Source organism: Syngnathoides biaculeatus, chromosome 18 (genome assembly GCF_019802595.1).
Source record: "Syngnathoides biaculeatus isolate LvHL_M chromosome 18, ASM1980259v1, whole genome shotgun sequence".
NCBI classification, from domain to species: Eukaryota; Metazoa; Chordata; class Actinopteri; order Syngnathiformes; family Syngnathidae; genus Syngnathoides; species Syngnathoides biaculeatus.
In genome coordinates this window covers 7,178,869-7,250,957 of record NC_084657.1, presented here as the reverse complement: position 1 = coordinate 7,250,957, position 72,089 = coordinate 7,178,869, and the positions used below count along the sequence as shown (strand labels likewise).

The 72,089-nt window shown below is 43.3% G+C and overlaps 2 protein-coding genes across 6 annotated transcripts in view; one reads left to right on the top strand and one right to left on the bottom strand.

The window, feature by feature from the left end:
- The first annotated feature begins 30,083 nt into the window (after positions 1-30,083).
- bsx (brain-specific homeobox) lies at positions 30,084-32,858 on the top strand. The gene is made up of 3 exons (XM_061803916.1): positions 30,084-30,327; positions 31,252-31,442; positions 31,883-32,858. The coding sequence occupies exons 1-3, from the start codon at positions 30,084-30,086 to the stop codon at positions 32,123-32,125; spliced, it is 678 nt and encodes a 225-aa protein (XP_061659900.1). The 3' UTR covers positions 32,126-32,858.
- Positions 32,859-48,507: 15,649 nt separating this feature from the next.
- jhy (junctional cadherin complex regulator) overlaps positions 48,508-72,089 on the bottom strand; it is a 99,487-nt gene continuing 75,905 nt past the window's right edge. For 3 of the 5 annotated variants that reach the window (XM_061804188.1, XM_061804185.1, XM_061804184.1), the window contains 3 exons: positions 65,182-65,268; positions 60,860-60,988; positions 48,508-49,753 (listed from right to left, as the gene is read on the bottom strand). In XM_061804188.1, coding sequence (XP_061660172.1) covers positions 49,547-49,753; positions 60,860-60,988; positions 65,182-65,268 — 423 coding nt within the window. In that variant the 3' untranslated portion in view covers positions 48,508-49,546. The remainder of the gene's footprint in view (positions 49,754-60,859; positions 60,989-65,181; positions 65,269-72,089) is intronic. The other 2 variants (XM_061804189.1, XM_061804186.1) reach the window with 2 other exon arrangements.

The window sequence follows — 72,089 nt, the reverse complement described above, 5'->3', positions numbered from 1 at the left end:
AAATTTGAAGGGGTAGACCCTCTCCACACACTCCGCATTGATCAACAGTGGGACCGGGTCAACGCCACACTTCCGCAAGTCCAGGATGATTTCCTTCGTCTTTGTGGTGTTCAGTGTAAGGTTGTTTGCAGAAAATGAAATGTAGGGTGGACCTGCATGGTTTTCGGAATCTCAGCTTCATCATCACCGGGTTGACAACTTTAGCAATGGCAAACGGACCCATGAACCTGTGGCCAACTGACAGGACTCCCCCGGAGGGGAAGGTGTTACTTCGAGAGCTAGACCCGCTGGCCCACGCTGGAAGCAGTCTTATGGTCAGCTGCGATCTTATAGGAGTTCCCCCAGCGCTCCCAGATCCTCTTATGTCTCACCAGGGCCAATGCAGACAGAACCACAGATTCAAGGGCTAGAGTGGGAAACAAAAACGGTGGGTAACCATGTACAACATGTAACAGGGATAAACCATTGGAGGCTGATGGAAGAGAATTATGCTAATACTCGACCCAAGCTAATGTATTACTCCAGGTATCCGCATCCTGGGAGGCGAGACACCTGAATCCCATCTCCAGGTGCTGGTTTAAACGTTCGGTTTGCCCTTTGGTCTCGGGATGGAACTATGAGAATATGCTGACCGAGGCCTCAATTAACAAACAAAACTCCCTCCAGAATCAGGCAACCCATGCAAATGAAAAACTGAGCATTAAGAGTTCGGCCAGTTGCTTGGCCGAGTGAATTTTCGACAACATGAAGAAGTGCGCCATTTTCGAGAATTGTCATGATGCTGCCGCTCCAGCCCGGGCTGTGCGGGTGCCCGCGCGGTCGCGCTAATTGGGAGGCACACACCTGCGCCTCATGCGGGCTGATTATCCCCTGTGTATATATAGGACCCCGATGACTACTGGTCCTCCGCCAGATCGTTGAAGTTCATGCCCCGTTCAAGCACCCCCGTATCTCTGATCGTATTCCAGTGTGTACCGACCTCCACCTGTTCTCCAACCGACCCCATAAGCCTGACTTCTTTGACACTTCTGCCTTCCTTGATCGTTCTCCCGTGTACCGACTCCTGCCTGCCCGCTGACCTGCCCGACAGCCTGATTACCACTGCTATACCTGACTGCCTGCCCGATCCCCGACCTTGGATTAATAAACATTTTTCCTGAATTACCTCTGCGTCTCCTGTGTACTCCTGATTTGGGTCCTACCTCCGTTCCGATGGGTCGTGACAGAACGATCTGGCCAAAACAGGACCCAGCAGGAAAGACCCGGCGTCGCCGGAACCGACGGAAGGTGGACCAACTGCCGGAGGACCAAGCCTGTCCGATCTGGGTAGGCTCCATGATGTCCTCCACTCCCGTGTCATACGCTCCGCCAGCAAGCTATGAATACGTCCCGACCACGTCCCGTCCAGCATCGCATATTCTTTTGGACTCGGATTTTTCGGACTATGAGGAGGACCTTGATTTAATTGACCAGCTGCCTGACTACGACTCAGATTACTTCGACTATGAGTCTCTTCACCCGATCTTCAATCCCGATCAGTTCGCTTCACGTCCCCGCATTTCCAGCACCCGAGCATCTTCGCCCGGTGGTTCCTAGTACACCAATTCGTTTGAGGGAACTCGCTTGGCCATCTACCCTAGGTCCTCCGCGCGGCGGGCATAGGAGACGTCCGGGCCGGGTGCTTCCTTGTGCCTCCCGCTGTGTGGCAACTAAGACAACGTCTTCATCCTCCCACTCCTCACCGGCAACGATGAAACCGGCAGACCCGCAGCTGGTGCTGAAGCTTCCAGCCCAGGGGTAGGAGGGGCCGCCAAATCACGAGGTGTTCTGCCGCGAAATGCGGGCGGAGATAAAGTGGCAGAGCGCCGAATTGGCGGCTCTCATGGCCAGGACCAGCAAGGATTGAAGAACCACCCAAGCCACGTTGACGTCGCGACTGCTACTGACTCGCTGCTGACGCAGATTCACACTGCAGTCGCTACAGATCCGCTACCAAGCAAGGTTCATTTCGCTGTCGCAACGGATCTGCTGCGACGGACTCATTAATGACTTATGCCCACGCCGCAGTTTCAACAGACTAGTTTCTGACTCATGCTCACGCAGCAGTTGGAACTGACCCGCTCCTGAGACACGCCCACATGGCAGTTTCAACTGACTCTCTGTGAACTGTGAACAGCTGAGCCACCGCAAAGCATAACAATGTTATTAAAAATAATTCAGGGACTTACAGTACTCTAACATAAATGCACATATACACTGCACTTAGTTTTTAAAATACTGTGTGGCTCTTTTGAAATTACATTTTAAAGTAGTTGGCCTTTCTGGCTCTCTCAGTCGAAAAGATTTCCGACCCCTGTCCAATTCCATCAGGAGTCCAGCGCTATAGAGCTCGTGCACGTGACATTACCATTTTCACGGCGCCATATTGCCGGTCAAAATAGAGCTGCTCGACAGTGTGGGGGACATTGAACCGGAGCAGAATATTCACAATGCCCGAGACTTGTGCTGTTGGTTGTTACAACAGACAAGACAGATATTGAAAGAGGTCATTCTATAGAATACCAGCTGAAAAGACGCGAAAAGATTGATGGATTTCAGCAATTACATGTCATGGATGGTGCCCAACCAAATACACACGACTGTGTAGCAATCACTTCATTTCAGGTAGGAATTATTCTTCTCAATTTCAAATTCCCAAGAAGTATTTATGATTCCAAATTGGTTTATTTGAGAACATTGCCTTTGAAAACTTTTTTTTAAATGACAGGGAGTCGTCTCCAATGTACAAGCGTGTTGCGGCCAAACGTTAAACTTCGGTTAATCTCTCCCCGACAGACTTTTTTTTTTAAATATGCATTGTTCTCAAATGAGTCCGATGTGTAGTTTAAAAAAATAAAATAAAACGTCTGTCATGGAGAGGTTCACTGAAGTTAAGGTGTGGTCGCAAAACGCTTCCTTGTACGTTGGAGACGACTTTGTCTTTTTTTTTTAACACATTGTTCTCAAATGAGCCAACTTGGCATTATAAAGACTTCTAGGGAAACTCTATGGAGGAGCCGACTCACTTGTCCTCTTTTTTTTTTCCAATCTTAGATAATGAATGCGAGTTTGTGTCAAACCAGGGGTCATTTATTTAAATATTGGTATTTGAATTGAATACTAGCTGAAAAGTTAGTTGGATTTCGGCAAAGGTTAACGTCTAGGCGAACCCACGTCCGCGTTCACGAGCTGTCTCCCAGAGAGAACAGATCCCGCAATAAAGTATTTGTATGCCTCCAGACTTTTCTATGCTTTCAAACTTTTCTGTGTAAATCTCGACAACTTACTCACCAGATACATGTGTATATCCAGTTGTCCAAGACAAGCGGAAGCGAATTAACAGTCCAATTTCTTATCGGCGAAAAGATCAACTTCGGCATGAAATATGGGTCCTCTATGCCAAGTGTCTCTCATTTTTCCATGTACCTTCATTTATTATCACCTTCTAAATTTTGAACGGTATCGGACAAAACTCTGGGCGTCGTGCTATAAGTCATGTTATCATGTCGTCTCCAACTGACTTACCATTGAACAGAGCTCTGTTTGACCACCAATATGGCCAGTCACGTGATTTTGGTGACGTAGGTGCACAAGCTCTATATGGGACCAATGTCGGCGGGAATGGAGAGAGGTCCCAACCTTCCCACAGGGCATTGTCGGGCAGCGGATACCGGACATCTGCCGACATATTCTTTAACATCTCTTCTAAAGTTGGCCCACCAGAAACGTTTAATGACAAATTGGGTCTTTGCTATGCCTGGACTACATATGGTCTTGTTGGTGTGGGCCCAGTGATTACTTGACACCTTAAGGAAGGCACAACGAAAAGTTGGTGTTAGAGTTATCGTTAATATATCTATTATGGACTTGCAATAAAGCCAAAGTATCATCCTTGCTTCGAAGAGTCTTGTTCACAGGACGAGCTCACACAGATGCAACAGTATCTTCCTAGAAGTGGCCAAGGACAACTCCATCATGACCAAAGAATGTGCCACATCAACACCAAAACTGTACCTTTGTTCATTTCATCTGCTCACCCCTCTTTTTGATCTTGTGTGTTTTCCAATTAAAAGAGTATGTGAGAGGCTGGTTAAGAACGTGTTTGGAGACTGTAACTGGCCTGTCTCTCACGTCTCCCTGATCATAAGAAACACGACTTCTTGTCCGTTATTTGTGCAACTATTCCAGCAAGTTAGGTGATAAACAGTTGGTCATCCGGACACCCTTCAGACTGCGAGTATCTTGAAGGGTGTCTTGGATTGCATCTCTATTTCCCAAGTGAATACGGACACAAAACATGATTCTGGTACTATGGGTGTGGGTTCGGAATGGTCTTTTTCCAGTAAATTTAATCGAGACACACGATTACGACAAAGTCAAAACGAGCAAATAAAGGGCCCACATAGCTTGTCTTCTGTTGAGCCATTTGCTGAGTTTATATACTCGAGGTTCTTGTGGTCGGTCAAAACAAGAAAGGGACCTTGAGCCCCCTCTAGCGTATGTCTCCACTCTGACAGAGCAATATTGACTGCTAACAATGGTCCAATGTCATAATTTCATTTTGCCGGAGTGAGCTTTTTTGACAGGAATGCGGAAGGGCGTAACTTGCCATCTGCAGGATTTCTTTTAGAGACAACCACGCCAAACCCACAATCAGACGTGTCGTCCTCAACCACAAACTGACAGGTACAGTTCAGGGAGCGTATTTATTCTATCAAAGGTCGATACACAGGCAGGCAGTCCAAACAGGCAACAAGGTCGTCAACAAGCCACGGTTTGGTACACAACGGATCAAAGACATGAACATGGAACTGCGGAAACATAAGATCAAGTCACAACGATCTGGGAAACTAATACACGCACACTCAAAGCTGAAATACATACACTAATTATCCTAACCAAGGTGCAGGTGAGGAAGATACTGCAGAAGGCAGCCGCACCCAGTGTAGTGGCATGGCCATGCCCCTGATATCTATTACCATCTGGGGCTTTTACAGTGAGCCACCGCAAGGGTGACCACCTGGGGTTATTACCAAGTGTCCTGGTTACAAATCTGCATTTATTGGTTTATTGGACCCAAGTATTCAATGACCACAGACTTCCCAGGGCCAGAAAGAGGGGGACATGCCATAGGCGAGGAAGAGAAGGGAGAGTCCATGGGAGAAAGATGAGAGGGGGACCACCTGTCTACACCCACGGGGGAAGGAGGATTTTTTTTTATGGAGAGAACAACGGTTGCGAATGGCTTTTTGTTTTTAGTGGGCATTACACCTCAATGAATGATTGGACTTGTAGCTTGGAGCTGTGACACCTCCTAATAAAACAATTAGCCAAAACTTAAGTTTCCGAGAGTGCTCCCTCCGCTTACTGGCCAGACACAAGAGGAAAATACACTCCAGCAGCAGTCTCCCAACGCCAATATGGTAGGAGGTTACGCTGTGATCATGTTACGTATGGAGCCAGCGACAAGCAATGTCACAAGCCTTGCAGTACAAGGAAACACCAAGTTCAGCACTTACTATTGGTGCAGGAATAGACGGGAAGCTATTCTTTGTCAGTGACATTTATTTGTCTGGCCAAGGGCTGTAAGTCGAATTTGGCTCACAATGCAGCGCAGACTGTGGACTAATGCAAACATACCACCAATTTACATTACAAATGGCATGGCCAAAAGTGCCTATGGTACTAGGTGTGTTATGGTGGACTTCAATTCATTGAGTTTTATAATGGTTGTCATGTTAGCAGCACTTCTGGGAGTTGAATGTTACTAACTTCTGCCTGACTGATCACCTTGGTTTTGCGACTTACCCCTGCAAGTCAAGAGTGCTGGCTATAGCAAAGACCCTGTCTATCACCAGAAAGGAGGTCACCAGAATTGAAAGCATCATGTGAGGCTCCAGCACCCCATGAGCGTCCCTCTGACATATGGTGTCCAAAGGTTATGGTGGTTGTAGCTCACCAGTGATTTCCACTGCTCAAACAATATTACAACCCCCAAATGATACCCATGCCACACAAAGATGATTTCTCTGTGAGTGGATACCAACGTTTTCACCACCAGGTACCAGTCCCCCATCCGATGAACCCAAAACTGCAGATTAGAATTCTTATGCATGCTATTCCGCCTGAACAGTGTGGCAAAAATGTTTCACTGCCTGATGGACATCTGCACCTTGCATGTTTTTGGACTGTGAGAGGAAGCTGGAAAAAAAAAACCTATGGTCTCTTTAAATACACCATTTAAAAGTTCAGACTCTAACACAAATCTCAACTGAACTTTTAAGATACAAGACGGGAATGTTAACCATTCATCCATCCATCCAGCCAGCCAGCCAGCCATCCATCCATCCATCCATCCATCCATCATCCAAGCCGCTTATCATCACAAGTGAAAGCCGGCGCCTATCCCAGCGAGCTTCGGGCAAAAGACAAACTACACTACCAGAACTGGTTGCCAGTCAGTTGCAGGGTAGATATCGACACCATCACTGATCAGGAACCAATCCCAGACTGCCCGCACCAAAGTCAGGCGTGTGTACCACTACGGCATCTTGATGGAATGTTAACCAATTTTTTTAAAAATTCTTGGTTTCTCATAAAGGGAAAAACACGATTAAAGAAAACAAAATAGATACCCAATATTTCACAAGTGTAATGTTCATGCACAAAACATACAAAATCTTTTGGGTTTTCAGAGAGTTGGAGATGAGAATGGAGAGGCCAGTCAGGAGTGCAGGGATGACAAAAATGTATTTTAATTACATTGCGCCTCTTTATCTTATGTGTGGTAGCCATAGTTGACTGAGTATAATTATTAGTTCTGTTGTTATGTATTTTTGTCAGCTTTACAGGTGTCCAAAAGTAGCATATGAACAAAAATATCATTACGGCTGTCAATGTTGCACCCCAACATGCTATCATACTATTTAGACATTTTGAAGTCATGTCGACCAAGTCACCCCTAAATTAGTCAAGTGTCTTTTAAATCTTCACCAGCCTTCAGGTATTTTCAGATACTATAAAACTGCACCCACCGTATGCTGGTCTTTGCTCACCTTTCCCCTTGGGTGACTCAGCTGAGATGACCTTTTACAGCGTGTAAGGTGTATCCACGTGTTTCTTTCTGCTATTTTGTCCATGTCATTCAGCTCTTGCTCAGTCTATGCCAGTGTTCGGATAAAACTGCATGTACAGTAGATGTTAATTCATAAACAGACATAGGATGAATAAACAAATGGCAGTAATAAGGTTATTAAAGCACAGTAACTTGTTCCATTTTTTTTTTTTTTTTTTTTTTTTTATGGTGTAGTGCAGGGATGTCGAACTCATTTCTCTTGAGGGCCACGTTGTAGTTCGGGTTTCCCTCAGAGGGACATTTTGAGTGAAGGCAGCGTGAGATCGATTCCCGCTCAGTGATGGTGTCGACATCTGCACTGCGACTGGCTGGCGAACAGTTCGGAGTGCAGTCTGCCGCTGCCCGAAGTTAGCTGGGATTGGCTCCAGCTCTCTCTCCGAATAAATGCAGAAGGGTTGCATCAGGAAAGGCATACGGCGTAAAAAAATCAAAAAGACAGTTCCTGCCGCACCACCATGACAATGGTACAAAAATGGCTTTACACATCAATGCGGATAAAATTCCCAATTTGTTTCTAGTCCTATCAAATTGATGCATGTGAAATTTCCTAGTGAAACGCCATTAGAAAACAGTTTTTTTGTTTTTCAAGAGAAGTTAATGGATACACAGAATCCCCCAACTTTTTTTTTTTTTTGCATTCGTTATCAATTAATAGCAATAAATTAATAATAGCATTGGTATTATCTCTGGATCTGTGCAAACACTACAATCTTTTGGACACGTTTTTTGTATGTAGTTATCCAATTTGTTTTGTTTTTATTTTATTTATTTTTTATTTGGTGGGACCTTGAGTGGTTCCCACAGGTACCACTCGAAAAGAAAAATGAAAATAACGGATAGCGTTTTCATCCAACACCCAACAGCAAAATTTCACTGTTTAGTCACCATTATGACAGCAGTCTCACTCCCATGTGTCACTAGACTACAGCGACCTTGGCAGTGGGAATGAGAACAGCTATCTTATAAGTGGCCAATTAAAACAAATTACTTTTGTTTGTGTTAACAATGGTTTCAAAAGCAAAAACTTTCCTACAATCAACAAATGAATTCAAGTACACCTTATTGGAATTTTTTAAGCTGTTTGGGGTTCTTAATAACTCCTGAAAGGGACCCACTTGTGTTTTTTTTTTCCTTCATCATTCGTCTATCTCTCATTGTGTGCAAATTATTGGTAATTTGTATGGTCTCCCAAACAGTGTTTTGAATGGAATGAGACCCGTACGTGCTTGTAATGTATGTACAGTTAGACTAAATCTATCATTGTGTCCAAATTGCCCCTACGTGTGATTGTGAGTGCGGCTGTTTGTCTCCATGTGACCTGCAATTGGCTGGCAACCAGGTGAGGGTGTACCTTGCCTCCTGCCCGTTGACAGCTAGGATAGGCTCCAGCCCTCCGCGCGACCCTTGTGAGGATAAGCGGCTAAGAAAATGGATGGAGGAATGAATGGATGTGTATCTTGAGGAAACTGACCACATTTTGTATACACATCCCCTTGTGGATTATGTCGCACGCAGATCAAACAACCCCTACAAAAAAAGTTTTTTTGCATACAAGTTAAATCCATGGATCATGTAATGCCTTTGTACCAGGGCTACCATTCCCCCTGTTGAGACCTGAGACTTCCCATGGCTCAAGATTGCCGCCCACTAAAAAATGTTTTTGGTAGAATTTTTTTGTATCTGTCCTGACATAATTCCCATTTTGTAATGTAGTACCTTATTTTTTCCACATTTTTAGTTCTTTGTTGTTACATTTTGTTTAACACATCATCTCTGAGTATGTCTTCATTTGTTACATGGTCAGATAATCCCATGAAGGTTTTGCTGCTTCTTTTGCTGTTTTATCTGTAAATCCATTTCCTAATGATTCTTTGTCTGTATTTGATGTGTATACTGCACATTTACATATGGCTATTTCTTTTGGTAATTGAACTGCTATGAGCAAATTTTGTAGTAGCTCTGCATAAGTCACTGTGTTCCCTGTAGTTGTCGCTATTCCTTTATTTTTCCAGTATTGTCTGTGTAGATTGTGATACCACCGTGAATACAGCAGCATCTGGTCTCAGATTGTTTAAGACTGTCCAATAAGATATTGTCTATACAGTTCAGTCGTCCCAATTCAAATCTGGTTCTTTTTCTGTCCAATCAGGAACATTTCGTACTACCAAAACAAATTGTCCCAAACTCTTCCACTCCTGTTATGTTTGTAATAACGTGTGTGGTGGTGTCCATTCCTTGTGTAGTGCATTTAGTTTGTCAGTCAGTCTTGTTCCTGTCACCACGACTAATATACCATCTGAGTACAGATAATCATGATTTTGTCTGGTGTGGGCTGTTATAAGTTTATCTAATACTACATTGTCACATGCAATGAGTCACTTCCTTCATCATTTTGTGGTTGTTCAATCACGTCTTGAGCTGTTTGCAGCAAGAAATCTGTTCTTGTGGGAGGTTTGTTTGGAATATGTAAGGTATGATAATAGAGCGCTGGATTCCTATTTTGTAACTGTCCTCCCAGTAATTCCTTTTTTTTTCTTTTTACTTCTATTATTCCTGTCAGAGAGGGAATTAAGCGCAGTCCTAGTTTCAGCAAGCCATCTCTTCCCAAAAAACGTATGGGACAAATTAAAAAGTTGCATTTTGGGAGCATTAGTTGTGACATTTTTAATGGGGAGATGGCTGCTCTCTTCCTCATCTGCGGCCACAATTATTAAATGTTTCGCATAAAGCTCCATAAATTTCTCCTTCCTCTGTCAGAAAGGTGTCAGTTTTCTTTTTCTTATTTTGTAGCACCCTTTCTGCGTGTAGTGCTTGGTTAACGTATTTTTACAGGTTGCCAGTCGGTTTGTCAACCCAATGTTTTTCAATCCATTGTTTTATAGGATTATTTGAATTCACATGAAGAGCATTTTTTTAATTGCCCTTGATACACACTCCCTGGAGTGTGATCTTCAGGAATGCCTCTGTTTGCTTTAAAACATGCAGTCATTCCAATTATATATTCTTCAAATGGTTCATTGTTGTTTTATTTTGCTCTTCCAATGGCGGAAAAATTGCTTCTTTTTTTAAAAAAAAAATCTAGTAGAAGTGTGCGATATTAACCCTTGAACTCCCTGATGCTGTGAGAAAGTACTTTGCTGACATCCAAATTTGTTGTACTTCTACATCATTTAAGTGCTAAGATTTTCTCAAGTCTTCCGTTCCCTGGGCGAATTATGTTACATCAACTTTATGAGATGTGATACCTTTTATGGCCGTTTTCACATCATCTTGAGTCCAGCTTTTTTTCTGTTCTTGTTGTTGTTTTTTTTTTGTGTGTGTGTGTGTTTCTCTTATTTTATCCTGTAGGTTAACTATATTTATTTTTTGTGTGTATGTTGAGCTGGCCAGCAAAGTCATATTGTGTTATCCACGAATTTAGATGTTTTGTTTTAGTAGGACATTTGCTTTCTACAAACTTCTAGTCCTTACACATCATTATTATGATTTTTTTTTTTTTCAGATGTTGTGTTTCAACTATTTTGCTATTTATCAACTATTTTGCTATTTGTTTTTCCCCTGTTGGAGTCAGTGGTTCACCAAGGGTGACTATACTGACTTCCCCCTGAACAGGGTGACAATTACGTTCCGTTTGAGGTAATTCTCAAGCTTCTACCACAAGTGGCGGAGAATTCTTACCTCTGCATCCTCAAACAGTTGTCACTCAATTTCCTGTTCAAATGAGGTAGCGAACATCCACACACACTTTTACACATGCACACGTTTCACGGAGCTCACGTACAGGACACACCTTGCCCTTTTCTCAGTTTTATAGACTAATTAGTCTACTCGATAGTGACTAGTATTCTCGAGGTTTGGTTCTGCCACAGTCACCCAGACGCGCATTCACTCATTCCTCATGAGTGTGGGAGTTTCCTACTCACCAGAGATGTCTTCACTTCCTTCGGCTTCTCGTCAACCCTCAGCCTCCAGGCGCAAAGTCGAGGCCCAGTCCCGGAAAGGGTCTCAAGTGCCGTGGCCACGGTCTTTGCCTGGACGTCGACTCGGCCCCTGGAAACCTCAGGTATCTTGAGATCCGGCTCAAAGGACCAAGTAAATGTCAGGTTCACCAATCAGACATTCATTAAACAGGACAAAAAAGGAAGCAAAGACACCAGTTCAAGTCTCGTGAGGAGAGAGGAGAGGAACTGTCTCGTCCAATTCACCACTGCACTCTCTGATTATCCTCTCCTCAGTACCTCTATTTATTTAGTTTTGAGACGCCCCTTATTTACATGGATGTTACAAAAAGGAGACAACAAGCAAAAACAGTTTGAAACAAGGTGTAAATGTTTGTTCATGTGCGGGTGCATGTGTGGAAGATTGCTGAATACATGTGTGGTCATAATTTCTTTAACAGGCAGCAGTTTTAACACTTCTGATGATTAAATGTTTTTGCTCTTGCTATCTCCTGCTAGGAGGCTGCCACGTTATCTAGGGCAGAGCAAAGCATTTCTTTATTGGAAGCAAATGTATGATAATTATGATCGCAATTATTCCTACAGTGTTAAAATCCAGGTTGTGTTGGCAGCATCACATCTCTTCATTTCCTGTCAATGTGCAGACTCGTCACTATCTTGGATGAGGTCGATGACTGTGGTGTCTTCTGCTAATTTCAGGAGTTTGACAGCCAGGCGCGTTAGGGTGCAGTCATTCATGATGAGAAAAAAAGAGCACCGAAGAGAGAAGATGAGGTCGCCTCCCCCCAGGTTCATCTGTTGTGTCCTCCCACCCTGTCATGATCCTCCAGATCTTTCCCTGCTACAGTTGCCAGGTAGTAGGAACGGCCCCTCCTGCATCTGGCAAGAAATGGGGGCTGGCTGCAGCTGCCAAGCAGCCGGAACAAAGGCATTTGCAGCTGCCCAAGAGCAGGAACAACAGCCTGCTGCAAGTGCCAAGGAGTAGATATGTGCCCCTACTGCAGTTGACAAAGATCAACAGTCTGCAATCAATTTTTTTTTCAGCTTGCCTTCATAGAGGTGTCAGAACACACGAAACAAGACACTAACGTTTACCCTAATTTCATGGTCTGCAAACAGAGGCGGAATGATGTGAGAAGAAACTTTTGCCTTTACTTGAGCACCTTAATTTGCCACCACAGAGGTCTTTGTAGATCCACTTTGTAGATGGCTAAACAGCTGCCCAAGTAAAGGTCAGAGGGGAATGTCTCAGGCTTGGACTCAGCAGATCATAAAAGGGAAATGAGACAAAAACAGACCTGGACAACAAAAATTTGAATCTTAAAAACATGGAGATAAAATGCTAGGGGAGTGTGAATAACAAGGACTTGAAGTCACAGATGAAAAAGACGTCGAGGAAAGAACGAAAAGGCTTACTGAAAATGGTTGGCTTTGGTCGGCAGGCTGAGAGCACTGAGAGGCAGACTGGCGGTGTGCAGGGCGACACCATGGGCTTCCCACTGGGTCCCTTTGTGGTTGGTTCTTTCTGTGATGTTTGGGTTTTTAGGGAGTTGGAGACAAGAATGTGGCGGACCCAAGTGAAGGGAAGCATGGAAGCCAGTAGGTTTGCAGGGATTACAAAAATGTATTTTTACTGGAAAAAACAAAGCCAAACAAAGTACATGGAAATATTGAACTAATACCATAAAAAAAAAAGTCCAGAAATTTTATTTCAGAGTAGCAAAGAAACGTGGAAACCAAAATTATGACCATGCAGAAACATGTTGAGACATGGAAACATTGGCTGGGGCAACGGATGCCCTTTGACACAAAACCAACACGTACTAAAAGAAACCAGGGAAGTAAATACAAGCAAATTGATGAGACAGCAAGGGTTAACAAGAACAGGCGGACACAATCACCAAATGACAACAGAAGACATGAACAACATGGGACACCAGAAAATATGAAACAAAACTAAATGGAATCTAAAGTAAAACACAGACTATGACACAAAACAAAAGTTTACAGTGAAGAACTTGAAAAGACTTGAAAGCACTTCTGGTGTCAATCGTGATTATCTTTAACGACGGGGCCCATTTTGACACTTCACAATCAAGTCATGGCAAACACTCCAAAGAAGACAAGCCACACACAACAAAATGGCTTTTCTTTGATATAATTTGGAGTGAAAAATGACAAAACACAAGCTGGAATGATGTCTTAAGTCAAGTTTGTTGAGGGAGAAAATGGAAAAATTTAGGGCGATGTGCCACTCTAATGGATATCCTTGTAGCTGAGAGAAAATGGGACCCAATAATGTGTCCTTAATGTCTGCCAGCGCTGTGTCTGAAAACGTATCAAAAGAAATGTCCCCTGCCATTTCTGCAAGCAATCACTTAATGGGAAAGGTAAGTCTAAAAATAAAAATGGAAAAAAACCTGATGCACTATCTATTTCTGGGCTCTGCAGATAGAATGAAAAATAAAACAAAAAAAATGTAGGACACAAACAAAAGCACAAGCTCTAAACAATAAAAAGGTGAAAACAAGCCTTTCAAAATTAATTCAGCCACAGAGCTAGCCTGCAATCTCTCATCCTTAAATACAGACACTGACAGGAATTTCAATTATTTCATTACGGAGAGAAAATAAACAGACTTAAGTGTTGTGATTTCCGCAGTCTTTCATAGATCAATCTAATGTGTGCTCACATTGGAAATCAACCAAGATGGAAGGGGAGTGAGTGAAGTAGAGTCTCCCTAAATCGTGCAATTAAAATAGTAAATTAGTTTCTTGATATATTCATTTAAGTAGTTAAGTGGAGAGCTTTTTCTCGCTGCAACTGTCTCATGGGTGTGTGAGGAGGTGGGGGCGGGGTGGGGGGGTGCACCATCCGCAAGCTGAAGGAGAATTGCCATTCATTTACTGAGAAACCCCTGAAAGCACTCGCTGCACAAATTCACCATTTGAAGGCTTGAAAACACCATCCACAAGAGTTGATTTAACCATTTAGCCAGAGTATGCCTATAACATAAAGATTTAGAAGCATTTTCTTCCCTAATGTCAATAATTTTGAGAAAAACCCATTAAACATTGTTCTAGCCTTGTGCTTCATAAATGGCGCAGCTGGAACTCGTGAAATGTTGAGTTTCTTTTGGTTATTGTCGATAACACACTTTTTTTTTTCATAAATGAGTTGCAGGGTGCTCAATGACGCCATGTATTTTGTTTGTTATAAAAGGTGATTTAGTACCAGTCACTCATTTTGCATCAATGGGAATTTGATGTTTGTGGCACTATATCTGTTAGTGACCACTGCACATTATGTTAGTGTAAATGTTCCATGCCGACGTCGAATTCAGAAAATAAACCTCTCCCTTTCTCTCTTTATCAATTAATTGCCAGTTCTTATCCATCAGAACCTCATGTTTGTTTATCAGGAAAAAATGATTTTTTTTTCAAACTTTGAATGCCATTAAATATCCAAAATTAAGGTTCACAATTTGCAAATAGCTAATGATTCTTTTTTTTTTTTTTTTTTGGTAGGCTTTTTTTCTCCAATTTCTTAGCTCCTTTTCACTGAAAACTAACATAAATGCATTTGTGATCTTTTGAGTTCCTTTTTTTGTTCTTTTACAGTCCTTGTTTGTCACACAAGCTGTCTTTACTGATAAAGATAGAAAGCCTCGATATGTTGTACAATACAACAGACTGCAAAACAAATGGTGTTACCTCTGAGATATGAAGGAATATGGATGAATTTGTGAATGTGTCAGAAATATTGCACATCTTTACCATTATTACAATTGCATAAAGAAGAAAGTGTAATGGATTTAATGAGCAATTTGGATCATTTATGGACTTGTACCCACAGAGTTTGAAAGGCAACGTGTAAATTGTGCAAAGTGTGATTTTTATGAATCTGTTTATGTATTTATTGTTATGCAAGAAGTGCATGTCTGTCTTATTTGCTCTCTCAATCAGGATTGCCTTTACCGTGAATGCTACTAATTTGAAATCATCAACAACTTTTTGAACATGGGACTTTAAACTTGGTGGTTTCAGCAGAAGAGATTTAACCATATAAAAGCCATGGAGCATTAATAAATTTTCTCAATTTGAAGGGGTTGTACCGTTATTTATGAAACGATATACGAACAACCCAAATGCAATACTGTTTTGGGCAAAACAAAATCCTACGATGAGCAAATGATCTATGAACATGAGTTAGCTTTATATTTAATACACTGGTCTTGAGGATTTAAGATCAGTGTCTTCATCATGTATTTACAATGAATGTGTCTTATATTTGGGCGGCACAGTGGCGCAGCTGGCTTCACAGTTCTGAGGTCCAGGGTTCAATCCTGGCCCCGCCTGTGTGGAGTTTAGTTTTTTCTCCCCGTGCCTGAATGGGTTTTCTCTGGCTGGGCACTCCAGTTTGTATGTCTCTATGTGCCCTGCGATTGGCTGGCAACCAGTTCAGGGTGTACCCCACCTCCTGCCCGTTGAGAGCTGGGATAGGCTCCAGTACTCCCACGACCCTTGTGAGGATAAGCGGCTAAGAAAATGGATGGATGGCTGTCCCTGTTTATTCATTGGATAAGTTTATAATTAGTACCTTGTCCATAGATGGTGGAACATAAATAAAGACTTTCAATAAACTCCCCAAAAAAATAAATGGATTGACAAAATATGGATTTTTCTCCTCTGGCACAGAGGCATAATGTCTACTTTGACTGTTGATATCATATGCCCCCTGGCTGCAACACTCAGGGTGGAAGAAAATAGGCTGTGGTCTATAAAAATGAAGTTATATGTAAGTACAGCACTCAAATCTGTGGGGGGAGAAAAAAATGCTTTTTTCTGGGGCATTTTGTCACTGTCAATTGGTCTATGCAACTTGGCGTAATGCAGGTAATGGAGCTACTCTTCTCCTTTCATCTTCAAGGTTTGCACGTGTGTGTGTGGAATCAATGTGAACCTGGATATGGGGAAAGAGGCACAATAGAGGAAATACCCCCTGAAATCTAGTCAGACCTCACTAAGAGACATACACAGGTGTGAGCTGTTTTATGTAGCATTTGCCTGTTCAACGTACCGTGACCAATGTGCTACATATTTGGAATGGAATTTTCTGCACGTTTTCTTTCCAAAACGTATTGCTCCAATAAACTGATCAAATATAAAAGTGCGACTGTGGCAGTTGCTGGAGGTCTTTGTCAATGCGATCTGCATGCCAGCCAATCAGTAGTAACAATGGTCACAATTGACTTTGATCTGCAAAATTTTTTCACTCTCTTACTTGATTTGGCCCTGCAATCTCACAGTATTTTTTCATTTATTACCTATAGCAGCCTCATTGGTTACATGACCTCAACTAATCTGAATTTTATTACACTTTCTGCTTCTGATGGGGATGTAAACTTTGAAAGGACTAATACGTACGAAAATGTGTTGGCCAACAAATGCTGTTGTTTAAGATGGGTAATGAGGTCAGTAGATATTTTTTCTTCACTCTTCACTTAGCAATTATATACAGTAACTCAAATTTACACCAAAGAAACTATCAGGAACATTAAAGGGAAACATGCTCCAGTATCACATGATATAATAATAATAATAATAATAATAATACTTGAGTGCAACTGTTTGTCTCTATGTGCCCTGCGATTGGCTGGCAACTCGTTCATGGTGTACCCTGCCTCGTGCTCGTTGACAGTTGGGATAGGCTCCAGCACTCCCGTGACCCTTGTGAGGATAAGTGGCTAAGAAAATGGATGGATGGATAATAATAATAATAACTATTTCCACATAAAACAAGCATAGAATGGTTGTTTTTAAATGACTTACCAGTCAGAACCAGTGCAGACTGCTCAGATGATTTGCTTACCTTGCTTCAAAGCCAGCCTCTCGTTCCAAAAGCAATTATGAAGTTGTCATTTTCGCTTGGTGAATCCGTGTTTGTTTTTCAGCAACTTCCTAAACCACAAAACTTGGGGCAGCTAGTTGACATTGCAGTTTTTGCCCGTCAAATCTGTCTTCCTTCTTTAATCAAGCCTAACTAATATATTTTCATTATTAAGTCATCTTTGCAGTAATAAAGTGGGCGTTCCACATGCTTTCACAAACAACTGCATTTACTATTCTTTGAATTCAAAATGGCTGCCTCATCCTGGTACTTCAGTTCACAGATCCCAAAATGAGGCTCTCTTCGGTGGCATTAAGAATGAAGATAGCTTGAGTGACGAAGAAGGACTGTTTGTAAAACCCCACACGCACGCAGGCATATACACACATGCACACGCACGCGCACACACACACACACATTGACCCACGAAAGGAACTCGGGAGTCTTTGGGATGCATTGGTGTTGGACCATTTTTTTTAATCAAGTAGATGAAAATGACCTATTACTACCATAGTATTAGTGCATCTTATTTATATCAAAACTCACTTATTTTTTTTAGTATTTGATATGGAACTTATGTAGGTTGACTTTTGGCAACAGTATTTTATATATCAATTTGCAAGTTTTTGGGATGCATGTACTTGTGAATTAAAATGGCTGACTGGTTATCAAGTCATTGTTTTTTTATATATATATTTTTGGAGAGTCTGATCACTAGCATGTTTGCACTCAAATGGATCTACAAAATAGCTATGAGTAGGATGAGGGTATGATTGCAGAATAATGGATTGCAGGTAAACCAACGAACAACAGTATCAAAGCATCACAGAGTGCAGTATAGTGTGTGCATGCTTTGTGCGAGCACACACAGATGTACGCACTCCTCCGACAATAAGGGTGCATGTAAGCTCCTCTTCAGGGAGTAATAATGAAATGGACTACACACAAACTGGCGACCCTGCAGCTCAATCCAGCAACAGTAATTAGTTGATTAGAAAGCAATTACTAACACACGCTTGCTGCCTGAAGTGTGTATACTGAATTATCTGAAATAATGGTGTACCTCTAAAACACAGCATACCCCAAATAATACATGACCAAAAAAAATGATTGTAACTGTTACTAGCTGATAGAGTAGTAGCTACACTACACACGAACATAAAAGATTTAACTGCTGAACCAATTTGACGGCAATTAGCATTCTAATACGCTAATAATAAAAACAAGTTTGTTTTGTTGTGTGGTATTGGACCATGTCTGTGTTCTACAGAGTTATACAATGTATTTATTCTCCACAATCTGCCTTCCCAATATATCCATCATACTATATTGTTAAAGCAGTTTTTAAATCACTTTTCATTTGAGAGAAATTGTAACACATTTATTGCTATTATTCTAAAAAAATGTGTTCTTAAAAATAAAGCTCTCCCCCTAATACAAGGACAAAAAAAATATTACATCGTACATGGTTAATATGTCTTAAACCAACATATGTATTTATTTATTGGAAAAAAAGTAGGGAAGATTACAATAGTACAATACATTTTAATCATGTGCAACAAGAAATTAAGTCGGGTTTTTTTTCAAGGCGATAGACCCCCCACATTATTGGTGGAAATGGTTAGTGAGTGAGGTGGAGTGGAGGTCTGGATAAATTACCTTATGTTCCCTTGTGCGATTGTTTCTCCAGGTGCAGGATGTACAGCTTTATGGGTAGAGGGCTGTTTTGTGCAGGCATGGAGAACCTCCTCTTGGTGGTTTCCACAGCAACTGATACTGGGAGCAGTATCGGAAGTCCAGTAATTACAAGTAGTCTGTTCTGCTATTGTATCCCTGCGAGATGATCACACACAATGGGCATCGGTAGATGGGGCAGTCGACTGAGGTTACATGTAGATCAGGGATGGGCAACTTAAATGATGGAGGGCGCTCAAATTTTTCATTAGTGCTGCCGTGGGCCACATGGGCCACACACATGTATCACAAAAAGGCCATTTTAAATACGATCAAAATATGTGCATGTGTCAGTTCTTATTGGACCAATGTAGTTCACATTATCTTAGTGAGCTCAAAAGCATGTATAAAATAAAAGATCCACTCTTCAACAACAAAGCTTCTAAAACAAACCAAAATGAACTTGGTAACTCCTTGTGCACTTTAAATGACCTCTCAAAGGTTCTTGTGAAGAAAATAAATCATTGTTGTTTGTGTACATACTTCACTTTGTGAACTTGGCTGCTTCAGTACACTTCTCGCATTAACTTTGGTTTCCAGCCCACATTGCAACATTCAATTCTGAACTTTTGCCATAATACAGACGTTAGTCGTTGTGGTTCAAGTGTGTTTATGTTACCTTAGATCATTGAATGTGTATTAATTAACTTTTGGCTTGGATTTACGATACACTATGTATTGCATGAACCCATGACTGAGTTTTTTTGTGTGCACTAACAAAGTCATCTCACACATTCAGTAACAACAACCCGTGGTTCACTCCCAAACTTAAGCAACTTTGCCAGGCTCAAGAGGTCTCATATCAGATTGGGGTTAGGGCCCTGTACAATCGTGCCATAAACCATCTGATTAAAGAAAATAACATTGCAGCAAAGCTGGAAAAAGTTTTGCGCTAATGACTCCAAATCAGTATGCTATGCATTACAACCACTCACCAATTGCATGCGACGTTCCCCCCAAGTGGACTACAATAGTAGGCTAGCTGAAGACATGAACACCTTTTCCTGCAGATTTGAAAAGGACGCTTTCACACCCTACCTCCACCATGCTGCACCATCAACTACTTCAACACCTCCGACTTCCACATTGCCGATCCTAGCATCGCCTGTCACAGGAGCTGCTGAGACAGTTCTACACAACGATCATCCAATGAGTACTGTGTACCTCCATCACTGTCTGGTTTTGGCTGCCACAAAAAAAGGACAAACTGACAGCATCGGACAACCAAAACTTCTGAATGGATTGCTGGCAGCTCCCTGCCCACCATTGAGGACTTGCACACCAAAGGAACAAGGACAAGAGCAGGGGGGATACTATCGAACACTCCACATACTGGCCACCAGTTCTTCCAGCGCCTTCCTTCAAGTAGTGCTACCGAAGAATGCAAATCAAAAATAGCAAGTATTCCAACAGCTTCTTCCCTCTTGCAATTAACTACTTGAATAGATAACATACAACTCAACTGCAACATGCTGCTAATTTTCAGCCTCAAGTTTGATATGATGGATTATTTGTGCACTCTCTCTCCACCATCTGCACATTGGTTGTTGACTGATACTAGCCTCCCGGACCTGAATAGCACTTGCGCCACTTGCACAATCGATTGAGAGATATCTGCAACTTTTGAACAATCAACATTGTCCCAGACTACCGCGTGACTAGTCACATTAAACTGCATAGACTCCTTGAAATCTTGACACCCTTTTGTATAATGGTCAACACACTGGACTATGACTACTAATGGGCATTCTAAGTGCTCTATATTGTGGAAGACTGCATCCTTTGCAAAACTGCGAGTTAAAAAAAAAAAGTTCCCCGTCAATTCACTGCCCGTCTCCTGTCGTACTCAAAATGTATGTCGTACTCGGGCATCTACCGGAGGCAAATTCGTTGTATGTTATTTAAATACTTGACCAATCAAGCTTTATTCTCCATCCATCCATCTATCCATGCATCCATCCATCCATCCATCTTCTACTGCTTCTCCGGGTCGGGTCGCAGGGGAAGTAGCTTCAGGAGGGATACCCAGAATTCCCTTTCCCCAACTACTTCTTCCTGCTCTTCTGGAGGGATCCCAAGGCGTTCCCAGGCCAGCCAAGAGACAGAGTCTCTCCAGCGTGCCCTGGGTCGTCCCCGGGGTCTCTTTCCAGTGGGACATGCCCGGAACACCTCACTAGGGAGGCGACCGGGAGGCATCCGAATCAGATGCCCCAGCCAGCCACCTCATCTGGCTCCTCTCAATGCGGAGGAGCAGTGGCTTGACACTGAGCCCCTCTCGGATGACCAAGCTTCTCACCCTATCGCAAAGGGAGAGCCCGGACACCTTGGAGAGGAAACTCATTTCGGCCCCTTGTATGTGGGATCTTGTTCTTTCGGTCACGACCCACAGCTCATGCCCATAGGTGAGGGTAGGAACGTAGATCGACTGGTAAACTGAAAGGTTCGCCTTTCGACTTAGCTCCCTCTTTACCACAATGGACCAATACAAAGTCTGGATCACTGCAGACGCCGCACCGAACCCTCTGTCGACCTCCCACTCCATTCTTCGCTCACTTGTAAGCAAGACCCCAAGATATTTGAACTCCTCCACTTGAGGCAGGATCTCATCCCCGACCTGGCGAGGCCATGCCACCCTTTTCAGACTGGGGACCATATTCTCGGATTGGGAGGTGCTGATGCTCATCCCAGCCGCTTCACACACAGCTCCGAACCGCTCCAGTGAGAGCTGGAGATCACAGCTTGATGAACCCAACAGAACCACATCATCTGCAAAGAGAAGAGATGCGATGCTGAAACCACCAAACCGAACACACTCTACGCCTCGGCTGTGCCTAGAGATTCTGTCCATAAAAGGTGTTAACAAAATCGATGACAAAGTGCAGCCTTGGCGGAGTCCAACTCTCACCGGAAACAAGTCTGACTTATTGCCGGCAATGCAGACCAAACTCTGACAGTGGTCGTACAGGGACAGAACAGCTCGTGTCACGGGGTTCGGTACCCCATACTCCTGAAGAACCCCTCACAGCACTCCCCGAGGGACACGGTCAAACGCCTTTTCCAAGTCCACAAAACACGTAGACTGGTTGGGCGAACTCCCACGCACCCTTGAGGATCCTGCCGAGTGTGTAGAGTTGGTCTACTGTTCCACACCCAGGATGAAAACCACTGTGCTCCTCCTGAATCTGAGATTCGACTTCCCGACGGACCCTCCTCTCCATTACCCATGAATAGACCTTACCAGGGAGGCTGAGGAGTGTGATCTCCCAATAGTTGGAACACACCCTCCGGTCACCCTTATTAAAAAGTAGGACCACCACCCAGTCTGCCAATCCAGAGGCACTGTCCCCGATGTCCATGTGATGTTGCAGAAGCGTGTCAACCAGGACAGCCCAACAACATCCAGCCTCGTTAGGAACTCTGGGCGAATCTCATCCACCCCTGGGGCCCTGGCACGAAGGAGCTTTTTAACCACCTCGGCGACCTCAGCCCCAGAGATAGAAGAGGCAGCCTTAGAGCACCTAGACTCAGCTTCCTCATGGGAAGGCGTGTTGGTGGAATTGAGGAGTTCTTCGAAGTATTCTCCCTGCCGACTCACAACATAACGAGTTGAGGTCAGCAGCGCCCCATGCCCACTACATACAGTGTTGACGGTGCAGTGCTTTCTCCTCCTTGAAACGCCCAATGGTGGACCAGAATTTCTTCTAAGCCAACCTGAAGTCGTTCTCTCTGGCCTCACTGAACTCCTCCTAAACCCGGGTTTTTGTCTCAGTGACCACCGAAGCTGCATTCCACTTGTCCGCCTCAGCAATGGAGGAGCGGAACATTGTCCACTCTGACTCAATGTCTGTCCCCCGCCTCCTCCGGGACGTGAGCAAAGCTCTTTCCGAGGTGGGAGTTGAAATTCCTTCTGACGGGGGAATCTGCTAGCCCTTCCCAGCAAACCCTCACAATATGTTTGGGCCTGCCACGTCGGACCGGCATCTTCCGCCACCATCGGAGCCAACTCACTACCCCTCTCTTCATCTGAGTGTCCAAGACATGTGGTTGCAAGTCCAATGACACGACCACAAAGTCGATCATCAAATTGTGACCTAGGGTGTCCTGGTGCCAGGTGATCATGTGGACACCCTTATGCCTGAGCATTGTGTTTGTTATGGACAATCCGTGATGAGGACAGAAGTCCAGTAACAGAACAGCACTCCGTTCTGATTGAGGGGACCGTTCTTGCCAATCACGCCCTTCCACGTCTCACTGTCATTGCCCACGTGGGCATTGAAGTCCCCCAGCAGAATAATGGAGTCCCCAGAAGGGCGTTATCTAGCACTCCCTCTAAGGACTCCAAAAAGGGTGGGTACTTTGAACTGCTGTTTGGTGCATAAGCACAAATAATATTCTGGACCTGTCCCCCTACCTCCAGGCGGAGGGAAGCTACCCTCTCATCTACTGGGGTGAACCCCAACGTACAGGCCCCGAGTCAAGGGGCAATAAGTATACCCACACCTGCTCGGCATCTCTCCCCATGGCCAACTCCAGAATGGAACAGAGTCCAACCCCTCTCAAGAGGAGTGGTACCGGTGCCCAAGCTATAGCTAGTCAGAACTTCTCAACCTCACGCATCAACTCTGGCTCCTTCGCTGCCAGAGAGGTGACATTCCATGTCGCTAGAACTAGTTTCTGTAGCCGGGGATCGGATTGCATTTGGCTACCGCCCAGCTCACATTGCACCCGACCCCCTATGGCTCACAGGTGGTGAGCCCATGGGAAGGGGTACCAATGTTACCCTTTCAGGCTGTGCCCGGTCAAGCCCCATGGGTACAGACCCGGCCACTAGGCGCTAGCCTACAAGCCCCACCTCCAGATCTGATTCTGATATATATAAATATATGTTTATAGTTTAGGTGGCAAAGTTTATAAAACAGTGGTGAGGCCGGCCATGATGTACGGATTACAGACGGTGGCACTGAAGAAATAACAGGAAGTTGAACTGGAGGTAGGAGAAATGAAGATGCTGAGGTTCTCGCTTGGAGTGAACAGGTTGGATAGGATTAGAAATGAGCTCATCAAAGGGACATGCAAACTTGGATGTTTTGGAGACAAGGTTAGAGAGAGCAGACTTAGATGGTTTGGACATGTTCAGAGGCGAGAGAGTGAGTATATTGGTGGAAGGGTGCTGAGGATGGAGCTCCCAGGCAAAAGAGCGAGAGGAAGACCAAAGAGAAGGTTTATGGATGTGGTGAGGGAAGACATGAGGGCAGTTGGGGTTAGAGAGGAAGACGCAGGAGATGGGCTAAGATGGCAAAAGATGACACGCTGTGGCGACCCCTAACAGGACAAGCCGAAAGGAAAAGAAGAAGAAATTGCATCTATTTGGAGTTAAACATTATTTTGTTACATTTCCGACATCCCTGGTGATGTATAAAAAAATTAACTATTGAAGAACACAATTTGTCATCCTCTAGTATTTTATCAGGTGATTTTCATGCATCCATTTTCTTAGCTGCTTATCCTCACAAGGGTCACAGGAGTGCTGGAGCCCATCCCAGCTGTCATTGGCCAGGAGGCAAGGGACACCCAGAACTGCTTGCCAGCAGGGCACATCAAGACAGACAACAGTCGCACTCACAATTACACCTAGGGGCCATTTAGAGTGTCCAATTCATGTTGCATGTTTTTGGGGTGTGGGAGGAACCCGGAGTGCCCGGCGTAAACCCACACACACGGAGAGAACATGCAAACTCCACACAGGCTCGGCCGGGATTTGAACCCAATCCTCAGGACTGCAAGGCCAACGTTCAACTGCTGCTCTACCATGCCGCCATTGGGTGATTTTTTTTAAGTAAAAAAAGTTTCCCATTTCAGCTTCAAACAGATGATGTCTACCTCCAATTTTATCTCATGTAATTGACCCCTCCGTAGAATTTGCGTGGGCCGTGTCCAATCAGAGGCCAGAGATGTGCCTAAACCACGCCCCTTGTTGTCGTCCGCCATAACCTCAGAAAAACAAAGGTCAAAGTCGCATGGTTCAGTCGAGCTTTTGTTTGCGTTTTATCACGTCTTAGGGATCCTTAACAATAGATATGGTTAAGAGGTGGAGTCACGGCCTTTGTAATAGTGACGACAGGTATCCTGATAGGCTAGTTGGTGGAGTTCAATTTGTACCCTTTCCAAAACCGAAGACCGAGTACGAAAAATATTTTGATGGATCAAACTTTGTGGAAGACCGCATGATCAACTGAATCCATCTAAAATCAACCGGAACAGATATGTTTGCACGAAGGTAAGCCCTATATTTGATTTTCAATACATGTCTCATATAAATGAACTAGCAGTTCTTCGCTTGCATAACATAGCTATGTGTGAATGATTGACAGAAATCAGAAGCATGGCTTCGGTCTCAGTTAAGAATTTATTGTATTTAGAATCTATAATATATCGTAGATTTGAAACACATTTTTTTTTTCACTTTTTTAGCACTTCGTAAACCAGTCACAACCATCCAAGGAATTTCCTGACCCCTTACCTGCGGATCCCCTTTGTCGGACTCAATCAACCCGGAAGCCACCATCAAAAAGAAGATGTTTGTACTTTGCAACTGAGCGGTATGGTTTTATATGGACAATAACTGTAAATTGGACAATGGAAAAGACGACAAAGTGTTTTGAAGTATAACTATATTTGTATTGCATAATGTGCCAGTTCTCTGGGTTAAAAGTCACAATGCAGTTCTCACAAATCCACTTTTAATGTACAAAATCAAAGAAGCACTGCCCTTATATATATATATATATATATATATATATATATATATATATATATAATTGACATGATTAAAGTAGAACTGTTCAAAACATTGTGCATCACATACTGAATTTTTATTTCTGGAAGCATAACAGTGCTGGACAACAGTTTCTTTAAGTATAAAACTCGGTTATTATTTAATCATTCACAGGAAATCATCTGTAAGTAGTCAGCCTGAGGAAAAGCACCCTGACTGAAGATATTGGCACCAACGACGACACATCTACCTCAACACTTTCTACTGTGAGTCAGACGCATTCAAGATGTAAGAATTTATACCCATTTATGATTACCTATGATACTGTAAACCCCTCAGCATTTTATGTTATTTCCACTTGTTACTTTATTCAAGTTAAAACAAAACGAAGTTTATGATCCATATAGGGAAGTACATAAACATCCTATGTGACACAAATGTAATCAACCCTAAAAAGAAATTCATGGGTCAGTTTAATGTCTTATGATATGAGACTGCACATGTTGGTAATAAAATTGACTCAGGTCATTCAACATATTCCTCATGAAGTCAATGTTTGGGTATATTCGCTGAACAAATAGGTCTGTTCTTATGTAGAATCACAAAATCACAAAATTCAGCTCCAGGTTTGAGCAGCTGTCCCTGTACTTGATAGTAAAACTTGCGATTAGTTTTGAGACACAATTGTCCATCATTATCTTCCAAACAGAAAATATCTGAAGTACTGGCTTCTTGCACAGTTACATCTCATGCAGAATAGGTGCATTTGACCTCAAGGATCCCTGTCTTCCCATCGGAGCACACTTTGCCATCTGGTGTAGATCCAAGCTTGGTCAACGTGTACTGTCAACATGTAATGAAACAAATAAAATTACCTGCAGTCTGTCAATGTGTTCCTCACAGGTCTTTTTTTTTCTTTCAAGTTTGGGGTTGACAAATACAATTTGTGGAACTGCAACTGGCTCAATCTTGCGACCTCTTGGCTTGCTCCATTGCTCTGGAAGAGATGTGCATGCCAGTCTAGATGGCACTTCTGTGAAGTCCATCATCTGCCATTGTTGTAATGCTATTACCAGCCCAACAATATGTGAACATGATCCAGAAACACTGAAAAAATAAGAGATTTATATTTTAGATTATATTTTAGAGCCTTTACAGGTTTTGGATGTATTGAAATTGTTATATTACAATCCCATAGAGGGCCGAGGCACAATGAAGAATTCTAAAAGCCAAAGACAAATTATCAGTTCTGTGACTGAATCTGGTGTACATTTACATTGTGAACTACCAACTTTCCTGCACACATGGCTTAAGCACTGAGCAGTGACGTTTTGGAAAGTTTCTACTCCTTCAATGGGTAGTATTTTAGGGATAATATATACGTCATGTAAACATTCTGCACACACATGTGATAGGTAACACGAAAATAGGAAACTGTCAATGACGAATTCGTCTTTGGGTTATATTAAGATCTATTAAGGTACGGTTAATTGTTTTCCACAAATGTATAATATGCAAAATATAACAAATGCACTCACCCTGCTTGACATGTACAGTGAGCTTCAGATATCCTTGTAGAACTCAACTGCAGATGCAATGTATGTGGCTTCTCGGTCTTCCTCTGACTCCGGAAGGATCTCGCGCGAATATCAATGGTTTCTCCGTCGATATGCATGGAAATACCATTGAAATACCCCTCGCTGAAATACTTGAAGCCCTGCTGTCTGCTCTTCAACGATATTTCACTATTCGGTAAGAATGCGAGTGAAAAGTCAGATGGTAAATCGGACAATTTCGCTCTCGACTTTTCTTCCTGCGACGCCATTTTGTCTAATGTTTGTCTGAGGTTAGCAACAGTGGGGTGACGTGACTTCAGGAGGCGTGGTTAAGTGCCCTGTACGGAGGGGTCAATTGCCACAAAACCCCTCAACAGTGTCTGAAGAAAGAATCCTAAAGCTCATTTAATCACCATTTGATCCATTTATTTTTCCAGATTTCCTCTCAAAAAGCAAAAATCCTCTTTGACACACAGTGAAGGAGAGGTAGTGACGCTCTATTAAAAAAAAAATTGAATTGGTCTTTACTTTTCCAATTGAATGAAATTACTTTTCATTTTAGTTGGTCCAACAATAGTTTAATATTGTGGGAAAAAATATTAGTCTTAGGTGCAGATTTTTTTAATCATTACTGGATTGTCAAATATATATTTGTTTTAGTTTTTTTAAAGGACTCATTTCACTATTCTGGCATATAGAAGAAGAAAAATCACCTTTGTCATGAATGATTAGATAGATAGATAGCTAGATAGATAGCTAGATAGATAGATAGATAGATATAGATAGATAGATAGATAGATAGATAGATAGATAGATAGATCGATAGATAGATAGATAGATATAGATAGATAGATAGATAGATAGATAGATAGATAGATAGATAGATAGATAGATAGATATATAGATAGATAGATAGATAGATAGATAGATAGATAGATAGATAGATAGATAGATAGATAGATAGATAGATAGATAGATAGATAGTAGATAGATAGATAGATAGATAGACACACAGACAGACAGACAGACACACAGGATTTTTTTAAAACACGACTGCAACTCAAGCTGCACTTATTCATCGTAATGAATTTGTTCTTCGTCCGTCTGATCAAATGGAAATCCTGTCCTGCACATTCGGATTACAGTTTCCGCTCTAATATCTTCATAATTGGCTAACAAAGCATCGCAGCCTGATTCCAACCAACATTGAGGCACTTTGGCATTAATTGTCCTGATTGGAAATGTGATGACAACACCGGATCAGCAAATTATTGCAAATAGTTTTGGTTCGTTAACGGGCACGCCACTTTCCATTCATTCATCCCTTCTTTTTTTTCTCCTCACGCAGGCCGCGGGCGTACTCTCACCTATGCTAACTGACTTCAGGCCAGGCGAGAGGAGAGAAACATCCCTGAACTGGTCGTCAGCACGAGACTAGTTGGAACCTGTTATTCCGGTGACATCCAATTTAAAAACGGAAATGAAGAAACGAAAATTTGGGATATGCCTTTTACATTCAAACATTATCGCCGCTGTGCCTATTTGGTGAAAAATTTACCAACAAAAAAATGACTTATTGAAAAATCATTGATTTACACCTACATGTTCGGATTACCCCCCCCCCCTCTCTCTCTCTATTATGCAACGTCAATTGCCGCACGCGAAGGAAGAGTCGAGCAGGAATTAAATCTGAAAATTAAAAAAAAAAAAGAAGAAACAGTTGGGTGAACTCAAAATTAAAGTTAAATTATTTTAATTAAACTCAATTCAAAAAATATGTTTTAAGTTGTCTGTTGTTCCGTTGTTTTCAATTGCATTTTAAAGTAGGAGGAAAGAAAGAAAAAGAAAGAAAGAAAGAAAGAAGAAAGAAGAAAGAAGAAAGAAAAAAGAAAGAAAGAAAGAAAGAAAGAAAGAAAGAAAGAAAAAGAAAGAAAGAAAAAGAAAGAAAGAAAGAAAGAAAGAAAGTAAGAAAGAAAGAAAAAAGAAAGAAAAACTCAGCTAATTGTTATGGAGCACACTGCTTGGTTATGCACACAAACATTGTTGCTATAAGTACCAAAAATTTCCATTTTAATTTTTCCTCCCGAGTAAAATTATTGTCTTTTTTAGATAGAGGGGAAATCATTGAACTCACTTTATGATCCGCGTATCCTCACAAGGGTCACGGGAGTGCTGGAGCCTACTCCAGTTGTCATCGGGCAGGAGGCGGGGTACACCCTGAAATGCCTGCCAGCCCATCGCAGGGTGATAGAGATACAATAGATAACAGCCGCTCTCACAATCACACCGAGGGGCAATTTAGAGTCTCCAATTAATGCATGGTTTGGGGGGCGGGGGCGCTGGAGGAAACCGGAGTGCCCGGAGAAAACCCACACAGGCACGGGGAAAACATGCAAACTCCACACAGGCAGGCCAGGATTTGAACCTCGGTCCTCAGAAGCGTGAGGCCAACGCTCTACAGCAGCACCACAGTGCCGCCGATTAATATTTAATCAAATGAAATGCTTTAAGCAAACATAATAATAAATGAATAATATGATGTTGACAATTTTCAACAAATCACTGCGGATTCCCAAAAATTCAAAACTGTCACTTTTCCACAGGAGGTCTACGCGATTCCGCATAAAAACGGCGTTGTTGCCTGGCAACCTTGTAAGCGCTGTTCTACATATTTGTTTCCGTCCCAATGACGACGTGTTCAACACCACGTGCTTTTTTTCTGGATGATGTTAGTTTCGCCGAGTGCACAGTTTCAACCAATCGGAGCTCCAACTCTGTCCCTCCGGTCTCTCCCGCCCATCTGCACCCTAATTGGCTGACGGCTCAATCCATTTCCACGCTCCTGTGTGAATAAGGATTTGATGCCAATCTGCCCTTCCAGGGGTAAAGACTACATGGTGACTGAGCCCTCGCAGGGGCTGCATTTTCAACCCAAAGAAGGCTGGCTCTGATGCATGTTTCAAGTTAAAACAGCCTACTTCCGAATAACTTTCATCATGAGCATGAATTACTCAACAGCGGGTGTCACGCAGAGGTCGACGTCGTTTTTTATAGAAGACATCTTACTGCACAAACCTAAGCCGCTGAGAGAAGTTATTCAATCGCCTTTCTGTAGCTCCGTGGCCTCAAGGATGCCCATCCTGGAGTATGGATACCCGCTGATGCCAACGCCAGTTTTGGCCCCACATCCACACCATCCGCTCCACAAACCCGAACATCACCAGTACTTCTTTACATCTGGTAAGTTCACCTCTGATCATGATACAGCAAGTTATCAAACATAACACTACTCATATTCTAAACATACATTTTTGCTTAGCCTAATAAAGGTATGGTTTGTTCTGACTTTAATTTGACTATTTTTTCCTCCACTGCCAATCCATGAGCCTATTAGGCCACAATCAAAAGTTATTTAATTTTACCTAATTCTGCACCTGATTCGAATGTGTTCAAGTAACATATAATTTCACTGTGATCAAGAATCGGGGAAAACATTTGTCTGTTTAATCAATTTGAATCACGGGCAACTAAAAATGAAGCCGCCTTTCAATGATTGGCCTATTGGGCAACAACCTATAAAAAAAAGAAGTCGCCTCAATTGACTTTATGATTGCACATGATTAAAATGTTACACTTTATTATCGAAAGCAAAATGGTACAATTATGTCAGTTTACCACATTTTTACCAGTCCAACCAAATCAACCACCTCACCTCCGCCTCTAGTGGTTAACTAATTAGGCCACAATGTAGAGCACACAGAAAAAGTCGTTTGATCTATTTAATTCTAACATGTTCGTGGCATATGATCAAATGCGTTTAACATATATAATTTGATTATTTTTCCAGGAATAGAGAAATTATGTTCACTCACCACGTTTTAATCATGTGCTACCAAAGATGAATTATTTTTAAGTGTAACTCTATTAATGAGACACAGTAAAAGAAATATTTCCAAAAGTGTGTTTTCAGTACTGTAACAATGCAGTTATTACTAACACTCTTAATATAAACATGCAATTGCCTCCTTCTGATAGTCTACCTTCCCCGAATTAAAAAAAGTGAACAAACGCAAATTATAAAGTCAGATTTATTTTTAAATATCAGTAATGTGATGGCTCCAGTTAACACTTGTGATCACATTCGGTCCCCGCCGTCCAATGCAGGGATGCAGATGCCGGCCTTGTTCCAGCACCACGCGGACTTGCCCGGGAAGCACTGCAGACGCAGGAAGGCCAGGACGGTTTTCTCCGACTCGCAACTCTCCGGTCTGGAGAAGAGGTTTGAAATCCAGCGCTACTTGTCCACGCCGGAGAGAGTGGAGCTCGCCACCGCGCTCAGCCTCTCCGAAACGCAGGTACAGAAAAACAAGACAAAACAACAACAACAACAACAACAAAAAGGGCGGGGCGCTTTCGTTACCAGCAAGTAAGAAACGTGCATGACTTGGAGTGAACTTTATTTTGCAGTAGCCTGATAAATGAATTCAAATGGTATTTCGTTATTCAATTAAGCGCCGTGCAGTCAGGAAAAAATCCAAACAGACGCATTTGACTTCACTGTGGTGTCGTGGTTTACTTTGAATTTATGTTTAATACTTAACATCAAAACTGCTGTTGTTCGGATGAAACTGAAATGCATGCTCCAAACATGAAAAGATATTGTGAGATAGGCCTATGTATTATATATATATTTATTTATCATGAATGGATGTTAAGTTCTTAAAATGCATTTTTGTAATTTCATGGCCGCAGTCATATATACACACGCACATATTGATCAAGTTCCCCTCCTCAGGTGAAAACGTGGTTTCAGAACCGCCGGATGAAGCACAAAAAGCAACTAAGGAAAGCCCAGGATGAGCACAAGACTGCTGGCCACTTGGAGAGATCCGTGGACAACACGGGCGACCACCAAGTGACCGAGAAGAGGGGCGAGGACCTGAAAGGTCCGCTGGAGCGAGACACGTATTTGCTCGAAGAAAACGACGACGATGTGGATATCGAGGATGATATTTGCTCCCCGGATCATCTCCTATAGTAGGCTGCGTGGCTGTTTTACATGCAGCCACTTGCGCGTCGGAGAAGTTTGTAAAAAAAAAAAAAAATAATAAAAAATAACGGGTACTTGATATGGTACTCATTAAAAATATTTACTCGTTGACAAATGAAGCGGTTGAAAATTTTAACTATTTCTTTCCATCTCTGTAAATCAGTTCTAAATATATGTTTTGATGGAATCTAACACAATACTTGTAAATAATGAAATTACGTGATACACGTTTATTTTGTTTTTAATATTGGCCCGGCGGGGTCCCACATACGCACACACAGCCAATTCAATCTGTTCCGGAATAGTTTAATTTAAGATATGTTTTGTTAAGCTTTTTCTGAGTTTTTTTCCCCCGATTTTGTCCTTAAACAATTGTCATAGAAACTACTGTGCATATATTTCTATGTAAAATCATGACATCAGAAATCCATGTTGTGCTCCATTAATTCGAGCCTATGTGTTGTTCTTTAAACTGAAAATATTCTTTTCGTCGGACTTCGATTGCACATGATTAGAATGTGTTCACAGTAAACTGACGCTATTTCCCCCTTTTCCTCGAAAATTACAAAGTCATGTTAGTTCAGCACTTTTCATCCATCCATGTGCAAGTTTGCAACTGAAATACTTATCCGAATTAAATTTTAAAAAACTCATTGCTTTTTGTTTATAGTTTCGACTTGACATTACATAACTCGCAATTTTCACGGTTTTATCTTCTTGGTGAAATTATGGCCCAGCAAAATATTTATCGCTGGCCAACCCTACCTGCAAATATAAAAATATTTAGATACATTTTTCAAATACATTTTTGCGTAACACACGCATACATACACGAGTATAAATGTAATAAAGTCTTGCTTTGCAAATAATCATAGAAATCTCGACATGTAAAATATTTACAAATAATATATAAATCAGAATCAAAGTCTTCTTTATTTGCCAAGAATGTAAAAAACCCACAAGGAATTTGAAACCGGTAGTTTACCCGCTCTGGTACTACAATTACTATGAAAAAATAAAAAATAAAAACTTCTGAGACACAAAAAGACTATGCTGAGTCGCTTAGCAATAAAAGGTTACTGGTAATGTGGTAATGCTGATACAATTACATGTGTGCAAATGATGCAGAAAAATAATATATACCGATCGGGGCGGAGTACACCCTGAACTGGTTGCTGGCCAATCGCAGGGCACATAGAGACAGACAACAGTCGCAGGTTAGGCTAACCCTACAATCACAACTAGGGGCGATTTAGATGTCCAATTCATGCTGCATGTTTTGGAGATGTGGGAAGAAACCGGAGTGCCCGGAGAAAACCCACGCAGGCAGGGGGAGAACATGCAAACAGGCGAGGCCTGGATTTGAACCCAGGTGCTCAGAACTGTGAGGCCAACGCCCTCCACCTGCTCCACTGTGTCGCCAGTAAAAATTGTAAAGTATAAAAATAAATTACCAACTATTGACAATACAGTCAAAATGCAAAGTATAGTCTGACATCCATAGTAATGAACTCTATACTTGAATTTAAAACAAAAAAACGATGTCATTCAGTACAAAACAATGTAATATTTTGAGTCACTGATCCACGAACACACGGCAGCACTTGCTCATTTGCTTCCTCGCGTTTCTAGAATTTGTCACGTGTTAATGTGAAACCCAAAAAAATCTGCTCTGTGGTTGCCTAAATGTATTGGCGAGCAAGAATTTGACGAGCTGCAAATAGTGAAGATTTTGTTATGGTCAACATGTTGGAAATGTTGAGGAAATTGTGACGGATACATCAAATAATTTAGGTGGGCAGAAAGAATACCCCCCCCCACCCCCCAACCCCCCGCTGAAATTGGATTTATGACAACACTGAAAAATGTAATTCGTAACACTCACTTTGTTGGAAATAAACATTTTCTATGGTATCAAGAAATAATACTTACCTCCCTACAAACCAATTTCCAAATTAATAAATAAGAGTCCTTAATAACTGGACTAATTCACAAACACTCGAAATTTTTCATGGCATACCATCTCAAGAAATTATTTATAATAGATATACCGGGAGGAGGGGAAACAGACTGATTCACTATTGCCTCTATAATTCTAAAGGAGAAATTGTTGTATAATGATCAATCACTTTCACGACCCTATTGAGCAACAACTTCCCACAGTTGATATTCGCCAATAATATACACTTGTCTTCCGTATTGAATTTGTAGTCCTGCCATTTGGGAAAAAAAAAAACACAACAATCCATGCCATGTCCTAATGTGTTTCAGATTATCAGACAGCAGGGGGAAATGCGAAAATAGGCCATGCAGAAGGTGATCAATTAAAAGATTAAGTGTTTTGCAACACATGGCAGCATCTGCATTTGGGCCTAATAGCAGAGTCATCAGCTCATTTTCTCCAAGCCCGCCATCTACTGAAGCGTCCTCCTCACATCAAAGCATTCACGTCTGCATCATCTTCCCAATGGGCAGAAAGGGATGCTAATTTGAAGCCCTTCATGTATAGCGGTGAAAGACTCCTTCAATTAACTGGTTTTCAATGGGGGAAAACGAGTAGGTGGAACTGAAAAAGATCCAGAGACTGAGTCTGGATAGGCCACATTTCTCATTAAATTAAAAGGGCCGTGTCATTTGTTTCCTATCAGGCATCTGAGGATTTAATGCTAAAAACACAGAGCTTCAAAGAGCCCACGATGGGTTAAACAGAGATAGTAATCTAATTAAAATATTTCATAGGCAAATAGAGCTTTGATAATAATGTGAGAGCACAATTAGTAAAATGAGCTGCACTCGAGTGCTTCCTGTGAAGGGGGCGGTCCTTCGAAAAACTCCTTTATGGCAGAAGAGAAACCACACTAGATTAGGTGAACGAACCTCAAAGTGTTGATATCGGCACAGAATCACACACTATAAAGTGAGCATCCAAAGTTCAGCACCCATATATATATATATATATATATATATATATATATATATAATCACTCAAAAACAACCAAAGGAAAGACAAGATGCAGTTTTCAAAGAACAATTAAATTTTTAAACAATGGGCTCCAGCAATCCCGTAACCCTTGTGAGGATAAGTGGGTCAGAAAATTGATATATATATATATATATATATATATCTTCCTGGCCCTTCGTGAAAAGGAAATTCCCCCCAAATTTATTAATTGGTCCAACTTCATCAGCAACAACTGAAATAAAATGTTTTCCATTATTGGCAAGGGGGACCGTAGAGTGTTTCAACTAAAGGTGACTCACACTCCTCAACCTCCCTGGTAAAGTCTAATCAGGGTGCTGGAGAAGTGGGTCAGTTGGGAAGTCAAATCTCACGTTTATGCAGTGAGGTTTTCCTCCTGGCCGAGTACCAGCTCTATGCCATCAGCTAAGTTCTGGATGAACCATGGACGTTTGCCTAACTGGTCTACATGTGCTTTGTGGACCAGCAGAAAGCATTACTCCAAGTCCCTTGGGGAGCCCTGCGGAGGGTGCTCAGGGCATATTGTACACTGAACCCAGAGCTGCAAACGTATAAAAGTTCACTTCCAGAACAATCTGTCTAACTTTTTCTGAGTTTCAATATTTTAATATTAATAATAACATACTTTTAAGATGCCCACATTCTGAAGTGATGTCTGCAGTGGCCTGCTAATTTCCAGTTTAGATGCGGCATTCTTTGAGGTTGTGCGTTATTTTATATTTCTACCTTTCTACCTTTTTTATTATTAGCAAAGCAGAGGCAAAACAAACTTATTTGTATAGCGCATTTCATACACGGAAACTGAATGTGCTTTACATGATTAAAAGTACTTGAAAACAAAGAGATAAAACATTTAAAATTGGATAAAAAAAAACAAAAATGACAAAATGTTTTTCTAAGTAAGAAATATGATTAAATATGATTAAAAAGTAGAAATACTCTAAAAAGCATGAGAAAAAACGAGTTTTCAACTTGGTTTTTAAAAACATTCACACTTTGGGCTGACCTCACGTCCGTTGGCAACTTATTCCATTTATGTGCAGCATAATAGCTAAATGTCTCTGCACTCCACTATTTGACTATTTGTCAGTCGATATCAGAGCTCTACTGGGTTTGTATTCCGTAAGGATTTCTTTCAAGAATTCGGGACCTAAGTCAATCAGGAGAACTTTAAAAATCCATTCTAAAGCTGACTAGACGGCAGTGCAAGGACTTTAGGATTGGAGTTATATCTTCTGACCGCTTTGTTCGGGTCAGCACCCGAGCTGGAGCATTCTGAATGAGCTGCACCTGTTTAATACTCTTTTTGGTGAGTCCAGTCAGAAGACCATTACAGTAGTCACGTCTACTTTAAATAAAAGCATGGATGAGCTTTTCCTGGTCTGCTTGACACTTACAAGACTTCACTCTAGATATGGTCTTCAGATGGTAGAAGGCAGTTTTTGTGATTGATTTGATATGATTGTTGAAAGTCAGGTCGGAATCAATCAGATTACTAAGGTTTCCGACTTGGTCTTTGGTTTTTAAAGATAGAGAGTCCGGGTGTTTCCTAACAGCAATTCTCTTTTCTTTATTGCCGAAAACAGTTGTCTTGGTTTTGTTGGGATTTAGATGAAGAAAATTTTGGCTCATCCAGTTATTTAGCCACTGGCTTCTTTTAGGCAGCACATGGAACTTTCTCTAAGAATGACCGCTGCTCCGCCAAACTCTTTATCCTAGTTTATGTTACACAAAGACACACACACACACTTAAAAATGTACACTCATAATTACAAATGTTACAGTACTTACACAGCCCATCAATGTGTTCTATAATGACAGCATCCACCACCGCTGCTTTAGGTAGCAACACAGTCTGGGCAACGTAGAACAAAGACGAACTAGACATGCTGCTTATGTTTACTTTTGATATTAATGGAACAAGTTTTTTAAAAATCCTGTTTTCTTTAAGATGCAATGACTGTCAGAGTATGTGAATAATCAAGGAAAAAGTGGTTAAACTGGATGAGATTTTTTCTTTTCGGAGCGGGAAAGGTCTGGTCTGAAGCCAAGGTAAAAAATGTGTAGGATGAGATGATATCTAATTTTAAAATTCCACCTTGGCACAACCTGATCCAGGATGAAAGCACAGACAATACAGTGCACAAAAAGCTAATTCTGTATTTTAAATATAGGAGGCAACATAACAACCTTAAAATGGTTTGGGAGCAGCATCATCATCATCATCATCATCACCCCCACCCCAGGTAGCTCGCAAGAGGGTGGCCGCTTGAAAAGTAGATCTTGGGGTAAAAAAAAAAAAAAAAAAGGCAAATGGTGAACCCTGTTTTGATGGTTGAATGATAGAAGCACGCGTCGTACTTAGTGAAAAATATTTTATTACCGCAGATACTTTGACCATTTGCAACTAGAAAAACAGGATAATGGTGGAGCAGCTGGAAAGGGTTGTTCTCACAGTACTGAGAACCCGTGTTCAACCCCAGCCTCCATGTGTGGAGTTTGCATGTTCTTTCCGTGCCTGCATGGGTTTCCTCCCACGTCCCAAAAACATTAATAGGAGACTCTAAATTTCCCCTATATGTGATTTAGGGTTCGGCTGTTTGTCTCGATATACCCTGCAATTGGTTGGCAACCAGTTCCAGGTGTAACCTGCCTCTTGCCTGTCGAAAGCTGGGATAAGCTCCAGCACTCCTGCAACACTCGTGAGAATAAGTGGCTAAGAAAATGGATAATGGATACAAACCTTTTATTTGTTTTTTTTATTAATTTTGTTGCAAGTTTTTTTTTATTTTAATAAAATGTTACATAACATTAAAACAGGCAGCATTACATACTTATCACTCATAAGAGACCTGTTTGCAACTCAAGTTGCAAGTGCTCGGAGAAAACCGACGCTGGCATGGAGAGAACATGCAAACTCCACACAGGCAGTGGCGGGATTGAACCCGGGTCCTCAGAACTGTAAGGCCAACGTGTTACTAGCGAGGCCACTGTTTTATCAATACATTTTTTTCTTATTTTATAAACTTTTAACCTTTGTTTTCCATTAATTACAGTTGTTGCAGGAAACATCTTCTGCACAAGAGGGTGACATCGAACCAGCAGATGCTGAATCTCCATCTTTGGTCCATTCCCAAAGTTGGCAGACTGAAGTGCCTATTCATGACGGAACACATTTTTCCGACTGCAGAGAGAATACTGCAACATGTATTTCAACCTCAGTTGTTGCCAAAGTACTCTTATTGAAGGACCAAATAATTTTGTGCTGTTATGTAACATATTTATACAAAATATAAGGATACAGTTCACTAAAAAAGCTATGTTTGTACTTCTGTGGTGTATGTTTACTTCAAATTCAAACATAATCATCAACATTTACACAAAGAAAAACTAAATTAGGATGTAGACCATTTAAATCCTGTGTACTCTTGGCCCTCTGAATCAGGAAAGGTGTCATGGCACACAGCAGGGTGGAAGTTGCATGCGGTTATTTCTGCCAAAAATTTCCCAACACCATCTCACAAGCTGTTTATAAGCAGTATGTCGCATTAACCTGAAAATAAGAAAATATGACAATTTTCCAGAATGGGACTTTGTTTGAACAAGCAGCGATTGGACAACACGGAGGAGCAGCTGGAAAGCGTTGGCCTCACAATTATGAGGACTCGGGTTCAATCCCGGCGCACCTGTGTGGCTTCATGGCTAGCTATTTCGTCTCCATTCGAATGTGTGCTGTCGAACTGGCTCAAACCTTTTGCGCCTTTATGAAGCTCGTATTCTTCACCGTCTTCGTGGGACCCTTCAGAATAGCGTCCATCGCTCGAAATATCAGAAAATTCCTCGTCGTTCTCACAATGTACTCCGATGGTCGCCATGTTGTCACCTTCAGTGACGTATCGCGTCTCGTCGTCTAATTCCGCTGTGTTGTCATGTTTTTCCGGAGGATCAAGCAATGTGCAATCATGTCTTGCCGATAATCAAAAAATAAAATGGTTTCCTTCATAACGGGTTTCAGATTCGAATTCTGAATAAAAAAAAACTGTATAATTTTTCCAAAAAGGTGCATTGGGTGCTGAAATCTACTTTAATAACTGTCACCACGGTCGACCGATTGAAGCCTTGGTGGTGTTGATGTCTCTCCTTTCTCCAATCTTTTTATGATCTTGAGCTTCATTTCCATGGTAATGAATTTTCTTATGGTTTCAGAAGACACAGCTTTCTTCTTTGTGGCAGTAATGTCAAAAAAGGAGGGCGAAAAATGCGAAGATACTCCCGGCGCAGAAACACGGACAAGCATGAGCCAGACATAATGGCGGACGGGGGATGAGCGTTGTAAAGTCGAAACATCTTAGGTCTTAACCCGAGGACTCCTTGTACAGTCATTACTTTCCTTGTTGAATCAATTTCTGTGATAATGGCCTCTGAGCACGATGTTCTTGCCCTAACCAAACGGTCCTGGTTATCCACTGTGCGCAAATGGAGGTTTCACAAAGGATAAACTCACGCACCCTGCTTCATGTGCATTGTATGGCTTTTGGGCCAGATGTGCCGTTTAAGGATCCATTTATGGTGTCATCCACTTGTCCGATCAATCTATGGAGAAAGGATCTCATGATAATATTTGGATTGGCCCTGATATCCACTCCTGACGGTATTGAAATTACATGTCCTGTAGATAATGTGGAATCATCATATTTAGATGCAGTCCCGACAATCCACAATATATTTATCATTGGAGAATCTGTGATGTAATGTGCAGTTATCTGACAAGATATGCAGCTCAGTTAATTTTTCACGGTTGTGACGGAATGAGGAGAACTTTAATTGCATTATGTGACATGCATGACGGACCAGACTGACATTTTTAGGAGACTTTTAACAGAAGAGCGAAATGACTCCTAGAATATTAGTGCCTTTTTTTTTTTTTTTTTTTTTTTTTTAATACAAAGACTTGGGGACAGCACCAATCTCACTAAAACCGGTGCTGCTCTCATTCTTTGATTTTTTTTTTTTTCTGTTCAGCACCACACATTTCTTTGGCAAAACAACCTGCAGCAAAATGGCACGATGTAGATGTTGGATTAGTTGGAGTAATTGTACTTGTAAAGTTAGCTCACATCTGCTCGTTTTGCTTTTAATACTTAAACAATGTAAAGGGTCACACTGCATGGGACGGAGAGGACGTCGCAATGGTGAGATGGAGGGGACGTCACAGGGGTGCGTCGGAAACATTCTGAGCTCTGCAGTCATCAGTAAAAGACGTGCCAAGACTCATGTATGCTTTGTTTGTCAGGGTTGCTTTTGGTTGATTTGTTTATCAACTCTCGCTTGCTTTGTTTGTCACAGTTGCTTAAGATTTTTTTTTTTTTTTTTAATCACGGTTGCTGTGTTTGTTACGTTGCAGCTCGCCCTAAGGTAATAAAAGAGGTTTTGTGGGGATGTGGGCAGAACGGGTAGGAGATTGTAACTGTATACATCCCTATGTTCTCCTCACGATCAAAAGTTGCTCTTGTCGTCCTCCCTTGAATATCACACTTTAATTGTCCTAGGTTGCGTAAACCTGACATTAACTTAGTCCTTCGAGCCAGATCCCAAGACACCTGAGGATTCCAGCGTGTGTGTTGAATATCAGAAAGACTGTTCCCAGATCAGACTCCTTCTGAGTCTAAAGGCCCTTTCGGGGCTGGTCTCCAGCCTGGCAGCTGGGATCCCATGGTTGATCCCAAGTTGAATTTTGTTCAAAAAGAGTGAAACCGGTTAAAAAGAGTGAACGACGGGTAGTCATTAAACATGTAGGAGACAATTCAAACCTTGTGAATACGAGTCAATGGCAAGTAAATAAGGGATGGTGGAGTCCAATTAAAATCTGTAAGGACAACAGAGTCCTGTGCGAATTTCATTTCCGCGTGTAAATAGCTTAGCAAAAATTGCTGAACACCTTAACCCGCATGTGTGAGAGAATTGTGTGGAAGGAGAAGAATACCATTAGGTATTGTCTCATATAAAATTATAGGATTGTAAACAACACATCACAGCAGAACCAATGACGAGAATTCTCCACCCGCAAGGGGTGAAGTGAGAATTACCACAGTGGGAGGTTAAAGTGTTGTCCAACAGAACAAAACCAGTTTTAGAACTCCCTAGGAGTTATTGACTGTTCCAAATTGACTAAAACGGGGGGAAAAAAATAGAATGGAAAAACTTAGGGACACACTACAGTGTAAATATTAGAAATATATTGACAACATGAGATCCGACACAAAACAAATATTTAGATCAACGTACATCTGAACACAATTTCACTGGTCAGTAAAATAGCCAGAAAATAACGACCTTGCAAGAGTCTTTAATAAAAAAAAAGACAAAAAATAGTAAGAAAAGAAAAATTATGGTGATGATGGGACAGAATTTTAGATGAAAATAGCCTTAAAAAGGGAAGAGGGAGATAGAAGTAAAAAAGAAAATGCAATAAGGAAAGTAAAAGTAAGTGAATGAATGAAAATTTTAAGTTGAGGGAAAGAAAATGAATGATCTTTCATAGAAAAGAGGATGACGAGGCAGGACCGACTTCGTGACAATGAAGGGAAAGTGAAAATGGCGAACCAAGAGAGATAAGTGAACATGCTCCTCTCTACCCACAACTTTCTCTTCCGCAATATGACATAAATAAATAAATGTGTTTTGCATTTTTGTAGTGGATAGATCTTTGTGACTGGTTATTGTATTTCAGGGTGCCCAGACATGTTTTTACACTAAGATCTACTTTTCAAGCAGCCAGCTTCGCGAGAGTTCCCGACGACAGCGGGGGCGGGGGGGATTACGCATGGGGTGCTCCCAATGTTATTAATGTTATATGATATATTATACTATATATAAATATATATGAAGAGTTTGTTTTCAAAACAAGACATAGGCATTTTTTTCAGATTTACGAAACTCGCGCCAAAATTATCCAGCTCCGAATGGATAATTTTGGCGTGAGTTTCGTAAATCTGAAAAAAATGCCTAGGTCTCGTTTTGAAAACAAACTCTTCATATGCATATATAAAATACAGAATTAGCTTTTTGTGCATTGTATTGTCTGTGCTTTCATCCTGGATCAGGTGGAAATATAAAGTTACACACCATCTAATCCTGCACTTTCTACTTTGGCTTCAGACCAGACCTTTCCCACTCAAAGAGAAAATCTCTACGTGTTGCTAACTAAAGCAGCGGTGGTGGACGCTGTCATTATAAAACACATTGATGGTCTCCGTTGTCACGACCCATCGGTACGGGGGAGGACCCAAATACAGGACTCCGGAGATGCAGAGGCAGTTTGGGGAAAGTGTTTATTCATTTCAAAGTCGGGGATCAGGCAGACAGTCGACTGGACCAGCGGTAACCAGGACGTCAGTCGTAGAAGGCAGGTCAGCAGGCAAGCAGGGATCATTACACCGGAGATCAGTCATTGGGCAGCAGTCTCAAGGGCGTCAAGCTTACGGGGTTGGTCGGAGGACAGGCGGAGGTCGGTACACAGTGGTTCAGGATCAGGAATGAGGAAGTGCGGGAACAAAGCATGGATGGGAATGGTCTGGCTTTGCCGCTGGGTCCTATATGTACCGGGGTTAATTATCAGCGATGAGGCGCAGGTGTGTGCCTCCAAATGAACGCAGGTGTGTAGGGGACCTGCACAGCCAGGGCTGGGACCGGCAGGACAATGACACCAGCATCTGTAACATGCACTAAAACTTAACCAAGTAATTAACCATGATCACTTTTAGTTCTCTAATAAACAGCCTTCAAGTTAATTGGCAACTTCATGACTCCAGTAAAAGAAAAAGAAACAACAAAAGAAAAAAGTACGTTGGGCGTATAGAGCAGGTCCACGGCCAGGCAGGGGTCGGTACACGGAAAATAGATCAGAGAAGGCAGGAGTATCAAAGACGTAAACCTTACGGCGTTGGTCGGAGGACAGGCGGAGGTCGGTACACCAGGGTTCACGATCAAGAATACGAGAGTGCAGGAATGGGGCATGAGTTGCAACGATCTGGCGAATACCAGTCGTCCCCTGGGTCCTATAAATACCGGGGTGAGTCAGCGAGGATGAGGCTCGGGTGTGCACCTCCTAATCAGCGCCGGTGTGCTGGGACCTGCCCAGCCAGGGCTTGACCGGGATGACCATGACATCCGTAAGTACTGTAACATTTGTAATTATGAGTGTACTTCTTTAAGAGTAGGGGTCGGGGCCGGGTGTAAGGTAAACTAGGAAAAAGAAAGTGGCGGAGCAGCAGTCGTTATTAGAGAAAGTTCTGTGTGCTCACTAAAAGAAGTCGCTTCTTCTTTTCATTTTTTACAGTACGTATGTGAATTGTGGCATTGAATGTAACAACCAGTCATCCCTCACTCATTGAATGACATTGCAAAATGTCACAAACTGAATAGCTGTATGTTATATTTAAATTGGATGATTTTTTTACGCGCAACACAGAATATCTGCGAAGAGACTGCATCATCACGCGCACAGTTTAGAGGGACCATTGGCTGGCATTTTTTTTTTGGGGGGGGGGCACGCCGTCCCACGATCGACCAAGACTGCCTCGATCGCGATCGACGCATTGAGGACCCATGTTCTATTTCATCATTGGTCATTCTAAAAACAAAAACAAAAAAAAAAAACTTCAGCCCTTACACCCCCCCCCCCCCCTCAATCGTGAGAGGCTGGCTGCTTGAAAAGTAGATTTCTGGGTAAAAAAAAAAAAAAAACTCTGGGGACCCCTGACTTACGGGATTCCAAGACAGGATAGCTGTTGACATGTTGTTGGCTGAGAGAGGAGGAGTCTGTGGTATATTCAGAGAACAATGTTGCACATTCATTCCCAACAACACAGCTGCGGTTGGCAGTCTCACCAAGGCCATCGAGGGACTCCAAACCCTGAATGGCAAAATGAACGAACATTTTGGTGTTGACACCTCCATGCAGGACTCCTGGATGGATGCCTTTGAAAAATACAAATACCTGGTGTCCTCAATTTTGGTATTAGTCGCTGTTTTTCTAGCAATTTTGACCTTGTGTAGATATCCCTGTCTATGTTTGCTCCGAAACAGAATAATTACCACAGCAATTTCACCCATGGAGAACAAAATGACGCAGATGTATCATTTACTATGGACAAAACATGATAACCATGATATTATTATTCCACCTGACTTGCCTGATCTGTTTCCAGATACTGGCTGTTTTGATGACGATGCATACACCAAACATTTTTCCTCTGACTGTAATAATGTTTGCACTCATCAGAAGACATACCAAAACTCACGATTGCTTTGTTTATCATGTTTGCCTACAGTTGCTTTATCGACTCACACTTGTTGTGTGTGTCACGGTTGCTGCGTTTGCTACGTTGCAGACTGCCCTAAGGAAATAAAGGAGAGGGTTTGTGGCAATGTGTGGCAGAACGGGCAAGAGATTGTAATTGTACACATCCCCTAAATTCTCCTCGCGAGTAAAAGTTCCTCTTGTCTTCCTTCCTTTAATATCATACTTCAAATGTCTTAGGATACTAAAACCTGTTTGTAGGCCCGTTTGTTTATCAATGTTAACGCGCGACTGATTAGGTCCCAACATCAGATCTGACAATGTGTCTTTCAGAATCTGCCAATGCAAAAAGAAAGGTATTTCGTGTGCACACACGTGCCCCGCGATCCGTTTATCTCCTATTGAAATCGACCTTATTCCATTCTCAGTTGATTCACACACAAACTCCGACTGACGTTTCTCCTTTGCTGGAGCAAGTACCATCAGTACTACAGGCAAGGTAAGCATAATGTTGGGCTAATTAAAAATTGTCCACCAGTTCAGATTGAGCCACAATCGACTTATCGCCTTGTACAGTGTCAATACCCGGTGCACGCAGAAGGTGTTGATGGTATTCAACCATTATTTGAAACATTGCTCAAAGCCGGAATGATTTTTCAATGTGACAGTTCCGCACTTTAAACTCCGATATTTCGGTGAAAAAAAAACTCAACGTATGACGTTTTTTTCGTTATTTGCAAGCTGTTAATGCTGCAATAAATGGTCTCGCGCTCCTTGTGTGCCAAACCCTTATACCATTTTGAGACAAATTCCACCTTGCACAAGGTTTTCAGTTAACGTGTTAAATGCATTTTTTTTTCTGTGCCAGCTCACAGAGATTCACAATTTTGGTTTGCTTTCACTTTCGAGGGGAAAAAGAAGACTTGGACGGGCTTGCGCCAAAGGCTGACATGCAGCGCCACCCCCTTCTGCAAGGTACTCGCCCGCAGTCTTCAACCTTTGACACTCACACCGGGCATAGCTTTGTTACAATATGTTGATGATTTGTTGATTGTTGCTCCCATCAAGGGCTGCTCCCATGATTACCATCTCCATCCAGAGGGGTATTTCTCTCAGCAACTTGATGCAGTGGGACAAGGTCTCCGTGCGTGCCTCCATCCTGTGAACAGACTATACTCGCGACACGTGACTATGTGGGGTACACACCGTTCACTCTGTATGTCCCCCACTGTGTAAGTTCTTTCTTGCAAGAGCAACCCTCATCACACTTGTCTGCGGCACATTGGCTCAGATACAACATGATGCTGTTGGGCCTTCCTAAAGTATCAGTACAACGTTGCAGAACTTTCAACCCGATACTCTACTCTTATACCGCTCCCTGATGACAAGGAGCCACACTCTTGCGTAGCAGAATTACAGCAATTACATTGAAGAAAATAAGTATTTGAACACTCTGCTAAATTGCAAGTTCTCCCACTTCGAAATCATGGAGGGGTCTGAAATTTTCATCATAAGTGAATGTCCACTGTGAGAGAGATGATCTAAAAGAAAAAATCCAGAAATCATAATGTATGATTTTTTTTAACAATCTGTGTGATACAGCTGCAAATAATTATTGAACACCTGAGAAAACCAATGTTAATATTTGGTACAGTAGCCTTTGTTTGCAATTACAGAGGTCAAACATTTCCTGTAGTTGTTCACCAGGTTTGCACACACTGTAGGAGTGATTTTGGCCCATTCATCCGCATAGATCTTCTCCAGATCAGACAGGTTTTTGGGCTGTCGCTGAGAAACAGTTTTGGCTCCCTCCAAAGATTTCCTATTGGGTCTGGAGACTGGCTAGGCCACGCCAGAACCTTGATATGCTTCTTACAGAGCCACTGCTTGGTTTTCCTGGATGTGTGCTTTGGGTCATTGTCATGTTGAAAGACCCAGCCACTACCCATCGTCAATGCTCTGACTGAGGGAAAGAGGTTGTTCCCCAAAATCTCGCAATACATGCCCGCGGTCATCCTCTCCTGAATACAGTGCAGTCGTCCCGTCCCATGTGCCGAAAAACACCCTCAAAGCATGATGCTACCACCCCCATGCTTCACAGTAGGGATGGTGTTCTTGGGATGGAGCTAATCATTTGTGTTCCTCCTAATAGGGTTAGTGGGATTATGACCCAAAAGTTCCATTTGGTCTCATCTGACCACAAAACTCTCTCCCACGACTCCTCTGTATCATCCAAATGGTCATTGGCAAACGGGTCTTGACATGTGCTGGTTTAAGCAGGGGAACCTTTCGTGCCATGCATGATTTCAAACCATGACGTCTTAGTGCATTACCAACAGTCACCTTGGAAACGGTGGTCCCAGCTCTTCTCAGGTCATTATCCAAGTCCTGTTGTGTAGTCCTGGGCTGATTCCTCACCTTTCTAAGGATCACTGAAACCACACAAGGTGATATCTTGCATGGGGCTTCAGTCCGATTGAGATTGACCCAAACCCTAATCCATGCTCCAACAGTGGACTTTTCATCACCAAGCTGCTTGACAATTACTCCGTAGCCCTTTCCAGACATGTGGAGTTGTACAGTTTTGTCTCTAGTATCTTTGGATAGCTCTTTAGTCTTGGCCATGTTACAAGTTTGAGTCTTACTGATTGTATGGGGTGGGCAGGTGTCTTTATGCAGCTAACGACCTCACACATGTGAATCTGATTTAGGATAATGCATGGAGTGGAGGTGGACTTTGAAAGGCAGACGAACAGGTCCTTGAGGGTCAGAATTCTCGCTGATAGACAGGTTTTCAAATCCTTATTTGCAGCTGTATCACACCAAGAAATTGTTTTTTAAAAAAAACATACATTGTGATTTCTGGATTTTTCTTTTTAGATTAGCTCTCTCACAGTGGACATGCACAGACGATGAATTTCAGACCCCTCCATGATTTCCAAGTGGGAGAACTTGCAATATAGCAGGATGTTCAAATACTCATTTTCTTCACTGTATGTACACCTCGTGTTGACCTTTATGATATGACCTTACAAATTCCGGATTTGGTCTTTTGTGTAGATGGCTCTACTTCATGACATCCTGATACTGGTTCCTGTCACAGCGGGTTTGCGGTGGTTGATGATTTTGGCTTTAACACTGCTTCACTGTATTTTTTGGGGGGGTGTCAAAAAAGTTTATTTCGGCTTGTCCCGTTAGGGGTCGCCACAGTGTAATATCTCAGATGAACACTCATATTTGTTTGGCAAAGTTTCTACGCCAGATACCCTTCCTGACGCAACCCCTCTTGGGGAGTAGAGGTCTCAGTGAAAGTCGAACTTAAGACCCCTGGTTTACCAATGCTCTAACCACTGAGCTATGTGTTACGTATAAATTTAAACTAATATCCTCTTTGTTCAAACCAGCAAAATGTGACAAGGCAGTTGTATTGCATTTCTGACAATTTAATCGCAGACACATGAACACAACACAAACACAATAAAATAGCTAACCCAAAATGGGCATTCAATAACAGAATAGTTGAGCCATAATGGCGAATAGTCACCATTGCTGCACGAGTGTTCCCAAACAAGCAAATGTTCATCCCAGCAGGTAATCCAAGTTTGCGGAATTTCCAGCCTGTACAAAAACAAAAGGCGGCAGGTGTCCGTGTAGTTAGCGTTCCAAGCAGCATAGTTTCCTAGAGCAGCAGTTAGCTCGTAGGAAGAAGCCTCGTATCCGTCTTTCTCGTCCTTATCTAGGTAATCCTTGAACCATTTCAGACTACCGCGTCACAAAGAGTTCATGTCACACGGACCCAAGAGCATTAGAGGAAACCATGTCACATCATAAGGATATAAAAGTATGAAAGGAACCAGTGTCACATAGACTTGCATTATAACAACTTAAAAGCATAATAGGAAAATAAAGAGAACAGAGAATAAAATTTCACACACACATAAAATATGGGGCCTCTAAAAAATACATTATATATATATATTATATATATATATATATATATATATATATATATATATATATACACACACCTTCCTGACGCAACCCCTTTTGGGGAGTAGAGGCCCCAGTAAGATACGAACTCACAACACCTGGTATACCAAACCAATGGTCTAAGCACTGAGCTATGGGGCCTCTAAGGGAAAGTGGGGGGTGTCAAAGGATGAAATATAAATCAAGGGCGGGGTGGTCCTGCCTGTTGTACATAAAGCATTGTGACATCAGCATTTGTTTTGTGTTAATGTTGTGGTGCTAATGTGTTGTGCTGTTGCTTTTGCATTTCCATTTTTGACTGATTTTGTTGTGTCTTTGGCTTTTCTGTTCTCCATCCCTGTGTTGTGGTGTTTGTATTTGATGTGCTGTTTGCAATTGTTGTGCCCAGTTTCCGCCTTCATGGAAAAAGTGTGGAAAAGCTTACTCTGGAAATGTTTCGGTGATGCCACTAATGAAATTATTTTGGATTAAAAAAGAAAAGGGGGGGGGGGGGCTGATCAACCGTCCAGATTGGAAGCTAAAAAAAAAAAATTAACATTTCTTGGTTTGTTTTGCGTGGGGGGCGTTACGGTGGCGCAACTGTAGACCGTTGGCCTCCCTCACAGTTCTGAGGACTGGGATTCAAATCCCGCCCTAGCTGTGTGGAGTTTGTATGTTCTCCCTGTGGTTGTGTGGGTTCTCTCCGGGCACTCCAGTTTCCTCCCACACCCCAAAAACTGTTGTGTGTATCCATGTGCCCTGCAATTGGCTGGGAACCAGTTCAGGGTGTACCCTGCCCACTGTCCGATGATGGTTGGGATTGGCTTCAGTACTCTGCGACCCTCGTGAGGAAAAGCGGCTTAAAAAATGGATGAAGGGATGGATGTGGTGGGGGGTTGGTGTGGATCTGCTACCAAATGGTCATTGGATTACTGCTTTCAAGATTCTTGAAAAAAATTATTCTTGGGCTGAAATTCCAAGGGTGGCATTCTTAAGCGACTGGTTGACTGTAACCTGACGCAGCCACTCACCACACAAATCACACGAAACAACCACACAATTGAGAATTTAGCTAATAACAATCAAGAAATACATGTAATCTCTTCAACAAGTGTTTATTTATGAAGCCACACTTCGAATGGAAGGTTTTAAAATGTCCTCAAATAACATGCATCTTTCTGAAGAGAGCATCCTTTTCTTCTTCGTGACGTTTCATAAGAAGATCGACTGGGGCCAGCTGGGAAATATTCCAGTCCTCTAAACAAGAAGTGTGTCCAATGGCACCTCCTGTCTGTTGTTTTTTACTTGACTTTGAATGAGGGGGTTGAATGAGAGGCTTGGCAATGGTCTTGGCATACTCTAAAGCCTAAGAGTGAGAGAGAGAGAGAGAGAGAGAGAGAGGAGAGAGAGGAGAGAGAGAGAGAGAGGAGAGAGAGAGAGAGAGGAGAGAGAGAGAGAGAGAGGAGAGAGAGAGAGAGAGAGAGAGAGGAGAGAGAGAGAGAGAGAGAGAGGATCTTGAGGATCAAATTGAGTTATAATACATTCACATTTACAAGCACTAAAAATTTAAAACTCTAAGTCTCATATTAATTATATATATATATATATATAATATATATATATATATATATTATATATATATATATATATATATATATATATATATATATATATATACAGTGCCTTGTGAAAGTATTCAACCCCCTTGAACTTTTCAACCCTTCGCCACATTTCAGGCTTCAAACATAAAGATATATATATAAAAAGTTTTTTTGTCAAGAATCAACAAGTGGGACACAAGTGGAGTGAAATTTATCGGATATTTTATACTATTTTAATGTAAAAACCTGAAAAGTGGGGCGTGCAATATTATTCGGCCCCCTTGTATTATTACTTTGTCGCGCAATTACATTTGCAAGTCGCTTGGGATATGCGTCTATCAGTTTTGCATAAGGAGAGACTGAAATTCTTGCCAGTTCTTCCTGACAAAACAGCTTGGGCTCAGTAAGGATGGATGGAAACCATTTGTGAACAGTCTTCAGCTCTGCCCACAGATTCTTGATTGGATTCAGGTCTGGACTTTGACTTGGCCATTCTAACATCTGGTTTATTTGTGAACTATTCCATTGCAAATTTGACTTCATGTTTTTGGACCATTGTCCTGTTGGAAGATTAATTTCCATCCCAGTCTCAGGTCTTTTGCAGACTCCAACAGGTTTTCTTCAAGAATGGTCCTGTATTTGGCTCCATTAATCTTCTCATCAATTTTAACCATCTTCCCTGTCCCTGCTGAAGAAAAGCAAGCCAAAACCATGAGGCTGCCACCAACATGTTTGACAATGGGGATGGTGTGTTCAGGGTGATGAGCTGTGTTGCTTTTGCGCCAAACATATCGTTATAATATCATCTGACCAGAGCACCTTCTTCCACATGTTTGGTGTGTCTCCCAGGTGGCAAGCTTTAAACAAGACTTTTTATACATCTTTGAGAAAATTGCTTTCTTCTTGCCACTCTTCCATAAAGGCCAGATTTGTGCAGTGTACAACTGATTGTTGTCCCATGGACAGACGCTCCCATCTCAGCTGTAGACCTCTTGAGTTCATCCAGAGGGATCATGGGTCTCTTGGCCGCATCTGTGATCAGTCTTCTTGTTTGAGGTGAAAGTTTAGAGGAACGGCCGGGTCTTGGTAGATTTGCAGTGCTCTGATACTCCTTCCATTTTAATATGATTGCTTGCACAGTGCTCCTTGAGATGTTTAAAGCTTGGGAAATCTTTTCGTATCCAAATCCGGGTTTAAACTTCTCCACAACAGTATCTCGGACCTGCCTGGTGTGTTCCTCGGGCTTCATGATGCTCTCTGCACTTTAAACAGAACCCTGAGACTATCACAGAGCATGTGCATTCATACGGAGACTTGATTACACAAAGGTGGATTCTATTTATCATCATCAGTCAACATTGGATCATTCAGAGATCCTCACTGAACTTCTTGAGTGAGTTTGTGGCAATGAAAGTAAAGGGGCTGAATAATATTGCATGCCCCACTTTTCAGTTTTTTATAAGTTAAAAAAGTACAAAATATCAAACAAATTTCATTCCCTTTTACGATTGTGTCCCATTTGTTGATTCTTGACAAAAAAAAAACAGAACATCTGGGCAAAAAAATTAATGTGTAAGGATGAGAAGTTTGAAGAAAGCTAATGTCCTACTAAAATAAAACATCTAAATTTGTGGATAACACAATATGACTTTGCTAGCCAGCTCAACATACACGAAAAATATATATAGTTAAGATGCAGGATAAAATAAGAGAAATACACACGCGAAAAAACTGGACTCAAGATGATGTGAAAACTGCCATAAAATGTATCACATCCCATAAAGTTGATGTAACATAATTCGTCCATGGAACGGAAGACTTCAAGAAATCTTACCACTTAAATGGTGTGGAAGTACAACAAATTTGGATGACAGCAAAGTACTTTCTCACAGCAGCAGGGAGTTCAAGGGTTAATATCGCACACTTCTACTAGATTTTTTTTAAAAAAAGAAGCAATTTTTCCGCCATTGGAAGAGCAAAATAAAACAACAATGAACCATTTGAAGAATATATAATTGGAATGACTGCATGTTTTAAAGCAAACAGAGGCATTCCTGAAGATCACACTCCAATTAAAAAATGCTCTTCATGCGAATTCAAATAATCCAACAAAACTGGATTGAAAAACATTAGGTTGACAAACCGACTGGTAGCCTGTAAAATACGTTAACCAAGCACTACACGCAGAAAGAGTGCTACAAAATAAGAAAAAGAAAGTTGACACCTTTCTGTCAGAGGAAGGAGAAATTTATGGAGCTTTATGCGAAACATTTAATAATTGTGGCCGCAGATGAGGAAGAGAGCAGCCATCTCCCCATCAAAAATGTCACAACTAATGCTCTCAAAATGCAACATTTAAGTTGCCCCATACGTTTGTTGGGAAGAGACGGCTTGCTGAAACTAGGACTGCGCTTAATTCCCTCTCTGACAGGAAAAATAGAAGTAAAAAGAAAAAAAAGGAATTACTGGGAGGACAGGTAAATATCTTACAAAATAGGAATCCAGCGCTCTATTATTACACCTTACATATTCCAAACAGACAAGACGAAGACAAAGAAGAGGAGGAAACCGGATCCAGCGTCAGAAGAAAAAGAGGAATGCACAGAGCCTACAACTGAGTGTAGGGACTTTGAATGTTGGGACTATGACAGGAAAAGCACAGGAGTTGGTTGACATGATGATTAGGAGAAAGGTTGATATTCTGTGCATCCAAGAGAGCAGGTGGAAAGGTAGTAAGGCTAGAAGTTTGGGAGCAGGGTTTAAATTATTCTACCACGGAGTAGATGGGAAGAGAAATGGAGTAGGGGTTATTTTAAAGGAAGAGCTGGCTAAGAATGTCTTGGAGGTGAAAAGAGTATCAGATCGAGTGATGAGACTAAAATTTGAAATTGAGGGTGTTATGTATAATGTGGTTAGCGGCTATGCACCACAGGTAGGATGTGACCTAGAGTTGAAAGAGAAATACTGGAAGGAACTAGATGAAGTAGTTCTGAGCATCCCAGACAGCGAGAGAGTTGTGATTGGTGCAGATTGTAATGGACATATTGGTAAAGGAAACAGGGGCGATGAAGAAGTGATGGGTAAGTACGGCATCCAGGAAAGGAACTTTGAAGGGCAGATGGTGGTGGACTTTGCAAAAAGGATGGAGATGGCTGTAGTGAACACTTATTTCCAGAAGAGGGAGGAGCATATAGTGACCTACAAGAGCGGAGGTAGAACCACGCAGGTAGATTATATTTTGTGCAGACGATGTAATCTGAAGGAGGTTACTGACTGTAAAGTAGTGGTAGGGGAGAGTGTAGCTCGACAGCATAGGATGGTAGTATGTAGGATAATTCTGGTGGTGTGTAGGAAGATTAAGAAGACAAAGTTAGAGCAGAGAACCATGTGGTGGAAGCTGAGAAAGGAAGAATGTTGTGCGGCCTTCCGGAAAGAGGTGAGACAGGCTCTCGATGGACAAGCGAAGCTCCCGGAAGACTGGACGACGACAGCCAGGGTGATCAGAGAGACAGGCAGGAGAGTACTTGGTGTGTCATCTGGTAGGAAAGGGGAGAAGGAGACTTGGTGGTGGAACCCCAAAATACAGGGAGTCATACAAGGAAAGAGATTAGCGAAGAAGAAGTGGGATACTGAGAGGACTGAGGAGAGGCGAAAGGAGTACATCGAGATGCGACGTAGGGCAAAGGTAGAGGTGGCAAAGGCTAAACAAGAGGCATATGAAGACATGTACACTAGGTTGGACACGAAAGAAGGAGAAAAGGATCTCTACAGGTTGGCCAGACAGAGGGATAGAGATGGGAAGGATGTGCAGCAGGTCAGGGTGATTAAGGATAGAGATGGAAATGTGTTGACTGGAGCCGGTAGTGTACTAAATAGATGGAAAGAATACTTTGAGAAGTTGATGAATTGAGAAAATGAGAGAGAAGGAAGAGTTGAAGAGGCAAGAGTGAAGGACCAGGAAGTGGAAATGATTACTAAGGGGGAAGTCAGAAAGGCATTACAAAGGATGAAAAATGGGAAGGCAGTTGGTCCTGATGACATACCGGTAGAGGTATGGAAGCAATTTGGAGAGATGGCTGTGGAGTTTTTGACCAACTTATTCAACAGAATACTAGCGGGCGAAAAGATGCCTGAAGAATGGAGGAAAAGTGTTCTAGTTCCCATTTTTAAGAACAAAGGGGATGTTCAGAGCTGTGGGAACTATAGAGGAATAAAGTTGATGAGCCACACAATGAAGTTATGGGAAAGAGTAGTGGAGGCTAGACTCAGGACAGAAGTAAGTATCTGCGAGCAACAGTATGGTTTCATGCCTAGAAAGAGTACCACAGATGCATTATTTGCCTTGAGGATGCTCGTGGAAAGTACAGAGAAGGTCAGAAGGAGCTACATTGTGTCTTTGTGGATCTAGAGAAAGCCTATGACAGAGTACCAAGAGAGGAACTGTGGTACTGCATGCGTAAGTCTGGTGTGGCAGAGAAGTATGTTAAAATAGTACAGGACATGTATGATGGCAGCAGAACAATGGTGAGGTGTGCCTTAGGTGTGACAGAGGAATTTAAGGTGGAGGTGGGACTGCATCAGGGATCAGCTCTGAGCCCCTTCCTGTTTGCAGTGGTAATGGATAGGCTGACAGATGAGGTTAGACTGGAATCCCCTTGGACCATGATGTTCGCAGATGATATTGTCATAGGCAGTGAAAGCAGGGAGCATGCAGAGGAACAATTGGAAAGATGGAGACATGCACTGGAAAGGAGAGGAATGAAGATTAGCAGAAGTAAAACAGAATATATGTGCGTGAATGAGAAAAGTAGAGGGGGAAGAGTGAGGCTACAGGGAGAAGAGATAGCGAGGGTGGACGACTTCAAATACTTGGGGTCAACAATACAGAGCAATGGAGAGTGTGGTCAGGAAGTGAAGAAACGGGTCCAAGCAGGTTGGAACAGCTGGCGATAGGTGTCTGGTGTGTTATGTGACAGAAGAGTCTCTGCTAGGATGAAGGGCAAAGTTTACAAAACAGTGGTGATGATGTACGGATTAGAGACGGTGGCACTGAAGAAACAACAGGAAGCTGAACTGGAGGTGGCAGAAATGAAGATGTTGAGGTTCTCGCTTGGAGTGAACAGGTTGGATAGGATTAGAAATGAGCTCATCAAAGGGACATGCAAACTTGGATGTTTTGGAGACAAGGTTAGAGAGAGCAGACTTAGATGGTTTGGACATGTTCAGAGGCGAGAGAGTGAGTATATTGGTGGAAGGGTGCTGAGGATGGAGCTCCCAGGCAAAAGAGCGAGAGGAAGACCAAAGAGAAGGTTTATGGATGTGGTGAGGGAAGACATGAGGGCAGTTGGGGTTAGAGAGGAAGATGCAGGAGATAGGCTAAAATGGCAAAAGATGACACGCTGTGGCGACCCCTAACGGGACAAGCCGAAAGGAAAAGAAGAAGAAGACATATTCCAAACAAACCTCCTACAAGAACAGGAGATTTCTTGCTGCAAACAGCTCAAGACGTGATTGAACAACCACAAAATGACGTAGGAAGTGACTCATTGCATGTGACTATGTAGTATAAGATACTGTAAATTTATAACAGCCCACACTAGACAAAATCATGGTTGATAATCTGTACTCAGATGGTACATCAGTCGTGGTGGCAGGAACAAGAATGACTGACAAACTAAATGCACTACACAAGGAATGGACACCACCACACACGTCATTACAAACATAACAGGAGTGGGAGAGTTTGGGACAATTTGTATTGGTAGTATGAAATGTTCCTGATTGGACAGAAAAAGAACCAGATTTGGATTGGGACGACTGAACTGTACAGACAATATCTTATTGGACAGTCTTAAACAATCTGAGACCAGATGCTGCTGTATTCACGGTGGTATCACAATCGACACAGACAAAACTGGAAAAATAGAGGAATAGTGACAACTACAGGGAACACAGTAACACATGCAGAGCTACTACAAAATTTGCCCATAGCAGTTCAATTACCAAAAGTACATTCCGTAAGCATTCCTTTTCACGTGTTTTGGACCTGGAGCATTTTGTGATCGTTATCCCAGTAGCAGAACATTAAAAATCTATTCTAAAGCTGACTGGATGCCAGCGTAAAGACTTTAGAATTACAGTGATATGCTCTGATTTTTTTGTTCTAGTCAGTGATTGTCATGCTCCAGGCTTCCTGGCCAGGCTGGGCGTGGCCAGTCAATTGAGTCAGCGCACACCTGCACCTTGTCCCAGCTGATGCCTCCCAGTATATATAGGACCCGGGGGACGACTTGTCCTCCGCCAGATCGTCGTCCTTGATGCCTCGTTCCCGCACTCCTGCTTGCCGGACCTCTGCTCTCTGTGTACCGACCCACGCCTGTCCACTGACCACCCTCGTAAGCCTGCCGCACTGTTACTTCTGTTTGTTTGGACTGTCTGCCTGATCCCTGACCTTGGACCGAATAAATGTTTCCTCTGTACTGTCTGCTTGTCTCTGGAGTCGTGCATTTGGGTCCACCCTCGAGCCCCGTTCATGACAGAACGATCTGGCCCAAAACATGGACCCAGCCGACTCAGAGGCTATCCGTCGCTCCTTGCAAGTCCAGGGCAGACGCCTGGTGGAGCAGGAGGCTGCTCTCCAGTTAACCAACAAGAGGCTCCATGAGATCTGCACCCGGCTGGAGCCGTGGCTAGCCTCCCAGGCTAGCGTGGTTGCCACGTCAACGGTGGCCACTCCACCAGTACCACCGGTTCCGCCCGCACCACTCACCACGGAGCTCCCCTGTAGCAGTGTTACCCCGCTCTCCCAACCGGAATTATTATCAGGCGACTCTGGGAACGTCAAGCCTTTCCTCACTCAGTGCGATCTCCATTTTGAACTGCAGGCGTCCGCCTTTCCCACAGACCGCTCCAGGATCGCGTTTGTCATTTCCCACATGACGGGAAGGGCGGAGGCATGGGCCACGGCTGAATGGAGTCCTAACTCAGTAACTTGTCGTTCTTGGACGTCATTCATCTGCGCACTCACCCAGGTGATCCAGTATGCGGCGCCGGAGCGTAAAGCTGCAGCCTGCCTCTTGACGCTTCGCCAGGGCCGTCGTCGCGTCTCGGACTACGTGATCAAGTTCTGGATCTGCGCCGGCAAGAGTCGATGGAACGAGGATGCCCTCCACGATGCCTTTTTCCAGGGGCTTTTCTCCCAAATCCGGGGTCTCCTCATCGCTGTGGATCTTCCTCCTTCGCTGGACGCACTCATCACGTTGGCCCTCAAGGTTGACCAGCAAATTGTAATGCAGGGTCAACTAGCCGCGATGACTGAGGGAGAGAGGGAGGGGTCCAATCTGGCCGCCGCCCGGTCGTCCACGCCGCCCTCCACGGCTGAACCCATTCTGGTGGAGGGTCTCGACGGGCCAGCGGAGGAGCGTCTGCACCGGCGACGGGAGGGTCGCTGTTTTTACTGCGGATGTCTGGGACATTTGATCGCCCACTGCCCAATTCGACCACGGCACCCCGACATCAGGATCTCTACTCTGGTGAGTGTGCGGTATAACGCGGCGGAGTCAGGGAGGTCACTTCTTCACCTTGGGAACAGACTCCCGTTCACGCACTGTGACTGCTTTCATAGATTCCGGGTGGAACGCAAACCTGATAAATCCCCGCGTGGTCGAGGAGCTGGGGGCAGCAACTTTCCCAACGCAACGGCTTCGTAACGCCTATGCCACTAACGGCAAGTTCCTTTGTCGGGTTACACATCCCATTCAGACTCTCCGTATGAGCTTTACGGACGCTCACTCGGAGCGTATTAGCTTTCATGTCTTCAACGCACGTATTAGCGAGATCATCCTGGGCAGCCCGTGGCTCAAAGAACATAACCCGCATATAGATTGGGCCACGGGTCGGATCAAGACTTGGGGAGAGGACTGTCGGCGTTGCTGTTTCGCTGTCCGGGAAAACAAGGGGATCCAAGTTGCGCCGGTTCGTCTAACAGAACCTAGTACCGCCCCGGAGCTGACCGCGGTGGCCTCCTGCTACCATGACCTACGGGAGGTCTCTGAAACTAAGGCAAAGTCTCTGCCGCCACATCGGTCATACGACTGCGCAATTGAACTCCTGCCAGGCACCTCTCCTCCCAGAGGGAAACTGTTCTCGTTAACAGGACCAGAGCATCAAGCCATGAGGGACTACATCGAGGACTCGCTGGTAGCCGGACTCATTCGCCCCTCATCCTCACCAGCCGGTGCTGGTTTTTTTTTTTTGTCAAGAAAGACTCCATGCTGCGACCCTGCATCGACTACCGAGGACTGAACGACATCACAGTCAAGAACCGGTACCCCTTGCCGCTGATCGCTACAGCGTTCGAACTCCTTCAGGGAGCCCGGATCTTCACCAAGCTGGACTTGCGCAGCGCTTAACATCTGGTACGGATTCGGGAAGGAGAAGCGTTCAACACCCCCACAGGGCACTATAAGTATCTTGTGATGCCTTTTGGACTGACAAATGCCCCGGCCGTCTTCCAAAATTTCATTAATGACACTCTTAGGGAATTTCTGAACAAGAACGTATTTGTGTATCTTGACGATATTCTAATCTTTTCATCAGATCTGAACTCTCACATCCTACAGGTCAGGGAGGTGCTCCGGCATCTGTTGCAGCACCAGCTTTTCGTAAATATGGACAAGTGTGAGTTCCACCGAGCGTCCGTGTCCTTCCTGGGTTTCGTCCTGGCAGAAGGGGGAGATACGTATGGATCCTGGGAAGGTCGACGCGGTGCTGCGTTGGCCTACCCCCGCCAGCAGGAAGGACGTACAGAGGTTTCTAGGATTCGCTAATTTCTACAGGAAGTTCATAAGGAACTTCAGCTCCCGCGCTCACCTCACCACACAACGTCTTCGTGTGGTCCAGGACCTGCCAGGAGGCCTTCAACAGGCTTAAGGCAAGTTCCACCGCCGCGCCCATCCTCATTGTTCCGGACCCAGATCGCCAGTTTATGGTGGAGGTTGACGCTTCTAATTCGGGAATCGGAGCCATCTTGTCTCAGAGGAGTCCCAAGGATGAAGCAAACAGCCCATCTGGTGTTAGACGAGGTCGTCAGTTACCACGGGCTACCCCAGGACATCGTTTCGGACAGGGGTCCGCAATTCAGGGCCCGCTTCTGGAAGGAATTCTGCAACCTCATTGGCGCTTCAGCTAGTCTGACATCGGGTCATCACCCGGAGTCTAATGGCCAGACGGAGAGGGTAAATCAGGAGTTGGAGACCGGACTTCGATGCCTGGCATCCAGGGACCAGAGCACGTGGAGCCAGCACATCAATTGGGTAGAGTATGCCCACAATTCTCTACCCTCCACCTCAACGGGTATGGCTCCACTCCACGTCGTGCATGGCTATCCTCAGTCTCTGTTTCCTCCACTGGCAACAGACTCTGCGGTCCCGTCGGCCCTGGCCGTGGTACGACGCTGCAAACGAACCTGGGAAGCAGCTCGAAGGACACTGCTGCGCATGAGCAGCGCCTACAAATCCGCAGCGGGCCGCACCAGAACTCAGGTTGGGAAAGTGAGTGTGGCTCTCCACCAAAGATCTCCCGCTGCGAACGGAATCCCGCAAACTTGCTCCCAGGTTCGTTGGCCCGTTCCCAATTACCAAGATCATTAACCCGGCGTCTCACTGAAACTGCCCAGGTCGATGAGGGTGCACCCTACGTTCCACGTCAGCAGACTTCACCCGAATCGCCCTTCGCCGCTGGCTCCTCCGGCCAAGCCCCCCCCTCGCCCAACCGTATGGTGGACGGTGGGCCGGTGTATACTGTCCACCGGGTGCTGTCTTCCCGCTGCAGGGGAAGGAGGGTCCAGTACCTGTTGGACTGGGAGGGATATCGACCGGAGGAGCGCTCCTGGATCCCCTCCCGTTTTTTCGTGGACCGCTCCCTCATCAGGGACTTTCACGCAGACCATCCTGATGCTCCTCAGCCTGACTTCTGCTCTCTGTGTACCGACCCACACCTGTCCACAGACCACCCTCGTAAGTCTGCCGCACTTTTACTTCTGTTTGTTTGGACTGTCTGCCTGATCCCTGACCTTGGACCGAATAAAAGTTTCCTCTGTACTGTCTGCTTGTCTCTGGAGTCGTGCATTTGGGTCCACCCTTGAGCCCCGTTCATGACAGTCAGAACCTGAGCTGCATCATTCTGAATGAGCTGCAGCTCTTTAATGCTCTTTTTGGGGCGTTCAGTCAGAACACCATGACAATAGTCAAGTCTTCTTGAGTATGGATGAGGTTCTCCTGTTCTGCTTGACACATGCAAGGCTTCACTCTGGATATGTTCATCAAATGGCAGAAGGCAGTTTTAGCAAACAATTTGATATTACTGTTGAAAGTCAGGACGAAATCTATCAAAACGCCAAAGTTTCGGATTTGTTTTTTTTTTCAAGAAAGTGAGTTCAGGTATTTACTTAACAGCAATCATCTTTTCTTTATTGCCAAAAACAACTCTTAGTTTTGTTTTGGATTTATGAAGAAAAAAAAAATGGGCGTGCAGCTGGACTGCTGTAGAGCGTTGGCCACATAGATCTGAGGACTGGGGTTCAAATCCCGGCCCGGCCTGTGTGGAGTTTCTCTGGGCACTCCGGGTTCCTCCCACATCCCAAAAACATGCATCAATTGGAGACAACTAAATTGGCCCCAGGTGTGATTGTGAGTGCGACTGTTGTCTGTCTCTATGTGGCCTGCGATTGGCTGGCAACCAGTTCAGGGTGTACCCTGCCTCCTGTCTGGTGACAGTCTGGATAGGCTCCAGCACTCCAGGGACCCTTGTGAGGATAAGCAGCTCAGAAAATGGATAGATAAAAATAAAAATACACAAAAATGCATACATACCTTAATCCTTGCAACTTTTCTCTCTTTGCCTAATGGTTCCTTGGCCAACAGGAAGGGTATCTTACTAATGTTTCTGTTTCTCTCACGAACTCCATTTGAATACAGCTTCTGTTGGGTCATCTTCTCAGCCTGGCAAAGGTTAAAGAATGGGAACGAAAGGGCAAAAAAACTGATGTAAATGCAAATTATAAAAAGTGGCCTCTCTATACAATCCAACAAAACCAAACTTGACAAGTTATTCAATAGTCCAATCAACATTTCATATATCATTCACTCATCAGGTTGGCCCTGGAGATATGGAGGCCTCACTTTACAGTAAAGCATGTTTTGGAGGAATCTGATTATTGGCTTTGCCCCACACGTAGGTTGTGGCCTCGAGGTGAAAGAGAAATTCTGGAAGTGGACTTTTCAACCTTTTGACACATTTCTGGCTTCAAACAGAGATATAAAATTATATATTTTTTGTCATGAATCAAAAACAAGTGAGACATAATGGTGAAGTGGAATGAAATGTATTGGATATTTTATACTTTTTTAACAAGTAAAAAACTGAAAAGTGGGGCGTGCAGCAAACTCACTCCAGAGGTTCAGTGAGGATCTCTGAATGATCCAATGTTGACTGATGATGATAAATAGAATCCATCTGTGTGTAATCAAGTCTCCGTATAAATGCACCAGCTCTGTGATAGTCTCAGGGTTCTGTTTAAAATGCAGAGACCATTATGAAGACCAAGGAACACAGGCAGGTCCGAGATACTGTTGTGGAGAAGTTTAAAGATGGATTTGGATACGAAAAGATTTCCCAAGCTTTAAACATCTCAAGGAGCACTGTGCAAGCAATCATATTAAAATGGAAGGAGTATCTGACCACTGGAAATCTACCCAGACCCAGCTATCCCGCTAAGCTTTCACCTTGAACGAGGAGATGACTGATCAGAGATGCAGCCAAGAGGCCTATGATCACTCTGGATGAACTGCAGAGATCTACAGCTGGGGTGGGAGAGTCTGTCCATAGGATAACAATCAGTTGTACAATGCACAAATCTGGCCTTCATGGAAGAGTGGCAAGAAGAAAGCCATTTCTCAAAGATATCCATAATCTCATTTAAAGTTTTCCACAAGCCACCTTGGAGACACACCAAACATGCAGAAAAAGGTACTCTGGTCATAGATGAAACCAAAATCAAACTTTTTGGCCACAATGCAAAACGATATGTTTGGCGTAAAAGCAATACAGCTCCTCACCCTGAACACACAATCCCCACTGTCAAACATGGTCTGGGCTTGCTTTTCTTCAGCAGAGACAGGGAAGATGGTTAAAATTGATGGGAAGATGAATGGAGCCAAATACAGGACCATACTGGAAGAAAATCTGTTGGAGTCTGGCATTGTGGTGGCATTGCGGGTGAGGCGGGTGTGATAAATGCCCAAAAGGGGGGGAGAAAGACACCAATGATCTTCTCAGGTACTCTCACAGTGTGCTGCAGGATATTGTGGCAGGAGGCAGTGCAGTCGCCATACCACGCGATAATGCTGCTGGACAGGATGCTCTTGATCGTTCATTTTTAAGGAAATGAAATGTATAAAAGTTAATCAACAAGGCGATGTATTTGAAATACTGCTTAATGTGTGAAAGTCTGTGGATGAAAAGTTGCAGTGTGAGAATGTGGCAAGAAAGTGATTACAGCAGATAGTGTGCTAGAACGGAATGTTCTCGACGGTTGGGTGGTGATGACCACAATCAGCAGGTGTGGGGCGACACGACGCTTGACCCAGACCTAGAGGGAGACGGGAGCAACAAAACATCAACAACCGCAGGCGTGAGGAGTTGGCCCACCATCCTGCGGACCAAGAAAGACCAATGAGAGAGCGCTAGGGATAACTGCAGGAGACACATAACCAATAGTGAATTAGTAGATTGTACTTTTAAATTGTCCTGGGCAACTCGGATATGAAGTACGTCGGCTTGAGGGAACAGAGACGTACAGGGTTGTATTGAGAGGGACCCGAGAACCAGGTGTTTGTTGAAGGAATAAATCTACTCGCGTGTGAAAACGCCGGCTTCCTGGTCCTTTCTTTGCAGAACGAGCGTGCAAATTGTTGGATGAGTGGTGGTCGGGTAAGGTCACAATTTGGAGTCAGATGATTAACGGACTTTTGTATTGATATAAAAATAAAATCCAACAATCTGGAGAAGGAGCTCGTGATGGGAGATGGCGCTCTCACTCTTGTCAGGTCTTTGGAGATGTGTACAGCCAGGATTTGGAGCTGCTTCACATGCTCTAATACAGCACCATAGATGGTTTGTGCGTGTGCTGGGTGTGGCCTCTCCTGAAGTTCAATATAATTGCCTTTATTTTCTCCACATCCGGGTGGAAATAGTCGTCTTGCACCAGATAACCAGGCGGCTCACCTCACTCCTGTCGCTTGTCTCATCATTTTTATTAACAAGACACACCACAGTCATGTCGTATGTAAACACGAAAAGGTTGGAGCTGAATGTGGGTACTGAGTCATGGGTCATCAGAGTGAAGATGAGGGGAGTTTGCACACGTCTTTGTTGGGGGGGCTGTGTTTAGCATGTTGGTGTAGTAGGCGTGCTGCCAATCAAAACTGCCTTGAGTCTCCCCGTCAGGAAGTTCAACAGCCAGTTGCAAAGGAAGGTGGACTAGTTTGAGGATGAGCTGCTCGGGGATGATGGAATTCAATAGTAAGCTGAAGTCAATTAACAGCATTCTGACCTATGAGTCTTTGGTCTTTTGGTGGGTGAGGAATGAGTGGAGGGCAATAGAGATAGCATCATCAGTTGTGGAGTTGGACTGGTATCAGTTGTGGAGTTGGACTGGTATCCAAACTTGTAGGGGCCAGAATGGGGAGAAGGGAGGATTTGATCCGTTCCACGACTAATCGCTTGAACTACTACTACTTTCTTTCGGCTTGTCCCGTTAGGGGTCGCCACAACATATCATCGCAGATGAACATATTTGTTTGGCACAGTTTTTACACCGGGTGCCCTTCCTGACGAAGCCCCTTTTGGGGAGTGGAGGCCCCATTGAGAAACAAACTCACGACCCCTGGTTTACCAATCCAATGCTCTAACCACTGAGCAATGGGGCCCCTAACCTAACCTTAACCGCTTGAAGCACTTCATAATGATGGAAGTGAGTGCAACCAGGTGGCAGCCATTAAGCAGGAAGGACAGGGATGTTGGTGGTAACTTTGAAGCAGGTCAGGAGGACGCCTTGGCTCATAGAGGTGTTGAAAATGTCTAGGAGGACATCTGTGAGCTCATCTTTCAGAATGCGGCCAAGTATTTTACCCGGTCGAGAGGCTTTCCTTGTATTGGTCTTTCTGAGTGATCGCAACACGCTGTCCAGAGACAGCAGGAGCATACGGTCATTGGGAGGTGGAGGAAAGATCAAAGAAGTCGGCGAGCTGATTCAGTAGAGAAGAGGAGTTGTCGCAAATCTGTGGGGCTAGGCTTTTAGTCCGTGATAGTGTGGATACCGTTCTACAGGTTTCTGATGGCTTAATTATCACTAAAGCAGTCGGCAATCCTCTTGGAGGACTGCCTCTTAGTTAGTCTGATGCCACCTGATGGGTTGGCCCTGGCTGTCCTTGGGCTCACCTTGTCCTGAGCTCTGAAGGCAGCATTCTGGGCTTTCAGGAGCCTTTGGACTTCCCTGTCAGCCATGGCTTCTGATTGGCCCCAATGGAGATGGTTCTAGAAACCATAATGTCGTCCATGTATTTCCTCATGTACTGTAGGCAGTGAGGGTCTCTATCCACTCCTGGTGTTTTGTGATATTGTTGTAGCTGGGTGCCTGTTTGAACATGCTCTAGTCTGTGGTGTATGTGTTTTATTTTCAAGAAAAATGGCTGGAATTCCTTGATTTTTAATTTTGATTAACGCAATGAAAGTAATAATGATCAACCAAGTGACAGCTTGTATCTTGAGAAACTTGCAAATTGAGACTTTCATAAATAGAAGTACCTCTATTTCTAAATTCCTGATTCAAATTGATAACTATTCCAATGCAATTTTTGTTTTTACGGAATTCCTTGATTTTTTATTTTGATTCATGCAATAAAAGTAATAATGATCAACCAAGTGACAGCTTGTATCTTGAGAAACTTGCAAATTGAGACTTTCATAAATAGAGGTATCTCTATTACTAAATCCGTGATTCAAATTAATAACTATTCCAATGCATTTTTTGTTTTTACATTTGTGTTGGTTCACGAACAAACTGGTTTTGAATGTGAAAAGATACGACCCATTTCAAACATTTGGAATTTTTTTATAAAAGTGTGCGACTTACTAGCTTCTTAACTGCGGTGTAGTCAGGACCCAGACCTTGCAGCTTCACATCTAACTTCAACTCCTTGTATTCTTTAAGGCTGTATGTCTGAGAATATAGGGGACACAGTGGGAAGATCACAAATGTAAACTGCTAAACATCAAACCGTAAAGATTTCTACAGGTGGTTCCAGTAAATATTTTATCCATCCATTTTCTAAGCCGCTTATCCTCACAAGGTTTGTGGGAGTGCTGGTGTTACTCTCAGATGTCATCAGGCTGGAAGCAGGGTACACCCTGAAATGGTTGCCAGCCAATCGCAGGGAACATGTAGACAGTCAACAGTTATACTCACAATCACACCTCTACAGCTGCATGTAGGATGGCGCAGCTGTCGACTGTTGGCTTCACAGTTCTGCTGGTTCTGAGGACCGGGATTCAAATCCAGGTCCCGGCTGTGTGGAGTTTGCATGTTCTCCCTGTGCCTCCGTGGGTCTTCTCCACGCTCTCTGGTTTCTTCTCACATCACATGTATTCATTAGAGACTCTAAATTGTACCAGGGTGTGATTGTGAGTGCGATTGTCGTCTGTCTCCATGTGCCCTCCGATTGGCTGGCAGCCAGTTCAGGGTATACTGTGCCTCCTGCCCGATGACAGCAGATATAGGATATAGGATTCACCCTGAGGCTAGGTGTCCATCAGAGGTTCAGAGCAGGTGTGTGGTGTCTGCTTCTGTTGTCCATATCAGTGGTGCACGAGCTCCTGGTAAGACCGCTTCAAGTGTGTGCAAGTATGCTCTGCCAAACCACGCCGGCTGTTCGTCGATAGTCCACGTCACCACGGGGAAGTTGAGACCATTTCACTGTACCGGGTGGCTCAGGGAGGCAGCACTGACAAGCCCAGGGTGGCAGAAACAGAACCAGAGAAAACTCCAGGCAGACCTTAGGAGAAACTAAAGACCAAAATACAAAAGGTCCAGTGCATACCTCCATCTTTCTAACTGTTCCTCCGCCTGTTCCCTGCTTTCACTGCAGATCACAATATCATCTGCAAACATCATGGTCCAAGGGAAATCCAGTCTAACCTCGTCTGTCAGCCTATCCATTACTAACGCAAAGAGGAAGGGGCTCAGCGTGGAACCCTGATGCAGTCCCAGTTCCACCTTAAATTCTTCTGACACACCAACGGCACATCTCACCGCTGTTCTGCTGCCCTCATACATGTCCTGTACTATTGTAACATATTTCTCCGCCACACTAGACTTGCGCATGCAGTACCCCATTTCCTCTCTTGGTACTCTGTCATAGGCTTTCTCTCGGTCTACAAAGATACAATGTTGCTCCTTCTGACCTTCTCTGTACTTTTCCACGAGCATTCTCAAAGCAAATACTGCATCTGTGGTACTCTTTCTAGGCATGAAACCATACTGTTGCTCAGAGGTACTTACTTCTGTCCTGAGTCTAGCCTCCACTACTCTTTCCCAGAAATTCATTGTGTGGCTCATCATCTTTATTCCTCTGTAATTTCCACAGAACATCGCCTTTGTTCTTAAAAATGGGGACTAGCACATTTTTCCTCCATTCTTCTGGCATCTTCTCTCGCACTACCATTCTATTGAACAAGTTGGTCAAAACCTCCACAGCCACCCCACCAAATTCCTTCCATACCTCCACTGGTATGTCATCAGGACCAATTGTCTTTCCATTTTTCATTCTGTTCAGTGCCTTTCTAACTTCTCCCTTACTAATCAATGCCACTTGGTCATTCACGCTGGCCTCTCTACATTCTCTCCCACTTTCTTCATTCATTAACATCTAGTCTTTCTATCTACTTAGCACACTACTGGCACCAGTCAACATATTTCTATCGCTATCCTTGATCACCTTTACTTGCTGCACATCCTTCCTGTCTCTATCCCTCTGTCTGGCCAACCTGTAGAGCTGCTTTTCTCCTTCTTTCCTATCCAACCTGGAGTACATGTCGTCATATGCCTCTTGTTTAGCCTTCGCCACTCCTTTGCCCTACGACGCATCTCAATGTATTCCTTACGCCTCTCCTCAGTCCTCTCCGGGTCCCACTTCTTCTTCGCTAATCTCTTCCCTTTGATGACTTCTTGTATTTTGGGATTCCACCACCAAGTCTCCTCCCCTTTCCTACCAGAAGACACACCAAGCACTCTCATGCCTACCTCTCTGAATACCTTAGCAGTAGCATTCCATTCTTCTGGGAACTCTTCCTGTCCATCTAGAGCCTGTCACACCTCTTTCCAGAAGGCCACACAACATTCTTCCTTTCTCAAATTCCACCACCTGATTCTCTGCTCTACCTTTGTCCTCTTAAACTTCCTACCCACTACCAGAGTCATCCTACACACCACCATCCTATGCTGTCGAGCTACACTCTTCCCGACCACAACCTTACAGTCGGTAACTCCTTCAGATTACACCATCTGCACAAAATATAATCCACCTGCGTGCTTCTACCTCCGCTCTTGTAGGTCACTTTATGTTCCTCCCTCTTCTGGAAATAAGTGTTCACCACTGCCAATTCCATCCTTTTTGCAAAGTCCACCACCATCTGACCCTCAAAGTTTCTTTGCTGAATGTCGTATTTACCCATCACTTCTTCATTACCCCTGTTTCCTTCGCCAACATGTCCATTGAAATCTGCACCAATCACATCTCTCACTCTCTCTCTCTCTCTCTCTCTCTCACTCTCTCTCTCTCTCTCTCTCTCTGCGATGCCCCGGACTACTTTGTCTAGTTCCTTCCAGAATTTTTCTTTCAACTCGAAGTCACATCCTACCTGTGGGGCATAGCCGCTAATCACATTATACACAATACCCTCAATTTCAAATTTCAGCCTCATCACTCAATCTGATACTCTTTTCACCTCCAAGACATTCTTAGCCAGCTCTTCTTTTAAAATAACCCCTATTCCATTTCTCTTCCCATCTACTCCACGATAAAATAATTTAAACCCTGCAACTAAACTTCTCGCCTTACTCCCTTTCCACTTGCTCTCTTGGATGCACAATAGATCAACTTTTCTCCTAATCATCATGTCAACTAACTCCTGAGCTTTTCCTGTCATAGTCCCAACATTCAAAGTCCCTACACAGAGCTGTAGGGTTTGTGCATTCCTCTTCTTCTTCTTCCGACTAAGTTAGGTCGTGGCCCGGGCTTCCTACACCAGCACCCGGAAATGTTAATCTACAAGGCAAAGGTAGAAATTCAGATAATGTAGGTCGAAGACAAAAAAAGAGGAAGAACTAACCGTTTCATCCTTGTTAAAAACTTGTTCACTGATGAGGTTAGGAAACTCTTCCCCCACGTAAGGAGGAGCAGCACCATACAGACACTCGTTTCTGAGGCCATATCTTTTTTTTTCCCCCCCCAAACAAGCCCTTGCAGGCCAAAAAGCCTGTCCTCGAGGGGGTGAATCACAATGCAGGGTCCAACAAGGAGAAAAGTGCCCTGTCCGGAACCCTGGAGGACATCCCAGTAGGTACCACAGTGCCCGTGCTATTTGCTGCACAAAGTGGTTGATTCCGCCCGCTGGATCACAGAAAGGATAATCATGCACGCGGAGTCACCACCTCTCGGGCGGCGCAAAGGAAGTTTTCGCTTGGGCCCAGCGCTGAGGTAGTATTTTAACTACAGTACATCATCAAAAAATGTCATTGCTTAAAAATATATATATTACATAGACAAGCCCATGCGCACAACAAGGAAATGGGTGGGACAAGGGAAGTTACGGTATGAGACTTCGATGATGTGCAACCAATCAGCTCATGGGATAAACCCACTCGTCCTCTTATTAGTTGATTTCTTGCCCAGAACTAATCATGTGCCTTGTATCAACGCGTCTTTCCATAATATGCTGAGCTGGGTGCATTTTTTTTTTTGGGTGGGGGGATTAATTAAAACTGTGGTGCTCCATCGCCTGTAGAGTTCGCTCTCAACACGTTTACTGTCCTGACCTGCCGGCCCAAATGAATGGGCAACAGGCCACCTGGGCTGTGGATCCATTTGAGGGTGGCTTCTAATTAGTTTAGCACAGCAATGCCACCTACACCTGTCCAGTCTTTCCTCTGATATGCTTTTTTGTAATCCGCTGCGTGTCAGAGTGACGAACAAAAGTCTTGTCTCCTGTCCTTGCATTCCTGTGGGAACATCGTCTGAGTTTGTTAAACTGTGGGGCATCATCTTGCTGCCTCAATTCTGTGACACATAGTAGATAAAAAAACGACTCTGAATAGTTCAATTTCAAACTGAATTTATTAGATTGGAACCAAAGTCCCTTAAAATTGACCCCTCCGTGGAGATTGCGCAATCCGTGTAACTGACCAATCAGAGGCCAGAGATCTGCATAGACCAAAGCCCGTTTTTGCTCCCGCCATTTTCTATGACAACATTGAATGGTCCAGTATAGGTTTAGTTAGCGTTTTATCGCGTATTTGGGTTATTTAACAAAAAATATGGTTAAGAGGTGTAGTCACGGACTTTGTAATAGTGACGACAGGTATCCTGAAAGGCTAGTTGGTGGAATTCGATTCGTACCCTTTCCAAAACCGAAGACCCAGTACGAAAAATGCCTTCGATGGATCAAACTTTGTGGAAGACCGCATCATCAACTAAATCCATCTAATATCAACCGGAACACATATGTTTGCATGAAGGTATGCCCTATATTTGATTTTCAATAGAGGTCTCGTATAAATGAATTCGAAGTTCTTCGCTAGCATAACACTGCTGCGTGTGAACGATTGCCACACTTATTCTTTGTTGAGCGATATTTAGCGATGATTGCACTGCACAAATATGTCCCTTTCTTGCCGGCTCGCGGCAGAAGCTTAACCAGAATGTGTTTGCACGAAGATATGCCCTAAATTTGATTTTTAATACACGTCTCGTATAAATGAATGAGACGTTTTGCGCTAGCATAACATTGCTACGTGTGAATGATTGAATGAAATCAGAAGCATGGCGTCTCTCTCAGTTAAGAATGTATTGTATTTAGAATCTATAATATATTGTTGATATGAATGAAATCAGAAGCATAGAGTCTGTCTCAGTTCAGAATGTATTGTATTGTATTTGCCATTTGTACTGTTTGTCTTACGTGAACGCACGTGGCGTGATGTCACTTCAGGAGGCGTGGTTAAGTGCCCTGTACGGAGGGGTCAATTGAATTGTAAAGTGAATGTGAGATTATTTGATCTGCAACAAGTTACATGTTTTTATATTCAGTGAGATAATTTCATTTTCATTCATTTTATTATTCATCTTCCCTACCGTTTATCCTCACTATGGTGACGGGCGTGCTGGAGCCTATCCCAGCTAACTTCGGGCAAGAGGCGACGAACACCCTAAAACAGTCATCAGCCATTCGCAGAGGACATATAGACAAACAACCATTTGCACTTGCATTCATACCTATGGACAATTTAGATTCTTCAGTCAACCTACCACATGATGTTTTGGGGATGTGGGAGCAAACAGACACACCAGAAACCCACGCAAGAACAGAGAGAATATGCAAACTCTAAACAGGTGAGGTCAGGATTTGAATGCGAAGCTAGATGACTGCTTGGCATTGGGGCTCCCTTCTCATGACCCGCGGGTGCTACCTGGGATGCCCCACTTATTGTTCTTTTGTTGGTTGCCCCTAGCTGTCCTTCTTTCCAACAAACAAGGGACATTTTCCTGCCCTCGGGCTGGGCGGGGACTGGTGGCATCGCAAGCCCTGCAGGTTAGGGGGGCGTCTGGTTCTCTTGGAGTTGAGGGGAAGTTGGCGGGTGTATATGGCAGTGGGGGTGGCCCTGGTTGGGTGGCATTGGGTCCCTGTGAACCCTGCTGGGTGGCCACGTGACAGGGTGCTTTGGTGCGGCAAGGGGATTGCCCCAGGTCCCTCAGTGTGGGATGTGTCCCGTCCACCGGTTTGCTCTCGGGTACACCCCTGGGTACACCCTTTCTATTGATTAGGAGGGCTTTAGCCTGTACAGTTTAGGCACAACAATTACAGGAAATTTTTGTCACTCTTTGTGCATGTAAAACACAAAGGGATATGTGCATGTCCACATGGACTTTCTCATTGGGTGTGGGGCCACTCACTTATTGCAGTGGTTCTTAACCTAGGTTCAGTGAGTCGGTCTCAGGGGTTCATCCATACCTAAATGTATTGACTTTTTGAAAATATTTTTTTTTAATTGCGCATTATTTTTGAGAAATTACGATACGTGTCTTGAATTTGATAAAAATTACATTTTACACTAAAGTAGGGTTTGGTGAATGTGCATTTGAAACTGGTGGGGTTCAGTAGCTCCAACAAGGTTAAGAACCACTGACTTATTGTGACAAATAACTCATGTACAGTGGAAACTCTAAGGACTAACATAATTCATTCTTGTGACGTGTTCAAAGTCTGATTTTGTTCAACCTCCGAAACATTTTTTTCCTCATAGGAAATAATGTAAATGAGTTTAATCCTTTTCCCAACCTCCAAATAGTAAATTCCCATTTTAATTCCTATTTATGTAAAAACATGTACTCCAGGTAATTCTCCAGTAGGTTCTCCATTTCTTGTTATGTGTGGCCTTTGCTTTGTAATTATAGTCACTCATTTGGCAAAACTAGATGCCTTTTAATACATTTTTATTCTTTAGGATAGTCGAAATAGTTGACTTAGCCATAAGCTATTCGTTAGCAAACGCCGTGACAAACACACACCCCATATTCATACTTCGCAATTATCTCCTTCCTTAAATCCTCTCAGGTTCGCATAATTTTCCTTTTTTTCTTTGCTGCTGGTAGAACTGGTGTCTTTCTTTGAGCCCATGGGAAAGAAAATACTGAAAACTTTTTGAAAAAATCTTGAAAAGCACTCACGAATGTGCGTGCGCACACTAGGACTGCCTGTCTGACTTGA

Excerpts from the sequence above, each read along its gene's own strand:
- bsx (XM_061803916.1), top strand. The coding sequence starts at position 30,084 with ATGAGCATGAATTACTCAACAGCGGGTGTCACGCAGAGGTCGACGTCG. Across the intron at positions 30,328-31,251 it reads CCAGTACTTCTTTACATCTG|GGATGCAGATGCCGGCCTTG; the intron begins GTAAGTTCACCT and ends CGTCCAATGCAG. Across the intron at positions 31,443-31,882 it reads TCAGCCTCTCCGAAACGCAG|GTGAAAACGTGGTTTCAGAA; the intron begins GTACAGAAAAAC and ends TCCCCTCCTCAG.